At 39.4% G+C, this 60,948-nt stretch overlaps 4 protein-coding genes across 18 annotated transcripts; 3 read left to right on the plus strand and 1 right to left on the minus strand.

The window, feature by feature from the left end:
• The first annotated feature begins 4,823 nt into the window (after window positions 1-4,823).
• LOC105049388 (vacuolar protein sorting-associated protein 26B-like) lies at window positions 4,824-33,486 on the plus strand. The gene is given in 13 exon segments (XM_019852545.3): window positions 4,824-5,045; window positions 5,132-5,221; window positions 5,821-5,895; window positions 13,086-13,160; window positions 13,278-13,350; window positions 15,409-15,453; window positions 26,861-26,972; window positions 29,093-29,159; window positions 30,018-30,062; window positions 30,979-31,034; window positions 31,130-31,305; window positions 33,084-33,269; window positions 33,272-33,486. Coding segments are annotated over 12 exon segments (939 nt in total). The 5' UTR covers window positions 4,824-5,045; window positions 5,132-5,218; the 3' UTR covers window positions 33,298-33,486.
• Window positions 33,487-38,314: 4,828 nt separating this feature from the next.
• On the plus strand, window positions 38,315-43,828 carry AHP1 (AT-hook motif nuclear-localized protein 10). Its single transcript, NM_001303571.1, is given in 5 exon segments — window positions 38,315-39,205; window positions 39,980-40,032; window positions 41,712-41,843; window positions 42,289-42,450; window positions 43,313-43,828. Coding segments are annotated over 5 exon segments (1,089 nt in total). The 5' UTR covers window positions 38,315-38,706; the 3' UTR covers window positions 43,556-43,828.
• Window positions 43,829-44,933: 1,105 nt separating this feature from the next.
• On the minus strand, window positions 44,934-48,255 carry LOC105049390 (uncharacterized). The gene is made up of 2 exons (XM_010929014.2): window positions 47,868-48,255; window positions 44,934-45,163 (listed from the first exon to the last, which is right to left on the minus strand). The coding sequence occupies exon 1, from the start codon at window positions 48,150-48,152 to the stop codon at window positions 47,883-47,885; it is 270 nt and encodes an 89-aa protein (XP_010927316.1). The 5' UTR covers window positions 48,153-48,255; the 3' UTR covers window positions 44,934-45,163; window positions 47,868-47,882.
• A 3,060-nt stretch (window positions 48,256-51,315) lies between these two features.
• Window positions 51,316-60,621, plus strand: LOC105049391 (protein CPR-5). 15 transcript variants are annotated; one of them, XM_073262004.1, is made up of 8 exons: window positions 51,316-52,132; window positions 53,207-53,263; window positions 53,355-53,390; window positions 53,518-54,183; window positions 54,277-58,189; window positions 58,882-58,923; window positions 59,070-59,271; window positions 60,209-60,621. In XM_073262004.1, the coding sequence occupies exons 1-5, from the start codon at window positions 51,473-51,475 to the stop codon at window positions 54,811-54,813; spliced, it is 1,956 nt and encodes a 651-aa protein (XP_073118105.1). In that variant the 5' UTR covers window positions 51,316-51,472; the 3' UTR covers window positions 54,814-58,189; window positions 58,882-58,923; window positions 59,070-59,271; window positions 60,209-60,621. The 15 variants fall into 15 exon arrangements, with proteins under 15 accessions (XP_073118105.1, XP_073118108.1, XP_073118111.1 ...); XM_073262007.1 differs by having other exon boundaries at window positions 59,097-59,271; XM_073262010.1 differs by having other exon boundaries at window positions 54,277-58,157.
• The last annotated feature ends 327 nt before the right edge of the window (window positions 60,622-60,948 follow it).

Consider the following 60,948-nt stretch of genomic DNA (forward strand, 5'->3'; position numbering starts at 1 on the left):
AATGCAAGTAAACAAACAACATCAATAAAAATTTTGACTCACAATCTATTGTTTTGAATTTATTCAGAATACTAAGTATGCATAACTTCATCTATATGTCTAAATTGATTCATTAACTTAGTATAAGACTTTAGAACATTATTATATGGTGAGTAAGGATCCTCTCCAATATGATTAAGAAAAGCATATCTTTTCTCATCATTTATTTTTTTTTTAATTTTTAAAATCCCTAGCTATAAATACATCCCAACCAGATCGTTCATTAGATTTTATGTTAAAAAGATAACAAAGAAGATAAAATGCAGTATCTTTACTATGAGAATATTCAAACCAAAAGAAAAATTGTGTAAACCAGAAGACTTGAAAATGACAATGTTGCTTTTCAGATAATGAATAATTGGGTAGTCGAGGTTGGTATGATCTAGCTCTAAGATAAGCTCGTCGAATTTCATCACATTGATTTATTGGATATTCTCCTATTTATGGATGCAATCCAGGATCACGTTCTAAATAAGTAAAGTCAATTTTTTTAAAAGACTGATCATGACTATGTTCAATTCTAGGAGATTTGAAAGGACATCTTTTAGATTTTGAAATTTCAATATTGAAATTTAATAATCTATCATCTTTATTCAACTGAATATCTTTCTTTTTAAAGAAAGAATTAAGAATTTTTATTTTTCCATGAAACTTACAAAACTAAAAATTAATTTATAAATTAGAAAACTAAAAAAATATAATAATAAGATAAAAAAATTAATTAATAATAACTATAATAATTAAAACATAGAAAGATAAAAAAAAATATACCACTTGTTTGTGATGGTCTAACTTATTTCTAGTTCAGAGGACCAGAGTTACAAACTTACACAAGTAAAGAATATTTTGATCTTTTTTAGGTTGAAAAGCCAAGAAGCAACTACTTCTTTGTGAAAGACTAATCAGTGTCTAACCTAGATGATCAGAGTTATGATGAAATACAACAAGTACCCCTGAGTTTATAACACTATAAGTATTCGAAGGTTTGCTACAAAAGAAACTTTGTAAGTATTCGAAGTAACTCTATTAGAAACTCTGTAGAAATATAACTCTATAAGTATTCGAAGGTTTGCTGCAAAAGAAAATATGTGAAACCATTGTTTAACAAGAAATATTTAAATAGAAAATGTTGAAGAATAAATAAACAACGGTTATTTGTTTAATAAGTTTACTATTTTCAATAAAGAATTAATATAAAGGGTTAAAAAATAAATAAACAATAGTTCTTTCTTTAAAAAGTTTATTATTTTCAATAAAAAAAATTAATATGTAAATTAATTATATGATTTTTTCTCAAACTAGTGGACTCATAATGTATGTAAGATTAAAATATTGAGGAGGGGTACCATATATATAAATACATAGGTACTAAATATTTTGAATTTTTTGGGGGGGCCAGTGGGCCCCTTGGTCTCTCTTACCCTCCGCCACTTCTCTCCACCTTATCCCATCCATCTATTTTACTATCACTACCTTTCACCTCTCCACCAACATCCTCTTTATTCCCACTGCCATCCCCTCTTCATCCTTCCCCCCAAGTTCCTAACCATCACCACACTTTCTCTCTACCTCTTTAGCGCATCACCACTAGCCCCTTGCATCTTTTCAGAGAGAGAGATGCCCCACCACTACCAATAATAGCACTAGCCCGTATAATATGAAGGTCAAAATTATGTGAGCTCAAGCCAACTAAATGAGTCACTAGGTCAAATGTGATTAGTAAGTTGCCTATGAAAATCTCTAAGAACCTTAGCTCTGCAAGTTGCATTGCATTGATAAGGCTATTATTTCATAAATTGATAAGATTTTAAAATTAATAATGAACCCGAGAGGTTTAACAATCAAATCAAATAGAATTAGTCCACTTGCAACAAACAATAGATTCCCTTTCAAACTCGGACTACCCTAGATAACTAAGTCACAAATACCACAAAACTACAATGGTCATGACCTATGCATTTTAAAACACATATAAGTTCCAAGTCAATGGATTTTAATACTTAAATTATAACATAACATGGTTGTATATCATTTTAACTATTCATTTTGTACCCGCTTGATATACAGATTGCAGGCCACCAAAATATGTAATTTTTAAATTATAAAATTTTTTAGTAATACATCATGACCATCATTGTGGATCTTTGACTTAAGTTCTTTCATTTTTGATTTTGGAATCAAAAGAAGTAAATACATTCTCCTTCTCAGAGGGGCATTATCTTCTTTTATATATCTACATTGTATTTCAAAAAATGACAATTTAGAAGAGAAAGAACACTTTGTTTATTTTTATCTATCTTTTTTGTAGATTAAAAATACCCTACCTATTTATCTTAAAAATATCCTACTAACTTTTTCACCCTAGTCCTTATACACTCTCCTTTTCCCATCAAATTAGGCCCATTTCATAAAATTTGCTATAAACTCTTTGATTCAACTCCTAGAGAAATTATACCTATTGCATTCTCTCTCTCTTCACTTCCCCCAATCATACATTTTATGTTCTTGAGTACCAATACTACTACATATGTACATACATCCACACCACACATATAGACATATGCATGTATGTAGTACATATATATGTGTATGTATTTGTACTATATATATATATATATATATATATATATATATATATATATATATATATATATATATATATATATATGTTGTGTGTGTGTTGGGGGGGGGGGGTCGGGGTGGTGTGGAGGGGGTATGTAAAGAAATATTCCATCCAGATCTTATTTATTATTTTTGTTCCTTTTGAAAACACCTTTCCAAATATATTACAATGCATTATTAACTTCTATTTAAATAAATCCTATATTTTTTAAATATACTATCATGGATGTATGTGTGTGCGCGCACGTGCGCGCATGTCTGTATATATATATATATATAAAACAAAAGAAAAAAAAATATTCCATTAACATTCCACTTGTCATTTTTCTCTAATGCATTTCCACATCAATTACAGTACATGACTAACCCCTATACAGAAAAATCATATCATTTTTCAAAAAATAAAACAATAGCATCCTAGCTTTCAAACATAAAAAAGTAATCTATATTTTAATCACTCTTTTCAGGGTGATAATGGAAGATAAAAATACAAAATGACCCACTATTCTATTCACAATTTATATAAATAAAATTTAAAAAATTTTATATTTTAACTTGTGGATTAAGCATATCTGATTATTAGTTCTCTTTTAATTTATATTCTAAATGGTTTGGAAGTGTTCTCTCTTCAATCCACTAAGTTCAAATTACATCATTACCCAGTGTCATCCAATTATATTTTATCTCATTAAAAATTTTTATTTATTTATATATTGAGTGAATGTCTGATTAGGACATCACCTCCCAAGACCTTTTCAGTACCACGTGATGCAGCAGAAAGAAAAAAAAATAAAATAAAAACAATCAAAATACGTGGATCAGCCATAAAAGAGCTCGTTTTCACGGGACATGTAAACTTCACTATGAAAAAGAAATTTTACAAGAGGAGACCTCACCCTCAACCCTTATACACTCAATTCTCTCTTACTAGAAGTTTTTCTTCACAAAAGCTCTCTTTCTTGTAAGGTCCTTCTGAACCTCTGAAGTACCTGGCATCCATTGTCCAGGAGCCTCGTGCTCCTTCTCTCTCAGCGACGCACCCTTTTTTTCTTCTCTCTGCGGGCTCCGTACGGCGCTTCCTATGGCAAAACAGCAAACCACCGTCCTCTGTTTATTGTCACAGCCTTTTATAAGGCTTAAACCCACTTAGATTAGGTTTAAGACTCCTTAATCAACCCAAATCAAGTTCTAAGCCGTTGGATCAAGATGGGAGCCACCCATGCCGTCCGATCGCGCTCCGATCCACGGAATAGTGTTGTGGACTGCGTGAAAAGCCTGAAAAATGCCTAAGCAGTTTATGCGGTCCGCCATGGACTGCCCGGTCTACCGTGGATCAGGGTACAGGCCCAGGTGCAGCATCTGGACCTGGGCCGCACCCGCGTCGGGCGCCTGGGCCCGAGTCACGTCCCGCAGGCCCACGTGTGGGCTGGGCAGCGCGCCTGGGCCATGCGTCCCTCGCGTTGGCCCCACCTGGGCCGCGCTCCGCCGCCGCTCCGCCGGCCCGCTGCAGGCCGCCGGTGGTCCTGCGCCATCTCGGGTCTTGTGCCGATTTCAAAAGCTCGTATCTCTTTCATCTAAGCTCCGTTTGGGATGATCTTGGTCTCGTTGGACTCCGTTTTTCACCGCGGACCTCGCTGTAGGCTCAATGTGGACTGAATCTTGAGGCGTCAAATCCTAACATTATATATATATATTTTTTTTTGACTAAGATGAACTAATAATATTATTTTAATATAAATATATTAAAAAAAAAAGAAAAAGAAAAGTCCCCATGAGCCACCAAAGCAGATGCCAAATCGATCTAAATAAAAAAAAAAAAAAAAAAAAAGTCCCCAAGAGCCACCAAAGCAGATGCCAAATCGATCTAAAGGATGCCGTCCCATCCGCTGCCCCGTCCAACCCGGTCAGAAGGTCAAAAATGCACCCCGAATAACAAGGAAATGAAACGGACCGCCCCAACGAGTTCAAATCAGCAAACCCAGCTCGCCTCGCGTCCAACCCGTCCTTTTGACTCCCAGCGGGAAAGACAATGCCGTCCGTCGTAGCTTAGAACTTCCGACTGTATCTGTACACGATCCGAACCCTCTTCCATTCCAACCCGACCTTCTTCGACGGGTCCTCCCTTTCTCCTCTCCCCATCTTTCTTTGGAAACCCCTCTTCGCCCCTCGTTCCGCTGCCGCCCGCCGGCGACGGTCCGCCTTCGATCGCCTCCGGACTCTGAGGCGAGCTTCTCTTCTCTTCCGACTCCGTGGATCTTGGCCTCCTTCTTGGTCTCTTCTCCAACAATTGTCTCGTAGTTTGAGATTTCGGCTAGCGATCGGAATCTAGGGTTTCTCGACTCGTCCGATCTTTGCCGGCGCTAGAGTTCTGTCCTCGATCCCAGGTCTTTCGACATTTTTTTAGTAGCGGAGGTAGTGCGGCCAAGATTCGTTATTACTTTCTTACGATCTTTGTGCGATTATTCTTCAGCTGTTGTCCGGGAGGTTAGATACAGTAGGAGTGGAGCATTCAAGGGTAAGGGTGATATATTCAAATCAGTTCTTGATCCCCCAAAAGATGGTAAGTTTCTATTCCTTTTCGTCTGTAATTCTCTCAGAATTAACTTCAACTTGGTTTGGTACCTTGTTGGGAATTCGATGGCGCATCTTGTTGACACTCATTGATTAGGAGTTCGACAGATTTAATGCTTAGTGACAGTCTTGGTGCTTCGGGTTTGAGAAGTTTTGGCAGGGCCAAAACTTTTGGGATCTTGGTCATTTTAGTCGCTTTGCAAGTTTAGGCTCCCGCTGCAACCAAAAAAAAAATAAATAGAAAATAAACAAAAGTAGGAAAAAATTAGAAGGAATTAAAGAAAAAACAAGAGAGCAAAATAAACTAAAGTTCTTTTCAGAGTGTAACCATTGGCTGTATTGTTTCGGTGTTTTCTAGCAGAAGTTGGCACGCATAGCTGCTCTGCCCTAATGAAATTCTTGTTGAGAGAGAGAGGGTGGAGATCTCATTACTTAATTTTTATTTTTATTTTTATTTTTTTCTGGAATTTGTTGTTTGTATTACTTATGGACATTTGGAATCTGTTTAGTATAGAGAATATTTTTTGATGCTTGGTACATCGATTATTGTTGTCCTCTTTTCATTGAATTGTACTTTGTCAACTCCAGAATTTCATTGTTGGAGCATTCAAGCCACCATGTAACATCACAATCAGATTTTCTGATGGGAATACCCGAAAACAGGTAAAGCATAAGATATTCATGGCATTATAGTAGGGTGGTAAATCTTTCAACTGAGTAGATTTCTTGATGTTGTTTTATTCATGCATATATGTCATGTAAATCATTGGTAGATAATTTCATGACTCATGAGAGAGCATGTTGTAGAAATTACTTTCATTATTTAACTTTTATATCCATACTCTTATTGCCATCGATGAGGCAATATTTTTGTCTCAGATTCTTTCTTATAGTGTTTGTATTGTTTCATTTAAGTGAATCAATAACCTTTGTGCCTTTGTTGGGCCATGTTTCATAATGTATTCTGTTCAGCAATTTGTCATAGCTATTCTTGTCAGTGGAACTAATAGTCGTCTCTTTGCCACGGGCTTGAAATCTTGAACCCATGATTTGTTGAACCACCCGCAACTGGATGATTCTGAGCATGTCTAACTGGATGGTTCCAAGTGTGCCGAGCTGTATCAGTGGCCTGCTAATGCAGTTCGGGTGTTTGATTCAAAACACCGGTGAAAACAGAGGGAGGGAGAAGGAAAGAGACAAAGAGAGAGAGGGGGAGGGGAGGAGAGGAAAAGACCGTCGGTGGCCCATTGATGTCACGGAGGCCTCTGGAGTTCTGCCCTCCTTCGAAAAGTCGAGAATATAGAGAGAGATAAAGAAAGAGAGGGGGGTGGAGCTCCGCCCTCTCTCTTCTCAACTCTTTGGAGGGGGTGGAGCTCCAAAGTCTTCAGTGGCCCTTTAACAGCCACCACCGGCATCTCTGCTGGTCTTTCTTTCCTTCCCTCCCTCCTCTTTCTCTTTTCCTCTTCGGTTCTCCCTCTCCTACACTTTTCGTGCCATGTCAGTTTGGACTTGGTACGGCCTGATATGGGGTGCACTGAACCATATCACCGGCCGGCCGGCATGGATTCCGGTTCTAGCTCTACAGACCTTGCTTGAACCACTGTATGATATGCGCTGCATATGATAAAGTAGCTTTTCATTAGCTGGTTTTTCTTGCGACCACTTTCCTTGAATATCTTATAGTTCTTTTAGAGTCATCGAAAAACAGTTGGTTGTTCTGTTCATTGTGAATGCTGCACTTTGGTTGAATTGGCTGGAATTTTCAGGGGTTTAATTTCTGGAGGAAACAAAATTTTTTGGCTTCTTAAAGCCCAACCTAAAATATAGATTCCAGCAAATGACTTATGTCTGAGCTTGGAGTAGGCTCGGCTAATGACCTAGCTTGGGGTTGTTTTAGGGTAGTCTTGGTTCTAATAAAAAAGTATAATTTTAATGATAGTGTTGAACACAGGTTTTGGAGACAATTTTTGTATGTTTGATTGATAAAAAAATTCTTTACAATAGGTCCTATTTATATACAAGGATTTGTCCTAGAATAGCAAACTAATTACAATAGAAAAAATATATACAATTGATTCTTAATAATATGCTATTCCTAAAATTAAGGGATTCTAACAGATCATTCCGATAAGAAGGAAACAAATCAGGTCTTATAGGAAAGTTTTGGTGGTGCCAACTTTTCTGTGCGTTGTGGTTCCAGCAGGTTTCAACACTCTCCCTCAAGTTGGTTCATGTATATCACATATTCCCAACTTGTAAATTAGAGTATGAAATAATCTACTGCTTAGACCTTTCGTGAACACGTCGGCCAAGTGCTCCTTCGAAGTCACATAAGAGACACTCAAAGATCCATTCACTATTTTCTCCTTTATGAAGTGTCGATCAATTTCTATATGCTTGATCCGATTATGCTGGACTGGATTGTGCACTATACTGATAGCAGTTTTGTTATAAAAAAACAAGGACAAATCATTTGTTTCTGACAATTTCAGTTCCTCCATCAATTTTTGTAACCACAATGATTCACAGATGCCCTGTGCCAAGGCTCTATATTCCGTTTCTGCATTTGATCTTGCTGTCACATTTTACTTTTTGCTTCTTCAGATAACCAGATTACCACCAACAAATGTACAATAACCTGATGTTGACCTTCTATCATCAAGAGATCCAGCCCAATCTGCATCTGTAAAAGCTTTTATCTGAAGATGGCCATGCTTTGAGAATAGAAGTCCTTTTCCAGGTGCAGATTTTAAGTATCTCAGAATGCGAAAAACAGCTTCTAAGTAGGGCTCATGAGGATCATGTATATATTGGCTCACTAGACCCATGTCAAACTATGCTCTTGATGATTGCTTCAGACTATATAATGCCTTCTTCAATCTACAAACCTTTCCTTTGATTTTTTTCATCATCAAACCCTGGGAGAATTTCCATGTACATTTCTTCCTCTAAATCTTCATGTAAAAATATATTCTTAACATCAAACTACTGTAAGTCCCACTCAAGATTTGCAGCACATGATAACAGTATTCTAATAGTATTCATCTTTGCAATAGGAGCAAAAGTCTCCTGATAATCCACTCCATAGGTCTGTGTGAAGTCTTTTTGTCACTAATCTGGCCTTGTACCTTTCAATTGAACCATCTACTCTATGTTTTACTGTGAACACCCATTTGCATCCAACTAGTTTTTTTTTTTCAAAGGAGTAACAAGATCCCATGTCTCATTTTTTGCCAAAACCCTCATCTCCTCAACCATAGCTGCTTTCCATTTTGAATCAAGATATGCTTTCTTCCAATCCTGTGGGATAGAAATAGAAGAAACAGACAAGACAAAGGCTCTATACGAAGGAGACAAAGAATCATAGGAAACAAAATTGAAGATAGGATGTTTAGTACAAGTCTTGGCTCCTTTTCTGAGAGCAATGGGAACATCAAGATCATCAATAGAGGAATTAAAATTAGACTCAGAATCAGGATTAGTATCATCAAGAATCAAAGGAGACTCACCACATAATTCCTCAAGATGTTCAGGAATTGAATTCAGGGATGCTGGTTGATCAGGTGTATCATGTTCAATGGCTGTATCTGTCTTGTTTCGACGTATGTAGATTCTCAAATCCAATCTATTCAATCTCCTAGGGGTTTGAGGTGGTTTGTCCTTAGCATCATCACTAAGGTTTGGCTCAAGCCTAAGAGTCTCCTCCTGAAAATGAGAAGGGGAAGACACCTCTTCTTTCTTATGCTCCCCCTGAAGAGGTGATTGGGTGGAGAAATAAGGCTTAGATTTCCTAAATGTGACATCCATGCTCACAAAATATTTTCTTGAAGGGGGGTGATAACATTTATATCCCTTTTAAGTTTCAGGGTAACCCACAAACACACATGTAAGAGCTCTAGGTTCTAACTTTCCAACATTTGTCTTATGAACAAAACAAACACAACTAAAGATCTTTGGGGGAACAGTATAAGAATTGCTTCCTTGGAGCATCTCTAAAGGACTTAAAGTTTAGTGTTCTAAGGGATATTTTATTAATAAGATATGCTGCAGAAAGAGCAGCATCCCCCCAGTAAGGTGTAGGAAGAATCATAGTAAACATAAGAGATCGAACTACCTCAAGTAAATGCCTATTCTTTCTCTTAGACACCCCATTTTGTGCACTAGTATTTACACAACTAGTTTGATACAAGATTCCTTGTGAATTCAAATAGGCACGAAAGACTCCATTTATGTATTTTATACCATTATCAGTTCTTGAAATTTTAATCTGAGCATCAAATTGTGTACAAATCATTTTGTGAAACTGTTGAAAACAAGAAAATACTTCATTTTTTGCTTTCATCAAATAAACCCAAGTCAATCTAGTGCAACAACTAATAAAAGTGACAAACCATCTATAACCAGATGAAGACACTGTTTGGAGTAGGCCCCCATACATCAGAATGAATAGTCATAAACGGAATCAAGCTTCTATTATTTATTGAAGGATAAGAATGTCTTGTGTGTTTAGCAAGTTCACATGCATCACAAACTAGCAAATCTGATTTGCATTGTCTAAACAAAAAGGATATAACCTTTCTAAAGCATAAAAAGAAGGATGTCCTAATCTCCTATGCCACTGGACGATCTCTTGATCAGCACTCATAGAATGTTCTAACAAAGCTTGGTTTGTACCGGGATTTGAAAAACCACAACTGTTATCTAGCAGATATAGGCCATCTTGCAATCTACCACCGCCAATCGTTCTCTCTATTTTCAACTCCTGAAATATGCAATGGGTGGGAAAAAATTTAATTTTGCATTTAAGGGCTTTAGTGATAGAGCTAACAGGCAAAAGATTTGTAGGAGAGCTAGAAATATGTAGAACTGAAGTTAGATTCATAGTAGGAGTACATTCAACAGAACCTATTCCAAAAATATTGGCTAAGGACCCATCCGCTATGTGGACTTTTTCTTTTCCTGGACATGGAGAATAAGTTGAGAATTTATTTAAAGAGACTGTCATGTGTTTATTTGCTCAAGAATCTATAACCCAAAAAGATTTTTCAAGATTGGCTAGAAAAGCGTTACCTGATTTGACAAAATTAGAAGAGGCAACAATGATAGATTGAGATTCAAGCTGTGACAACAAACGTCTTAGGGATTGAACTTCTTCATTAGAGAAGATTCCAGTATTAGTTGTTTCTTCAGAAAAATTCACAGTCTCAAACACATTTGCTTGTAGTCTAGATGAGCTTATCCGTTTACATCTACACCCCTTAGTTGGATGGCCATGCGGTTTCCAGCAATATTCCTTTGTATGTCGAAACTTGCCACAGTAGTCACAGTGTAAATGATCCTTATCTGATGAACCATGCTGAGGAACATGTGACTGTTCTCGGAAAGAAGTAGCTATTAGCCCTCCTTTGTCAATAGAGGTTGAATAGATCATGGCACTCCTTCGACTTTCTTCCTGTTGCACATATAAGTATGTCTGCCTCAAGGAAGGCATGGGATCCTTTCCAAGCACTTGGATCTGTATCTGATCATACTCTATATTCAAGCCAGCAAGAAAGTCATAGATGAGCTCTTTTTCAATCAATTTCTGGAACTTAACAGCATCAATAGTACATGTGGCCTGAAAGTCCTGATAGTAGTCTAGTTCCTGCCATAAATCATTCAATTCAGCAAAGTACTAAGCAATAGTCATCTCACCTTGTTTCGTGCCATGAATCTTGTTTCGTAGCTCATAAATCTATGCATCATTGCCCATTTGAAAATAGGTTTGAGAAACTGCATTCCAAATGGAAGCACTATTTAACAGCAAATATCTGCGGGCTATCTGAGGTTGCATAGAATTGATGAGCCAAGACATTACAAGAGAATTTTCTAATTCCCACTGACTATAGGTGGAACTAGTATTTTTTGGTTTTGGTTTATCTCTGGTAATATACCCCTGCAGTCCTCTAGCTTGAATGAACAAGAGATAGGATCTTGACCATGCCAGATAATTGGTTCCATTAAGCTTTACAAGATTAATTTGCAAGGAGGGATTATCACTAACAGAATCCTTTTTAGTTTCAGTTACTCTCTTTTTTCCGTCAGTCATTTTTCAATAAACAGAAAGAAAAAACACAGAAGCAAAACTGAAAACAAGAGATATGCACCAAAAAATCAAAAATACAAATCAGGTTATAGGGGCTAGACAGAGGCACAACACACGAGGGAGATCACTGAAAAGAAGAACGATCGGAAAAAGTCATCGGAGAAGGCTGATCAACGGTAGATCTTCCTTCAGAGATGGGTGGTGACAGTCACCAACCCCGTAGATGTTGCCAAGAAGCTTGATCCAAAAAATCAAAAAAACCTAGGTCTGTTTCATAGAGTTATGCCAAGAAAGTTTGGCTCAGCTCTGATATCATGTTGAACACAGGTTTTGGAGAGAATTTTTGTGTATTTGATTGATAAAAAAATTCTTTACAACAGCTCCTATTTATATACAAGGATTTGTCTTAGAATAGGAAACTAATTACAATAGAAAAAATACATACAATTGATTCCTAATAATCTGCTATTCCTAAAATTAAGGGATTCCAACAGATCATTCTGATAAGAAGAAAATAAATTAGGTCTTGTAGAAAAGTTTTAGTGGCGCCAACTTTTCTGTGCGTTGTGGTTCCAGCAGGTTCCAACAGGTAGAAAAGAAGCGAACTAAAAATTTGGTTTCATATGTAGCATCTGTAGTTCAAATATGCCTAAACTTATGAAAGAATAATTTACTATGCTAGAACTAGATACTGGTACAAAATCTAGAACAATGTATTGAGCCTTAGTACTGAATTTCATACAAGTAGCTTACGGTTCAGTTTGGTGCTATATGCCCTTGTACCGACACATGTAAGAGTCAGCAGAACAGCTGTACCATGTGTCAATATAGGGGTGTATTGAGCCCCTGTACGGTATCAATACTATACTAGGCCAGTACAGGACACCCTATACCAGCCATGGTGGGTTCGTATTCAAAAACATGATCTAACAAATCCAGATAAAATGGGAATTATTCTAAGAAAAATGTTTAGTGTGAGTTGAGCTTAGTTTTCAGGTTTTGGAGCCTAATTTGAGTTAGCAAAACTGGCTCACCTCAGCTCATTGGGACCTCTATTTGCATGCAATTACAAGCATAATTATTGATAAAATGTATGCTGAGCTGAAAACATCCTGATAAACTCAACTTCCTCAATAATTTTTTGAAGCAACTTGATTTCTTTTCTCGCATCCATTCTCAAGACAAATACTATTGCGAAGGAGAGTCGTCATCATTGCAGAAACACTGCCCCTGATTGCTAGATGCAACATCCAGACCAAATAAGATGAACACTGAAAGTTAGTTCTCCATAAAATGATTAACGTGTATGGGTCTGATGTACATATTATCTATAATACCTACATATACATATATACATATTCATATATTACTCTAAGAAGGGTTTAACAATTTTTTGTTTAAAAATTGGATTATAAATTTTGGGAGCGTACTTGATGTCCGTGTCAAATGTTTATATTTATCTGTTACATATACACTTACTAGTGAAGCATCACACACAAGTGCACATATACATCACTAACATATACCCACTCCATGAAGGGATCAACACTTTTTTGGTTAAAAATTGGATTATCTTATATGCATTCTTTGTTATGATAGAGAATTTGTTTCAGCATTTCATGTTGCTATCAGGAAATTATTTTTTCCAATTTCATCTAATTTTACATTGTTGACATCAATTTTCTCTGACAATTTCGAAACTTGGGCAGTAATAAGGATATCTCAATCAAATTTGTACAGATATGAGTCTCTCTCTTTGTTTATACAGGATTCGATAAAGAAAGAAGATGGTAAGACAGCTATGGTTCCAGTTTTTCAAAGTCAAGAAACCATATCTGGGGAGGTAGCTTACATATTTGATGAGCATATGTTTGTTTATATTGCTTTATCATCTTCAGTTTTCCTCCCCTTCGTATGAAGAAATTGGATGGATGATTGTGCTGAGGTCTATGTTATGCAGGTGGTTATAGATCCTATTCAAGGCAAGAAGGTCGAACATAGTGGTGTCAAAATTGAGCTCCTTGGGCAGATAGGTGTGCCATTCGTGCTCCAAGCTTTTGATCCTGATTGTGCTTGTTTAATATTAGATGGCTGGTGTACGTGTGCACACAAGCACAGTACTTCTGAGGTTCTTGTGTGCGACAAATAACAAGAGACCTAATATGGATATAACAATGGGGTCTCTTCTGAGATTCCACCTTCACTTTTTTCTACCACCACACATGCATGTGCAATGTGTGGTTAGTAAAACACAAAAGGAAAAGAAATAAGTATCATGATTTTCTATAAAAAAAAAATACCAAACAAAAATAAATAAATAATATTAAATATAATTCAAATTGGAGATAGAGATTGGAGGTGGATGAGATTGTTATAGGGAGAGAGAGAGAGAAAGAGAGAGAGGGAAAAAAGTTCGTTAGATGGAGAGAGGTTAGTTAAGATAGGTCTAGGAGGGACTTGAAAAATTTCAATGGATGTGGGATATGGAATCAAAAGAGAGAATTGAGATTAGTTATGGTTTTACATTTTTGCTTCCAAAATAATCCATGTTGATGATTGTACACAAAGGATCCACAAATCTCTTTTTAATTTAGTACAGACTAGAGATATGGTTGACACTACCCTATGTCTCATGATTTGTTTGTCTATCTAATGCAAGTTGTATATCTATTTATTTATCCTTTATTTTCTTGATTATTCAAGTTTTGACTATCGTGCTCATGAGTCATGATTGTGTCATAAATTAATCAACTGTAAAACCAAACTTTTTTCTTAATGATTTCCTTAGTTTATGATCAACATACTATCTACATATGTTGCCCTTTGTAAAGGTGTTTCTAGATTTATATATTTTTTTAATTGATCGGCAATTTTCATCATTATTACTAAGTTTTTTATGATGTTATATTGTTATTTAAACAGTATTGTGGCCTTAAGGCTCTAAACTTTGTTTATTAGATATATGCTTAAGTTGTTTAATTGAGTTTAAGTTTTAGCTGCAAGAGTTAAGAAAGGCTTTTCAGATTTTCAGTATGATATATTTTGTACATTGAAATAAGCATATTGCATTATCAACTGGGTATAGGCATTCATACAAGCATGCTGATGTGCCATAAGTAGTTAGAAGTCCAAAAGCCCTTATAACTTACACAATCTTTTCAGTATGTGCCTATAGACGAATGCACGATGAACTAAATATTTTCAAAAACTATTTATTCACAGCTTTACTTTTCCTAATTATTCTTTAGTTTTGCCTTGTCCAAAAAAAGTCTTCATATTCATCTTTACTAATTTTTTAAAGGGGTCCTGTTGCACGCTAGGACCTCTTGGTGCAACTAAGAATGTGCTTTTGATGGTAATGACCTTCTATGTTCTTTTTTTTTTTTTGGATGAATTGTTTTTTTTAACATTCTTTTAGGTGGATTAAATTTCTTTATTAACTTTTTTTTGTTTAACCTTTCATCTTCTTCACTTATGCCTTATTCTGGTCTTCACTACACCTATTTATTTGAGTCTAAGTTATCCTTGAACATTTATATTATTTATTCAATGCGTCAAGAGTAAGATGAGTCTTGGTGGTCATGGTTTGTTATCTTCTTATGCTTCATGCATGCAAATACTGTGATCTTCTACATTGAATGCTTTTCCCCCTCTTTTTAGAGAAAACATGCGTGCACAGTGCGTCATCAATACCAGATATTTATAACAGCTCCCAACATCTCACGCACTGCTACACTGGCAGTTCCAAGAGCTTTTTTCTCATCTCATGCATAATGTATTTCTGGAAATTGTTTGTCTGTTATACAGATTTTATTCTGTGTACAATAATCATTTCTTATAGGAACCTTCTACCATATTAGGGCAGTACCTCTGTCTTGCAGTTTTTTTATATATTATAGAAAGATTAATGTTCAAATGATCTTTTTTTTTTATTCATCATATTTGCATTTTATTTTGAGATCTCCTGGATGACATCACTCATGAGATGTGGAGTGTGCAGATAGAAGCATAATGTTTCATATGATTTTTTTTTGTTAGCATTAAATATTTTTATGTTTCCCTAATTTTCTTTTATTTTATTTTTTTCACAGAGCTGTACTTTGACAGAGGCAATTTTTATGACTTCACTTCCCTTGGTAAGTTCTACTTTGGAAGTGTGATTATATTATTGTGGAGTTGCATAAGATGTACAGACCAAAAGAAGAAAGTATAGCACATACCAATAACTTTAATTTAAAAAAAAAAAATTCTTGTGGAAGAGTACAATCTTGCTGCTCAGGTTTGCCTCAAGCGGAACATATGAATATCTTTATAAGCCCTTGGTGCTAATAAGTCCTGCTTAAGTTGTCCTGCTGTGCTACATGAATGCTCTAACAAAGTCATCAACTTTAGGTTGCCGTTGCTTTAGATTTTACCTTTATTGGCTACTTACATTTTTTTTGTTTGCTTGAAATTGATTTCAGTATCCTCTTTGGGTTTTTTTAATGAGTTATGACTGTATATGTAATTTCTGTTTAGTATCTGTTGGGTGTAAAACCTCCCCCAGTCGAAGTTCGTGTTCGGAGTGACCCCTCGGGATACTATAGGCAAACTTCGCCCGGACTCCTACGGGAGCTGGACTCCGTCTTCTACTTCGACTGCAGACAAGCTTCGTCCGGACTCCTACGGGAGCCGGACTCCGTCTCCAACTTCAGCTGCAGGCAAACTTCGTCCGGACTCCTACGGGAGCCGGACTCCGTCTTCTACTTCGACTGCAGACAAGCTTCGTCCGGACTCCTACGGGAGCCAGATCTCGTCTCCGACTCCAGCTACAGGCAGACTCCGTCCGGACTCCTACAGGAGCCGGACTTCGTCCCCAACCTCGACTGCTGGTAGACTTCGACCGGACTCCTACGGGAGCCAGATCTCATCCCCGACCTCGACTGCGGGAAGGCTTCGCCCGGACTCCTACGGGAGCTGGGCTCCACCCACGACTTCGCTTACAGATAAACTTCGTCTGGACTCCTAAGGGAACCGAACTTCGTCCCTGACTTTAATTGCAGGTAGATTTCGACCGGACTCCTACGGGAGCCAGATCTCGTCTCTGACTCCAGCTACAGGCAGACTTCGTCCGAACTCCTACGGGAGCCGGACTTCGTCCCCAACTTCGACTGCAGTCAGACTTCGTCCGGACTCCTATGGGAGCCGGACTTCGTCCCCAACTTCGACTGCAGGAAGACCTCGTCCGAGCTCCTACATGAGCCGGACTTCACTTCCGACTCCGGCTACAGACTCCAATCGAACTTCAGCCGACAAGTCTGGACTCCCTGGCAGGCCGTAGTAATGGCCACGATTCTGCTCCACTCCCTGCGGCGGATCCTACGCCGCTCCATTACTCCCTACGACGGATCCTACGCGGCTCCATTACTCCCTGGCAGGCCGCAGTAACGGCCACAGCACTGCTCCACTTCCTGCGACGGATTCCACGCGGCTCTATCACTCCCGGGCAGGCCACAATAACGGCCACGATTCTGCTCCACTTCTCGCGACGGATACTGCGCGATTCTTCCATCCTCTGGCAAGTCGCGACAACGGACGCCGCTCCACTCCCCGCGGCAGACTCCACGTGGCACGCCCCGGTGATAGCCACGGGTCTACTCCACTACTCTTCGCAACAAACTCCGCCTGACCCTGGGCAGCCCACTGCCAGACGGTTACAGATATCGCTATCAGTCTGCTGCCCCCTCCGCCTATAAAAGGGGGTCCCAGATACGTTATTCTCTAAGCTCTATTTTCTATCCCAAAATTCTGCTAAAATTTTTGTTCGAGCACTCCATTCTTGTTGAGGCAGAGAACTGACTTGAGCGTCGGAGGGTCTTGCCGGAGCAACCCCACCTCCGGTTTAGACTTTCTTTGCAGGTCCCGGCGGCGACCGCGATTTCCTCGACTCCAGCTTCTCCGACGCAGACGGATTTTTGCACCAACAGGATTGGCGCTAGAGGAAGGGCGTGTCTTCGCAGTACCCTTATTCTTAAAGGAGCGCTCAATGGGACCGTCTCTGGTCATCTTCTCCGACATCCGCTCCTTCCCCCACTGGATCCTCGCCCGATGCCTTCTCGCGAAGCATCCACACGGCGACCCACGGCCTCCGCGGCCAGATCTCAGGCTCCGGCCTCGCCTCTGATTTCCCAGGCCCCACATCCTCCGGCAATGGTCGCCGGCATGGAGCGGTCGGACAATCGGCCTCCGACGGATTTCGCCAACACCATCTCGGGAGGATCCTGACAGGAAGCAACCAACGTACTGGCCGTACCCCCCAAGCGACAAAAGATTGAGGAGCCCATAACCTTTACTGAAGAAGACGCTCAGGGAGTCCAATTCTCTCATAATGACGCGGTTGTGGTTTCCTTGAATATAGCAAACTATGATGTCCGCCGCATTCTTGTCGACAATGGAAGTTCGGCCGACATTTTGTTCTACGACGTCTTTTCGAGAATGTCCATCCTTGACGGCCATTTGAGGCCGATTACCTCCCTCTAGTAGGGTTTACCGGCGACGCTGTCCCGGTGGAGGGAGTGATGACTTTGACTGTAGCTGCGGGTCGATATCCAAGACAATCTAGGGCTCTGGTGAATTTCCTGATGGTGAAGGCGCCGTTAGCCTACAACGCAATCCTCGGCCGATCTGGCCTCAATGCTCTCCGAGCCGCTGTGTCAACTTACCATTTGAAGTTGAAATTCCCCACCAACCAGGGGATCGGAGAGCTCCGAGGAGACCAAGCCCTGGCCAGACACTGCTACAACATAGCCTTGCAAGGAAGCGACCAATCCGATCCCTGTCCAGTTGATGGGCTGGATGCTCGCGACGACCTCACTGAAGAGAGGGGCGGTCCAATTGAAGATCTGGTACCGATCCCTTTGAATGACGGGAATGCGGAGCATGTGGCGATGATCGGCTCCAACCTGGGGGAAGAGGTGCGGATGCGTCTCATCGATTTTCTACGAAAGAATGCGGACGTCTTCGCTTGGGTTTCGGCGGATATGCCGGGATCGATACGGAAGTCATGGAGCACCGCTTGGCCGTTGATCCCAAGCATCGACCGACGAAAGAAAAAATCCGAGGTCATGCATCAGAGAGGCAGAAGGCGATAGCCGAGGAAGTGAACAAACTCCTTAAGGCCGGATTCATTAGGGAAGTCAATTATCCTGATTGGATTTCCAACGTTGTCCTAGTCAAAAAAGCAAACGGCAAGTGGAGGATGTGCATAGACTTCAAAAAGCTGAATAAAGTCTGCCCCAAGGACAGCTACCCCCTGCCCAGAATTGATCAACTGGTGGATGCGACCTCGGGCCATGAGCTCCTCACCTTCATGGATGCATTCTCCGACTATAATCAAATCAGGATGGCGCCGGAAGACGAAGAAAAGACTGCTTTCATTACTAACCGTGGCCTTTACTGTTACAGAGTCATGTCTTTCGGCCTCAAAAATGCAGGCGCAACTTACTAGCGGTTGGTGAACAAAATCTTCAAGGAGCAGATCGGCCGCAACATGGAGGTCTACGTGGACGACATGCTCGTAAAAAGTAAATCCTCCATGAACCACGTCGCCGACCTCGAAGAGATCTTCAGCGCCCTCCGAAAATATAAAATGAAGCTGAATCCGACTAAATGCGCTTTCGGAGTGACCTCAGGAAAGTTCCTGGGCTTCATGGTATCGGGGCGCGGAATTGAGACCAATCCGGAGAAAATTCGCACCATCCAGGAGATGACCGCCCCAAGGTCGATAAAACAGGTTCAGCGCCTTACAGGGAGAGTAGCAGCCCTGAATCGCTTTGTTGCGAGGTCAGCCGAACGGTGCTTACCCTTTTTCCAAACTCTCAAGCAGCCGAAGAACTTCTGTTGGATCCCTGAGTGCCAACGGGCGTTCGAAGAACTAAGGAGCTACCTCGGCTCACCCTCGCTGTTGGCAAAGCCAGAGCCTGGAGAGGAACTGTTTTTATACCTGGCGGTCTCTCCCATGGCCCTTCCGGCAGTCCTTGTCAAAGAAGAAGCAAAAGTCCAACGGTCGATCTACTACGTCAGTCGCACGTTGAGAGACGCCGAGACCAGGTATACCAAATTAGAAAAACTGACTTACGCCTTGTTGATTGCAGCCCGGAGGCTCTGATCCTACTTTCAAGGGCACACCGTAACGCTACTCACCAACCAACCAATCAAGGCGATTCTGCACCGGGCAGATGCCTCCGGGAGGATGGCAAAATGGACGATCGAGCTCACAGAATTCGACATCAACTATCGATCCAGGCCAGCAGTGAAGGCCCAGATATTGACAGATTTCATAGTGGAGTGTACTATCCTAGAGGAGGCCGAACTTGAACAATGCGAAATTGATGGCCTGAAGTCCCGACCGAACTCTCCCAAAGAAGAGGCAGATCCCTCTGGTTGTTTTTGGGTCCTCTACGTGGACGGGTCTTCCAATATGTCAGGCATAGGTGCGGGCCTGATCTTGATCAGTCCAGAGGGAGTCGTCGCGGAGTACGCTCTGCGCTTCGAGTTCTCCGCAACAAACAATGGAGCAGAATATGAAGCTCTGATCGCAGGATTGAGGATCGCCAAAGAGCTGGGATAGATCGGCTCCAGGTCCATAGCGACTCTCAACTAGTAGTGGGACAAGTCAACGGAAACTACGAAGCGCGGGAGGACAGCATGGCTAAATACCTTGAAAAGGTAAAGGAGCTCGTCCCCGCCTTCAGTAGCTTCAACATCAGACAAATTTCGAGGTTGGAAAATACCAGGGCCGATCTTCTCTCCAAGCTGGCAACGCTGGCTCCGGCCGAATTGCTCAAGGGCGTTCTCTTTGAAGTTCTAAAGTGTTCGAGTACGGAAGAATCGCGGTCCGTGATGGAAATTGACCACGAGCCCAGCTGGATCGATCCACTGATAACCTATCTCAAAGACGGGGTTCTCTCCCAGGACGTAAAAGAGGCTCGGAAGCTCAGAAATCAAGCCTCCCGATACATCCTTTATGAGGGCAAGTTGTACAAGAGATCATACTCTTTGCCCCTTTTGAAATGTCTCCGGCCTTCGGAAGCTGACTACGCCTTGTGGGAGGTGCATGAAGGAATATGCGGAAACCATCTGGGGGCTAGATCTTTATCCCACAAGCTGCTCCGCCAAGGATATTACTGGCCGACGATGCATCATGACTCGATTGAATACGTCAGAAAGTGTGATCGATGCCAGAGATATGCCAACATCCAGAGACAGCCGCCACCGAGCTTACACCTTTGAGCGCCCCATGGCCTTTTGCGCAATGGGGGATGGACATCCTTGGACCCTTTTCCATGGCATCGGGGCAGAGGAAGTTCCTCCTTGTAGCGATCGACTACTTCACCAAATGGGTTGAAGCCGAACCACTAGCAAAAATCACAGAAGCAAAAGTGCAAGATTTCGTCTGGAAGTCAATCATATGTAGGTTCGGTCTGCCCAGGACCCTAATCACCGATAATGGGCGGCAATTCGCGGGAGCAAGATTCGTCGAATTCTGTGAAGATCTAAACATCTCCCATAACTTCACATCAGTAGCCCATCCTCAGGCGAACGACGAAGCTGAGGTGACCAACAGAACCCTTCTGCAGGGGATCAAGACAAGGCTTGAAAAGGCGAAGGGAACTTGGGCAGACGAACTTTATCATGTGTTGTGGGCGTATCGAACTACCCAAAGACTGCCCACAGAGGAGACCCCCTTTGCTTTAGCCTTCGGAACGGAGGCCGTCATCCCAATTGAGCTTAAACTCCCGTCGGCATGAGTCGTGGCATTCGACGAACATCAAAATTCGCAAGGTCTTAAAGCCAACCTCGACTTGCTGGAAAAAAGGCGGGAGGTAGATCAAGTTCGAATGGCAGCCTACAGACAGAAAGTCGTCCGCTATTACAACTCCCGGGTCAAGAATAAAGTCTTTAGAGCAGGAGATCTAGTGCTTCGACGAGCCGCTGTCTCGCAACCTCAGGATCGAGGGAAGCTCGCCCCAAACTGAGAAGGGCCGTATGAGGTCAAAGAAGTAGTCCGGCCCGAAACTTATTATCTCAAGGAGCTCGGAGGAGCAGACCTCCCGCGACCATGGAGCTCGAAAAACTTACGGATGTATTACCAATAACTTTATTTTAAATAAAAGTTGCATATCTACATATCTCCCCTCTTGGCACTATCTTATATCGACAGGGCAGTCAAAACAAACTATATCGGAAGCAGGAGGGGAACTTCGTCTCGACAAAGTCGAAGGCCCGGTTCTCTTTAGACCGGATGGGGGGAGAGGTCCTGCAACGTCCATATGCGCCCCCACAGTCCTGTTAGAGACAGGAGGAGAACCTCGCCCTAACTTGAGCAAAGTCGAAAGTTCGGTTCTCTTTAGACCGGATGGGGGGAGAGGCCTGCAACGCCCATATGCGCCCCCACAGCTTTGTTGGGGACAGGAGGAGAACCTCGCCCTAACTTGAGCAAAGTCGAAGGCCGGTTCTCTTTAGACCGGATGGGAGGAGAGGCCCTGCAACGCCCATATGCGCCTCCACAGCCCTGTTAGGGATAGAAGGAGAACCTCGTCTTAACTCGAGCAAAGTCGAAGGCCCGGTTCTCTTTAGACCGGATGGGGGGAGAGGCCCTGCAACGCCCATATGCGCCCCCACAGTCCTGTTAAGGACAGGAGAAGAACCTCGCCCTAACTCGAGCAAAGTCGAAGGTTCAGTTCTCTTTAGACCGAAAGGGGGGAAGGGCCCAGCAACTCCATATGTGCCCCTACAGCCGCGTTAGAGACAAGAGGAGGACCTCGTCCTAACCAGAGCTGAAACCTGTTACGACAGAAATAGGGAAAGAACCTCACCCCGACATCAATTAAAGTCTGGTCATTCAAGACCAGAAGAGAAAAAGGGGGACCTTCCCCAGCGGCCCCTTCGCAATAAGACTCCGTCCGGACTCCTACGAGAGCCGGACTTCGTCCCCGACTTCGATCGTCGATAAGCTTCGTCCGGACTCCCACGGGAGTCGGACTCCATCTCCGACTTCAACTGCAGACAAGCTTCGTCCGGACTCCTACGGGAGCCGGACTCCGTTTCCAACTTCGGCTGCAGGCAAACCCCGTCCGGACTCCTACGGGAGCCGGACTTCGCCCGCGACTTTGATCGAAAGAAGACTCTGTCCGGACTTTTACGAGAGCCGGAACCTCGTCCCCGACTTCGACCGCTAGTAAGCTCCGTCCGGGAGCCAGATTTTGCCTCTGACTTCAATTGCAGGTAAACTCCGTCCGGACTTCGCCCCCAACTTCGCCTACGGGAGCCGGACTCCCGTAGCCCTATCAGGAGCGGAGGAAAAATTCCACTCGAAAAAGAAAAAGAGAGGAGAGGTTAAAAAGGAAAGCGACGGACTACGTCAGTGACGAATGGAAAACAAACAGCGTCAAAGGTGCAGAGAATCCCGTCTCAGCAAGGATTAGGGTTCTTATCAAGAACCCCAGCTCTCAAAGAAGCTCTCAACACAAGCCCGAGATGAGACGACTTCCTCAGGGTGACGGAAGCTCAGACCTCCGAGCCCGAGCCCTGGTGGGGGGCACCAAACTCGAGCGGCCCCAGACAAATCTGCGGCCCCGGACAAAAAGGACGGGTCGATATGATGGCAATCGGATACCTCCGAACGACGCGAAGGCCGAAAAGAAGTTTGGCAAGCGACAATTCAACACGTGAGTATAAGAGGTAGCAGAAATTTTTCTTCTCATATTATTCATCCAATATACATTATAGAGCCATTAAGGTTGAAGGAGAAGGATAACTGAAAGGCGAGCCGACGTGACAACTACCGGTAACCTAAGGACGACGTCAAAAAAAAAAAAAAGAGAGAAAAAGGAAAAAAGAAGAGAAATAGAGAGAAGGGAATACAACAATAACAATAGTAAAGGAAATAAATTCGGCAGACAACAGTTCGACGCAAAGTGCGGATGAAGTAACAAAATCTCCTTCTCATTCTTCGATTAACAAGATGTACGTTACAAGACCCGGAGGGCCAGAAAAAGAAAACATTATTACAAAACTCGGAAGAGATACACCGGAGGCCACTTCAAGCTGTAGACTTCTCTTTCCGGTTCTGTCCTTCCCAGCAGCATGTTCGAGTACGTGTGATAAGCCTCTCGCTCTCGCCCCCTGCCTCGTTCCGCTCCATCTCCAAAATCCCAATCCTAGGGGGAAAAGGATGGGATAGAATTCAGGGAGCAGCAAAGGCAACGGCAGCGGCGACGACGACCTGTTTCAAGAAGAACCAGGGTTACCCCGGAGGCAGCGATGGCGTCGGAGATATGCGCCACCACCGTGTGCTCCGCGACAACTACCGTCCTAGGTGTTCCGGCAAGGTCGGCATGCGCTACTTCCACCGTCTCCGCAACAAGTTCTACTGCCCCACCGTCGGCGCCGACCGCTTCTGGTCCCTCGGCCCTAACGACATCAAGGATCCCACCACGGCTTGTGACGACAGCTCTGCCCCCTTTATCGATGTCGCCCCGTTCAGCTACTCTGAAGTTCTCAGGCAGAACGCCTTCACCGGTTGTCCCCGTTATTAAATCCCTGTTGTTGAAGAAATTCTCCCTCGAGCCCCCTTTAAGGCGATGGGAACCCTCAGCGGCAGTTTGACAACTGGAGAACTCGTAGACCGTTGTTCTCCTCCTTGCATTCTTCCTAGTCCGTGGCATCCTCTTGAGGTTGGTTTTCGGGGAGGAGGCCCCGCGGGAGAACCCCTCGGAGAGACTCGGGGGACCGAAGACGACGGGGAGCCGATGGAGATGGCAAGGACCGGCGCAAAGGACGCTCGGAGTCGGAAGGGGCACCGATGGAGTGGCTGAGTGGCTAGGCTCTCAGGCGGAAGAAAGGCGTCGACCCACAGGCGAAGTGAAGCCCCCGGAGGAAAGGCGAGGGCTTAAATAGGCAACGGAGCCTGGCGCAGTTATGGTGGCGGATGTTCCTAGGCCAACCAGTACCCACCACGTGTCCCACTCACCGCGGCATAGGGTTGACCGTTCGCGGATTTTTATGGCGTGACGCTTAGGATCACGTCCTACTGGGAATTTCGAAAAGACTTTTCGGATCGCCCTAATCGGAAAAAGGCTCCAGCATGCGCGCATTAAATGCCAAGATTTTCGAGGGCGGTCGTGGGCAGAATTCAAGGAAACGACTTCGGCTGTGAAAATTTTCTGTACTTCCTCCGATCGAAACTCGAACTCGGAAGTAGGGGGACTGGTGTTGGGTGTAAAATCTCCCCCAGCCGAAGTTCGTGTTCGGAGTGACCCCTCGGGGATACTACAGGCAAACTTCGCCCAGACTCCTACGGGAGCTGGACTCCGTCTTCTACTTCGACTGCAGACAAGCTTCGTCCGGACTCCTACGGGAGCCGGACTCCGTCTCCAACTTCGGCTGCAGGCAAACTTCGTCCGGACTCCTACGGGAGCCGGACTCCGTCATCTACTTCGATTGCAGACAAGCTTCGTCCGGACTCCTACGGGAGCCAGATCTCGTCTCCGACTCCAGCTACAGGCAGACTCCGTCCGGACTCCTACGGGAGTCGGACTTCGTCCCCAACCTCGACTGCTGGTAGACTTCGACCGGACTCCTACGGGAGCCAGATCTCGTCCCCGACCTCGACTGCGGGAAGGCTTCGCCCGGACTCCTACGGGACGTAGGAGTCCGGGCTCCGCCCACGACTTTGCTTACAGGTAAACTTCGTCTGGACTCCTAAGGGAGCCGAACTTCGTCCCTGACTTTAATTGCAGGTAGACTTCGACCGGACTCCTACGGGAGCCAGATCTCGTCTCTGACTCCAGCTACAGGCAGACTTCGTCCGGACTCCTACGGGAGCCGGACTTCGTCCCCAACTTCGACTGCAGTCAGACTTCGTCCGGACTTTTACGGGAGCCGGACTTCGTCCCTAACTTCGACTGCAGGAAGACCTCGTCCGAGCTCCTATAGGAGCCGGACTTTGCTTCCGACTCCGGCTACAGACTCTAACCGAACTTCAGCCGACAAGTCTGGACTCCCTAGCAGGCCGTAGTAACGGCCACGATTCTGCTCCACTCCCTGCGGCGGATCCTACGCGGCTCCATTACTCCCTGCGGCGGATCCTACGCAGCTCCATTACTCCCTAGCAGGCCGCAGTAACGGCCACAGCACTGCTCCACTTCCTGCGACGGATTCCACGCGGCTCCATCACTCCCGGGCAGGCCACAATAACGGCCACGATCCTGCTCCACTTCCCGCGACGGATACCGCGCGATTCTTCCATCCTCTGGCAAGTCGCGACAACGGACGCCGCTCCACTCCCCGCGGCAGACTCCCCGCGGCACGCCCCGGTGATAGCCACGGGTCTACTCCACTACTCTTCGCAACAAACTCCGCCTGACTCTGGCAGTCCACTGCCAGACGGTTACAGATATCGCTATCAGTCTGCTGCCCCCTCCGCCTATAAAAGGGGGCCCCAGATACGTTATTCTCTAAGCTCTATTTTCTATCTCAAAACTCTGCTAAAATTTTCATTCGAGCACTCCATTCTTGTTGAGGCAGAGAACTGACTTGAGCGTCGGAGGGTCTTGCCGGAGCAACCCCACCTCCGGTTTAGACTTTTTTGCAGGTCCCGGCGGCGACCGCAACTCCCTCGACTCCAGCTTCTCCGACGCAGGCGGATTTTTGCACCAACAGTATCATTTCAAATATTAGCACACATGTTATCTGGTGTATAAAGATAGGCAAAGTTGTATGTTTGGTGCAGCTGGAAAAACACTACTGCAATTGGCAATTCCATTTGCTGACTGCTCATGCACAGTGTGCATGTTTCAAATGCTGAATGTATAGATTTCTAGCCATCTAAATGCCTCTCATGGTTCCCCTTCTGAATGCTGCCATTCCCACATAATTGCTCTGTCATGCATGTTTTTAATGTTCAAGCATTGTTTATTAGCATTCTAGATGCTCACAGCTTGTCCATGCTTTTTAATGTTCCAAGTATTGTTTACTAGTATTCTAGATGCTTGTCACTCATGAAAGTTTTTTGTTGTTTGTTCCTTCTGATCTTTTATTTGTTCTCTCTAAAAGCAACAGTTTGATCATAGAGTATCCTAGATAATGCTAACTGGTTTCTGAAATTGTTGTTGCTTTCTATATTCTGGCCCACCATCCTCTTGCAGTATTGTAATGCTATGGATATCCTTGTTTTTTACAGTAAGTTTTTTTTCATGTTCATTTTCTTAAGAGATTTTTGTTTAGCACAATTTCCTTTTCATCCTATGAAACATTCACCAATTTTCAAGATACCATTTAATAAGATGGTTGAGCCAAGGAACCCAGCCTTTTTTCATAGCTATCCTTCCATATAGCAAGGTGACCAACAGAACAACAACTGTGAGATATGGATTTCTGTAAGAAAGTGATACTTCCTTATTGCATACCACCAAATTTTTATTAAAAAATGCTGATTATTTTTCAAGTTTTTCTTTTAATCAACTAGCTTTGGGGCCTCAATATAATGTTTTTCTTATGCAGTGCGTGAATTAGATGTTCTTGGTGAAATATATGAAAGGAGAACATACCCATTTGAATTTTCTACCGTGGAAATGCCTTATGAGTCATATAGTGGGGTGAATGTGAGATTGAGGTAAGCAATCACTCTACATATGTAGCATGCCTGTTAAATAAAGCTAGTTGTTTTTGTGTGGATATAGCACAATCTTCATTATCTTTTTGGCTAGTTCAACAAAAAACTCTGTGCTTCGATATTTTATAACTTATCTACTTGGGACTCTTATTTTAATGGGTACTGAGCTTTCATTAGAGAATAGTAGTGAGAAGAGTGTTCTTATGTATGAATCCATTTTAAACTTCTTTTATGGTAAGGTGATTGCAGAATTCTTAGTAGCTTGAAAATTGCGGACAATGATGATGATGCCTTTGTATAATACCTATGATCATGAAACAAGTTTTCTGATATTCTTTGCATCTTACCCTTCTGTTAAAGGGTGGCTCAGTGCATGAGGCTCCCACCACTGTAGGATCTAGGGAGAGTCAAAAATATGCAGCCTTGTCCCTATGTGCAGAGAGGTTGTTTCCGTGTTTCACAAAATGACACCCAGGTCATAATAGAGCAACCTTACCATTGTGTCAAGGATAACACTTTATCTTAATGTTCTGTTAAGAAGTGATTTTCATCTAGATTTTACTAAGAGACCTTTCATAATGGTTTAACAAGCAGATTCTTGTGTCTTGCTTTATGCTTCATTTGTCATTTACTTTGGGTCTATATCAAGTTACATGCATCAGCACTTCATCATGACTCATAATTCCAAGTTATGGAAGTCTTGAACATTTTATTATTTGAGTTAAGCAATAATAATAAAAAAGGGCCTTATCTGAAGTTCCTTCTAAATTCCTTTGAGGTTTTTTGATCATAGGACTCTTTTGTTATTGTCCTCAATGCTGCTGTTCAATTTGGGCAATTTATGATGTGCAATTCTTTCAGATGCCTTTTGTTACATTCTCCCAACGAAATGCATAAAAGTTCCACTGTGAATGGAGTAAATGTCTATAGATTACAAACTCGTAACAACCTTACTCCAAGGGATCTATGATTTTAAGATAGCATTAAATGTTTCTTTATTTTATTTTGTTTTATTTTATTTTATTTTTGTCTATTTAATATCCTAAAAAGCTAAAATCCATAAAAATCCTGCCATCTTCATCTTTTTAGCATAATGAAGCAAATGTGACTATTTTGCACCCTTCCTTCTTGGTGAAAAGAAGTGCCATATCACCAACGCAAGTATCATAAACCTGTTTGCTATACTTTTATTAGTTTATGATTATTAAATACAGTATTCATATTGATAGCAAATATCTCCATTCTCTTTTGGGGTGCATTTTTTCTTTCATATATGCACGATTCCTGTATTAAAAAAGCTTGGCAACAGTTGTATCTTGTCAATAAGAAACCTGTCAAATTATCACAAATGCATTGGAGGAAGCATGTAGAAATGTCATTCTGGAAAGCAAAGATAAGTTTGCTTATTTTCTTGTGTCGCACTGAAGTATTTTTCGGTAAGGCTGATTTGGAAAATAAGACCTTCTAAAGCATATGTCAATCTTGTTGTTATGATTGCAAGCTACTGTGAAGTCTAGGTAGTACATTATATAAATGGTCAGTCTTTAACTCATTTTATTCTTCATATTTTCCCCTTAAAGTAACTTATATAAATTCTTTAGAAGTGATATTTCTAGTTATATCCAACATTTCTTTAGCTTGTTTTTAGTTCATGGCAAGTGAGATTTGTGGTTGTATCCAGCATTTTTAATGCTAACTTGAAGAAAATGGCAAGTTATTTCTTCTATTGTTAAATTTTACTATATGTTTTTTTTGGTGGTGGCATTATAGACTTCTAGCAGCACAGGAATATGTATATCTGGTGAAGTATCATGATTGTAGGTTCTAATCTTCAACTCTTTATGATATGCACCAACTGCCATGCTTGATTCAGAGTTTCTTCTCAGAAACTGCTTCCAGCTGATTATGAGCTTAGTTCCTGAATAATTTATTCCTGTACCCTTCAACTTAGTTGTTTGTTTCTTTTGAGCTTATGCTGATTGTTGAACTTAAAACTCATTATTTACATGTGCTTATTGTGAGAACTCTTGGGGTTATATGTGCATTTTTATTAAAATGAATATGATATATGTCTTATCCTATCTTCACCACTGAAGTGATTGTTCTCTACAAGCTTGCAGGTACATTTTAAAAGTAACAATCAGTCGTAATTATGTCAGCAATATAGTGGAATACCAGGAGTTCTGTGTAAGTCCATAATGCACCTCTTAAAGATTACTAAAATGTATATCAAATACCATATGATGGCATCATATGCCAAACATGGTTTTGCTCTATTGTGACAATTGTTTGATTCAAAAATGACATGGAACTGGAGTCATCAAATGCAGAATGTTGCCTAGCTTGTCTTCTTTCATCATGATGCATTTTGTTCCACACCAGGCAGTACACTGCACCTGTATAGAAAGTTAAAATGTAATGGCATATTCCATTGATCGCAGATTTTTTGAAGTTGCACATCATGTCAAACTCGATCTTACCCACCTAGTCCCTGCTATTTTCAGAAAAAAAGGGGATGGAGACCCTCCAGGGTTTCATTAAGAAGATTACTAGACATACATAGGAGGGGTATCTCAAAGTGGGAGAGGGGGGGAGGGGTAGTGAGTAACAACATTATGACGGACATCATAGAACTTAACTGTAACATATTTAAGTTTGTAACTTACTACAGAATTTGGTGTGAAGTGAGGATTAAAAAAGAATGTGTTATGTTCTTGGAAGCAAAAGGAAACTTTCTTACATGGTTTTTTTTCAGTAGAAGAGATTTTTTATATTTCCAAAAGATTTCTTACTTTCTAGAGCAAAGGGATTATTCAAATTATTTGTGCCTTATCAAGACAAATTGATGATTAATATTCTGCAAATGACCGATTCAATCATGTGATTATCCTTGAAATTATTTGTGTTATCTGGTCATACTTTTATGAATAACTATGCTTAGTAGTGCATTTTATTTTTTGAGGAGACTAAGTCATGCATTTCTAGTGGTACCAGTAACTGATACATTTTTCTGTGTGTAATTTCTAAAGTTTTTATTTTTGTCAGGTTCACAATTATACTCCTCCTCCAGCAATCAACAATAGCATCAAGGTTAGTTCAAGCGTTAGAATGCGTGTGATGCTTAACTAAAGTTCAGCTGTTAATTGGAAGAATTTAAGCTGGACCAGCAAAACAGGAAGTCTTATCCTAATCTCTACGAGCCAGCTTTATTGATTAAAGGGCGATCCTTTTAATGTTTGAGAACATTTTGCAAGCTGTCAACCAGATACCTATGGAAGTAAATGGCAGAGAAGCATTAATGCCTTTTAGGGAAAAATAGGCGCTTGAATAATAACTAAGAGAAAGAAATGGATTATCGGTCATTACATGAGAACAAAATGAGATAACAGCATTGGTGCTTAACTTGAAGTATCTGGGGTTTACCGTATAGATTTTGCCAATACAACTTCCCAAACTTTACACTGATGAATAGAGTGCATGCATGTTTTAACTGCATGCACATCAGTAATAGATTATTGGAAAATACAAGCATCCTCGCTCCCAATACATGCCATTTTTTTGATTATCTTTTGAGGGAGACTCTAGTAGTGATGAATGCATTCCATGTATCCAAAGAAATATCACTTGCAGATCATACCTCCTTGTATTAGAGTATTAGACCTTTTCTTAATGCATATTCTTTACCTCCTCAGTGTGGGGATTAACATTTGGTGAAGCTCTTTTTTAAGGTGAGCCTCTAGTTTACCAATATCTTCAACAGATGAATCACAGACTCAAAACATGATTATATTTCCAGTAAGGAGATATGATGAAATACAGCTTCTTTTGAAGAAGTCAAATCATGATTTTATTTTTTAAATGCTCAGAAAATGTCAACTAAACATATGGAAAAGGAAATCTCATCCACAAGATGTTGCCTGTTCTAACAGCTAGAACACTTCAATTTTTACCTTTATTTTCAATGAACTAGTTTGCTCTGTCTTGATTATGATGGCTAGTTTTGCAGATGGAAGTTGGAATTGAAGATTGTTTGCACATTGAATTTGAATACAACAAAAGCAAGTATGGTTGCACATATCCATAGGCTTTGCTCAATTGTTCTGCTTAGCTTGACGTGTAGGCTTTTGCCTTCTCTAACTGGAGCTTACCTCATTCAGGTATCATCTGAAGGATGTTATCGTTGGAAAAATATATTTTCTTCTAGTAAGAATTAAAATAAAAAATATGGAGCTCGAAATTAGACGTCGTGAATCCACTGGATCAGGCCCTAATACATATGTTGAGACTGAGACTCTTGCAAAATTCGAGTTGATGGATGGTGCTCCTGTAAGAGGTATCTCATATTGAACTCAATATTAAAATTAATCTGTTGTATACATCTGGATGTTTTCTAATGCCTTGTCAATATTTAGGATTGCACTGGGTCTTCAGGCCTGTGAGGATACAAGTTTCTGCTGTCTGCAGGTGCCATCCAATCTGCCTTGAGATGTGTGGCCATTCTTGAATGCAGCTCTTGGATGTTCCAGGCATGCAGTGCGCATCTCGAGGCAGGATGGTGGTGGGCATCTGTGGCTAGTGGAGACCCCCTATTTTTGCTGGCTAACAGAACCAATTTCTGGCCTGTGATTCATTTTTAGCATCAGGAGTATCTGCTGAATCTTCTATAACCTTAAAATTCTACGGCTCAATGGTTCGTGTCCATAGCTTTCCTAAATAAGGAACAATTTAACTTAACTCTCAGGATACTTTGTCATGGATATTCATGAATGTTGAGAAGACTCATAAAATTGACATGTGCAGAACTGCAAGCTTATAAAAAATTGCATGTGTGGTTACACTTTTTGAGCTGCGTTTCCTTTAAGCCTTCTGAACTGAAGGGGTAACATTAATTGTGAGGAGTTGTTAGAGAACGTTGGTACAGTATCTAAGCTCAGCTGTGTTTCTAGTTGTTTTGACACTGATGAGGTATTGAATACAGGTGTTGCTATATTAGTATTTTGAGCTTTATAATGCAGAACAAAATAATTTTTAAGCATAAGTGTGATTAGTGCTAAGAAGTTATTTAGCCATGTAGTATGTAGCCTGTTAATATATGTTTACGAAAACTATTTTGGAATATTTTCACAAATGAAAAAGCTCTCCTGTATTAAGTTTTTATGATGGGTGGACCTTTTGGCCCATGGGTGAAATCGTCAACCAAAACTCCTTGTTTAATTCTTGAAAGAAAGAGAGAGGAAAGGAAAAAAAAAAAGAATAGTAAATGATTGTCTTGAAATTTCTAACGCTTTCTAAATTCTTATAATCTAAAATAAATGAGGAGTTGAAATTATAGTTGATGTAGAATCCGTCACTTGATTATCTCAATGTGGTCTTTAGACAGTCCTTACTAACCTTAGAAGGCTGATCCATTTCTTGCATTGTCTTTAGTTGAGGATCAATTTGTGAAAAGTTTTTCATTCTTTGAGAACACACTTGATAGTGCTCCCTAGTGTTCCAACTCAACTCTATCAACCCACTTAACTGTGATTTAGATAATTCTGGTTGTGTGACTCAAGGCTTTGCACAAGAATATAGTGTCTTGAGTACGTGTTGCAAATGCACTTGTTATACCTTTATTATCTTTCTCCTTTTATCCATATATTTCCAGTTGGAAAATCTGCAGATGCTAAGTACCTTCAAGGGAGATTGTTAGAAATGTCTGTCAATAATAAAGCTAAAGCTAAACAAGAATATCTAGGTTGGTCCATTGGATATATACTTCCTAGTTCAAAACATGCATGAACTGTGGAATCTTAATATCTTGTTTTGACCATTCCACCAGGTATCATTCTTGAATGAATCATGGCATGTTTAGATAATGTATTTAGTTAGTAAATTTGGAAATCTGGAGCTTTTCAACCCTTTGTTACTGTAGAAGTGCGTGTTTGCAATTTGATACTGCGGAGCTGGCATGATCCAGGCTGTGTGATCAAAATTAGCAGGCAAATTTTGCATATGCTGTAATTTAAAATACGAAAACCATTGGGAGCGATTCATTAAATGAATTTGGATTTGGTTAAAAAATGTTTAGTTCTATATTTTTATTTATTTATTTGAAATTTTTTTTTGCAGGGGAATCAATTCCGATCAGATTATTCCTGAGTCCATATGAGTTGACACCAACTCATCGCAATGTTAACAACAAATTCAGTGTAAAGTATTACCTGAATTTAGTTCTTGTGGATGAGGAGGACCGGCGGTACTTCAAGCAGCAAGAAATCACACTATACCGCCTTCAAGAAACTTCTCAAGATTCATCTCTGAAACAGGCCCAGGGAAGACTTGATTGTTTGTAGGGCCTCTCCACGAGTTTGGAGATCAGAGGATCGGAGAATTGGATTCCTTATGGGGCTCGTCTTTGCCAGAGTATGAGCTAGGCCCTAAAGTCAGGAGGCTGGTGTGAATTGTGTAGATATTTGCCAGTTGGTCTTTGCTTCCATTATCTTACAAATTTTCAGGATTTGTTTCTGCACAAGTGTCTTATTTTTTGGCCTGCTTGTTTCCGGAGTTGAACTCACCATATCTTTGGTAACTAAAAGTTCTTATAAAACATTGATTTCTTTTTGTCAAGCATGCGTCAACTAAGTCGGCAACCGATACTAAAATGAATCAGCACATCGATTGTATTTTTTTTTTTTTTTTAAATCAAAATAGCAGGAAGGAAAAATTTCGTGTTGTATATGTAATCGAGATAAGCAAAATCTCTGCTACTTTAGGAGGAACAAGATGTCAAATAGGCTAATATTACTGACTGCTGTGGTGTCAATTATCAATTTTTATGCCCGATATTTTAAGCTGATAAGAGAAGTTTAAAAAGGAAGATGGAGAACATTAGCTAACTTTTATTCATACTGTAATAAATAGAACGAGTTTCATTTATGGTTATGCCAATTTGCCTCACCAAACTCAAAATGTTATCAAGTATAACTTTTCCTGGTGCAGAATACCAGCCGATTACTTTATCTGTGTTATATTTGGAAAAAGCGAATATACGTTGCAATTTTCCAGAGAAAACCATAAAAACGTTTTATGAACCTTTGTTTCAACAAGCTGTATCCTCGATGTAAGTAACAAAAGATAATACCTTCGTTCTTTAATCCATCTCTTTTGTATCAATCTTTTATTTTTGCTGTTCGCATCACGACCTGTGAGACCTGCTGTATTTGTAAGCCGGCGCATTCTCACGTATTGTTCACAAATATGGCAGTATTTTATGGTTTTTATGATGGAGATTCGTTAGCTCATGATCACAAAATCAATTACCGTAATGGGGAAAAAAAAATAATAATAACTCTTTATTTTCCCAATCAAAATACCCAACAAAAATTAGCTTACAGCACATTTATACCCATTGCTGAATGGCATACTACGATTTCTTCAAGTAGGGGCATAAAAGATTGCAATGGAGCTACAGCCGAAAAAATTGCGAGTGAAAGATGGACGCAGATCCATTTCTTCAGTTCTAGAGGCAAAACCTGTGCTCACCATCATCCTCACATCAATCTGAATGATGAAAGACTGCAACAAGCAAGAGTTTTCAGTTGTACCAGGAGCATGTAGAATCCTAGAAGGAAAATAAAGAGGTATATCGAGTTCATTTAATCTAGATTCTCCAATTTTGGCAAAAGCTATGTACATCAAGTTATTTGGAGGCTTTGGATTCTTAATAACAGAGAAAGAATAAGGTTGGATTTTATAACAAAAGGAACAAGGTATTGCCACCATTGCTAACATCAAATGGCTTTCTTTTTATTTTCCCCCTCTTCTTGTAGAACCTTATAAATCAAAATCTAATTAGCAGACCTGAACGACAATGCGAGGGGAGGATCCTATCTTCTACAGATTAAACTAGTGCATCCGCAATTTTGCATGGGGCAAAACAAGTTGAAGGCCAATAAAATCTAACTTCATTAAGAAAATACCTAATTTGAACCCAGTTCAACTGGACAATGAGTCTAGCTATCCGAATGTAAACCCAACCCAACTCCAAATTCTAAAACCGAAAGACAATCTAGCTTTTTACCGGATTAGGTTATGTCAGGTCCATTTAACTACAGTTTAAACTAGGATGAGTTGGAAGTGTAGAAAGATGATTTAGTTTTGGGTACCTTTTTTTTTTTTTTTTTTTTTTTTTTTTTTTTTTTTTTTTTTTTTTTTTTTTTTTTTTTTTTTTTTTTGCAACATTCAGCAGCATAGCTAGCATTGATTAAAAGAAATACAGTGAGTATCTGCCAACGGGCTAGTAGAAACCCCCAAATACAGATTTAAATCCAAGCTCCAAGAACCTGACAAAAAAAGAGAAATAAACAAAGCACACATTTAATTTTGGGTACTTTGAAACCCTACAAACAGTAAGGTTTAGTCTCAGATTGGACCTTGTGGAGTGCTCAACTGGCTACTATAGGTCTTTGAGTCAAGTTCAAGTTAGATCAAGTTACTCAAGCTCTTAACCTAGAACAAACGCAACATAAGGTTGGGTTGGCCCTTCCAACCAAAGTTTATATGGCACAATCCCATTTAATTATGGTTATGTTAGGTTTCATGTCAACTTGACCAAATTAGACCCCTAAAAGCCTGCCTTATAGCTAAGAGGATGCTAACTTGCGAATGGTATATAAAATAACTTTCCAATGCAAGTGTGGATTTGAAGGATCATTAAAAAGAAAGTTTGTTTGCCTTAAATGATGAACTAAATCCAAGCAAATTTACCAGCTAGTCTAAAAAGCTCTTGAACCTCCTCAGTGAGTAGACAAGACTAATGGAAAAACTTGTTTACTCTTTTTTTTTTTCCTCTTTTTCTTCTTCTCTCACTTATTTTCTTTTGGAGGGTAAGGGAGGAAATCTATCTGAATCAGGTGAGGCGAAGACTCTAGCACAAGTTATTGACAACAATCCCTAACGTCTATTTTTGTAGGGACCACTTGTAGGTGGTACATTTCCTCAAATGGAAAGGAACATTTGAGGCTGTCAAGCCCAAATTAGTGGAGGATCTTATTTTCCTAGATCCTTATCTAATTGGTGGAGCTCAACTCTCAGTTTGGCAACCATTGTTGATCTATGCATTTGAGATTCTTCACATTGATACAATTCTTAAAGGTCAAAAATGGTCATAACTCTCTCTATTTGACCCCACTTGCGACCGTCGTGAAAAGCCTCGTTACCCACGAAAGTTACATGCCACACCATCAAATAAATATAGATAGCTTGCAAGTCACCCTAAGATTCTTGTGGGCCAACTACAATGTTACCTCACACAATAAGTGATTTGCATAAGCTAGGTAGGTTTTCTTTTTCTATCCTGTAATTTCAGGGTTCGGATTGTATCTTTCACACGAAATAATGATTTATCTTTTTTCACGATATTACTTGTCGGATTGCATTCCGCACAAATCTCAAAGCACTTTGCGATGTCCATTCATTTGTCTATGCAAATCTTGAAGCAACCGTCATGCAATCCAACGGTGGATTCACGTAAAGGAAGGTGAACCATTCTTTCATGCTTAATATGTAACCCTGTCCCATAATTCAAATAAAATAAGATACTCGTACTAATATCTCTTCCTTTTCCTAAATGAACATCCAATATCCATGCCTATCACTACATAATAGTTCTTGATTAGAATAATAAATGGCTACCATGGTTTCATGAGAGACCTTGGTAGGTTTTGCTTTTAGTTTCTTTTGCCCACAAGTGGGCAAAAGGCAAAGGGGGTCTTGGGTGATGTGCAGAGAGCTGTGTGGAACTGAGATGAGAGGTCACATGGAGTAGTTGTCTTTTGCCCTTGTATGAACCCCACTTTTTCAACCCAACTCTCTATTGTTTCTATACCAAACGCACAGGTGCCCACCTTTTGGACATGCTTCCATCTAATTTTCCTCCAAAAAGTGAAAAAAAACCATCAAAGTCAAGATATGATTTTGATCTTCTCCTCCTCCTGTACTATAATTCAATTCCAAGGGCTTGTTAAAGGCCATCATCAACTCTCTGTCTTTTTCTTAGCTACTTAAAGATTCCCCAAAGAAAATTAGGCTTTCTCTGAAAAGTGTGGTCCTCAACCATAAAATTTCATACTTATCTCTTTAAAAAAATTAAATAATTAATATTTTTTATTTGCAGGATAAGCCTTTTCTCATTAATATAATGTCACGCCTAAAAAGTCAAGACTTAAACTACATATAAAAATTAAAAACTCCGATCCATCAAGAATTATGACATATAAACAGTTATTTTTATGATAAATATATTCTAACTTCAACTACTAAATTAACCTGTCGATTGGATAAGGATCTCTCATGACTTAATTTTTTTAAACAATTAATTGTTCATTGAGCTGAATTACTCGGAACTTGAGGAGAATAAAGAAAAATTGGAAAACTTTGCTCAATATTTAACCCAAAGAATTGAATTTATAATAACGAAGAGAAGGGATGATACGGACGCCAATACTTACATGCATATATTTTTCAATAAAATTATTTTTAATAATTTTTTTATTAGCAATAAAGCACGATATTATCATCTTTTAATATTTTTATACAATACTTCTTTTTGTTAAAATAAAATTTAATAAATGCTGGATCTTGGTAGAACGTAAAGACTTGTGCATGGTGACAAAATTTTGGAGGAGGGTTGACGTCAGGCACAATAATTGGCTAATTCTTTGCAGCTAGCAGTATCATTAAGATGAAGAGACTATTATGAGAATTATAAAATTTAAAAAAAGCCACAAGAAAGTTGAAAATTACGCAAGAGGGAGGGGAGGTAAAAAGGTAATAAAAAGAAGTTGTGGGCGTGGCGGTTTAATGTCATTTAAACCCTTTATTTTTATATTATTTTGTACGAAAGCAATTTCGGCTAGCTTTAGCTGAACTTTTTTTCCCCAATTTTTTAAAAAGCGCCCTCCCCGGTTAGGGTTTGTGGGAAATTAAAAAGGGGAAAAATCGAAGGAAGGGGCGAGGGGGAAATATTGGGGCTCGGATTTCCCCATATTCTCTTCGCTGGGTGGGAGGGCTGGGGGCGCTCCGACAAGGGCTTAGGGTTTTTGTTTCTTTTTTTCTTCACCAAAACCGCTGCTTTCTCCCTTGTTTTCCCTGATTTTCGCGTATTTCCCGGCTTTTTCTCCGAAAATAGTGCGGATTTTGGGAATTTTCCGGTGAAATTCGAAAAAAAGGAGGAATTTTGGGAAGGGTCCGGCGACCGCAGCGCATAATTTCTAGGGTTTATTTGCTGCACCTGGATCAGGATTGGTTTTTTTTTTTTTTACTGCCGCCTTTTTTTTTTCTTGAAATTTTTCTCTTGGTACCTTGCTTTATTTTCCGCCTTGTTACCTGTATTGTAAATTACGTCTGGATGCTGCTGTTGTAATTTCGAGTTAATGAGCTGATTTCCAAGACCGGGGTTTTTTCAGAATTCTTGCTTACTGGCAGTGTTCTCGAGCTTGTGTGTTAGATTTTCTCTGTAAAAATCGAATCTTTGTACTGTTTTCTTTCCTGATCTTGTTGGTGATAGTGGGAACAGAGCAGAATCCCAAATCTTTAGGGGAAAAGTTTCCAAAATCCGATTTTTTTTCTTTTCCTTCCAAGAAAGGAGACTGGAGTGTGATTGTACTCGACTTTCACTGGAACTCTTGGGGTTGCGGTTGCAATAGAGCTAGAATTATCAGGTGATGGTGTCTAGATCTTGCTCCTGGGGTGAATGGAAGTAAGATCCGAGCCGGGAATCATGTCTGGTAGGGAATCCTTTAACGTAGGTATGCAGAAAAGCCCTGTGCAGTCCCAGCCATCGATGCAGAGCATGCGATTGGCCTTCGCCCCAGACGGAACGGCGATCTACAAGCCGATAACCACCAGTTCTCCTCCACCTCCACCTTACCAAGGAGGAGGAGGAGCAGGCAGCACCGGAGGCGGCGATGGTCCCTCGCCGGCGGCTATCACACCGCATGGTCTAAACATCAACGTGGGAGAGCCGGTGAAACGGAAGCGAGGACGACCGAGGAAGTACGGGCCCGATGGTACCATGTCTCTTGCATTGACCACCGTATCCCCAACCGCTGCCGTCTCACCCGGTTCGGGAGGGTTCTCTCCTTCTTCTGCTGGGGCTGGGAACCCGGCATCGTCGGCCTCGGCGGAGGCCATGAAGAAAGCAAGAGGCCGGCCGCCTGGCTCTGGCAAGAAGCAGCAGCTGGCTGCTCTGGGTAAACTCAAAAACTCTCCTTTCTGTTGCCTCTTGGTTCGGTTTTGTCACGGATTTTTATATAGCCATTAGGGTTTATGGAATTTTCCACGTAGTAGGGTTCTTATTTTAGTGATCTGGGTTTATCTGGGTTTTACTTGTTTGGCATCTGAGGGAAAACAACGGGGGTTTGATGGGTGTGTGTGGAGATATTACACTGTCAAAAGGATAAAGAAAGGCTGTTTGGTTCTGTTGGGGAGTGAGTCTTCTGGTAGATCTGACAGGAAGGGAATGAAATGTGGGGAAATTACCATTATGCCCTTGTTCATGTTAGTATAGTTACTGAGTTTTTGAGAAATGATTGTTTCAGTGCTGAAATGCATCTAGTTGTTCTTTAGCATTTGAAGTTTAAGCTATTAATAGTACATGATTAGGTAAGTTGTTGTGGTTATGCACTGTCCAGTTGTTGCAGTAACAGTAACTGCTTTTAGTCCAACAAATGGCATAGTTTCAATTCCGAATTTTTGCATGTGATTTTGTTGTTTAATGTGATTTTGATGGTATATCAGTTTTACTGATTCATTTACATCAATTACATTTATTTGTGTGGAAACTTGCATTGGCAGTAAGTTTACTTTCTTAGTTATCTGCCTAGTTCTAGACTAGAAATGCCTCCTTGAAGATTCTGATAGCGAGTCCCTTTTATTGAACCTTTTAATTGCTGAAAGTTTTAGTTTAAATGGCTTTATTAATTTAGAAATATAGATGGATGCTGAGATTCATTAATATTACACAGGATCGGCAGGGATTGGATTTACACCTCATGTTATTACAGTTAAGGCCGGAGAGGTATTGATTTCTTCTTCTGAATTTGTGATACTTTTACACATGCAAAATCCATTTTATTATTATCATTTCTTTCACTTTGTTTGGGATTGTTTATTTTTTCTTTGATTTTTCAGTGCCTGGTGATTTGTAGATATTTTCATGTTCAACATTCTCTCGTTTTAGCTATTATGCTGCTGTAATTTTTGTAGGGTAAGAGATAAATGCATTTTTCTTGGTTTCTCCTTGAACTTATGAGTGATTATCTTGCGACTTGTCACTTATCTCTTTGCTGCTGGCATCCGAATGCCTTATCTAAATCATTCTTTCCCATTAGTGACTGCTCAAACTACAATTCCTGTACTTTCATTTTGAAATTCTGGTGGTTGCATATTATATGTTGTCATCTTCAAGATAGATAATTGTTTGGTAACTTTAGTTAATGGTTCTTATTATCTAATGCAGTCATGAAATCAGTATTTAGAATATATTAATTATCATACTGCTTTGAGATGAATGCAGTTCCCATTAACCTTGCCCTCTTCCTTTTTGGGGTAAATGCTTTCTTATTTTAGCAGAATCATTAAAGAGCTTTTTGGCGGTTGAGAGTTAGCCATGCTATGAATAAGGCAGTTTTCCGTTAATGCTGACTGATCATTTAGGCTTAAGGGCGCACCATCTTTTGTTGAGGTTGTCTGATGCCCATCTTTTATCTATAGTTGCCTTAACCAGAGATTTAGCACCAACAGAGGATTGGCCTCAAACTGAGAGCGGTTGTAAATTTTCTAATTTTAACCTGTCATAATTTGATCTATAATGCTAATCTTGGCAGATGGGATAACTTTGCTGGTTAAAATCTTCATTTTGTGTTGATGCATTTCAGCAATCAATTTCCCTTCCATGTGAATGTATTTATATTTATCTTAACCATTCAATAGCTAAATTTATGATTGGTTTGAGGCCATAATGTTCCTTCTGCTCGGTTTTGTTCTTTTGGCAGTTTTGATGCATCTTGTAGGCGAACTCTCCTTTATATGCTTCCTTTTATGCATTTTGGCATTTTTGCCTTCTAATTTAATTTCAAAATGGTCATGGGCTTAAGAAGAAGATTATCATGCCTCTGATGCTATTTGGCATCATTACCTATTTATAGATTGTTTTTATAGTGATAGGGATTTTTTTTTTTTTTGTCTCTTTAATTCATCGTTTTGTTTAGTATGGTTGATTTCTAAGGAAAATTGTGCTGCAGCTTCTACTTTTTTTCCAGTGTCTTGTGTAAGCTACATCTTGCAAGTTTTGCATGGGCATAGGCATAGGAGTTGAAGTATGATTTATTGATCAAGAATATTTTGATGGGTAAGGTTGCAGAATTGTTTTGTTTAAAAAGCCACTTCCAGGGTGCCTCATTACTTCAAATTATGACTAGCCTCTTTACCTTGGCTAATGTGTGTTTAGACCTTTGGTCCAAGGTTTGCTACTGAATTTGTAAAGCATCCTATCGAATTTGCTCTTTTTAAGATAATTTTCTTATGCCTGTAGATTATTTTTCTGCACCACGCTACTATAGGCCAGTTTGACTGTTCTGTTAGATTCGTGGGATCTACCAACAAAAAGTTCGCTGCAAGAATTCCAAAATTGGTCCCCCATACTTGTGCCCGTAAAAAATCCAGCTGCTAATTGCTATTTTGGTCTTTTTTTTCCAGGATGTCTCGTCAAAGATCATGTCATTTTCTCAGCATGGACCACGTGCGGTTTGCATCCTTTCAGCAAATGGTGCCATATCTAATGTGACTCTTCGTCAGGCAGCGACTTCTGGTGGAACAGTAACTTATGAGGTTTGTACCTGTGATTGATTTGGCGCAATCAATTATTTTCAGTGACTGTGCTTCCATATATAAGCTTATATATTTTTATATTCTTGAATTCAAGCTGCTCTGTTTCCATTTAATTGTTAAAACTAATGCATTCGGGCACTCAGGAACCTGCTAATTGCTGTTAAACTAAGCTCGTAAATAGAAGACATTCAACCACCCCCAGTAACAACACTGCACTCCTATCGTCAGTTGTGCATATTTTACAAGTCGCAACAATTTATAACAAGAGAAAATAATGATGTTTTCATCTTACTTTTCGACATACAGAAGTGAATGACTAGGTCTTTGTATAATTTGAAAACAAAATTTTAACTGTAATTCTGAATTGATTCTGTGGATTATTTTTTTGTTATCGAGTTCGGACATGGCTTAATTGCTTTTATTTTTTTGTAAATTTCAAATGCAGGGCCGATTTGAGATATTGTCGCTGTCTGGTTCATTTTTGCTGTCAGAGAGTGGTGGTCAACGTAGTCGAACAGGGGGTCTGAGCGTTTCACTGGCAGGCCCAGATGGGCGTGTTTTAGGTGGTGGAGTGGCAGGGCTTCTAACAGCGGCATCCCCAGTCCAGGTTCGTCTCTCATGTGCTGATATGAAACTATGAGCAAATAGTGTGTTTTTTTTTTTTTTAAACTGTTAATTCGCTTTTGGGTAATGAATAATAGGTTCAGTTTTATTACAGGATTACACGAACCAAGATTTCTATCATCATACTATAGAAGTAAGAAAACATACCGGGAAATTATGTTTAATGGACTTCTATATAAAAGTCAGTGTGCAAGGACATTTCATCATGCTCTCCTTCTGTTCATGCGTCTAGATATGTTGGTGTAGTATTTTGATTATTGCACATCGGTCTTTGGCGTAGTTTATTAATGGTTATCTGACAGACCATAGGATATAATATTCATCGGTTCGGTCTCATCATGATAATCATAAGTCATATCTCATAGCACCTTTCGTAGATCATGGTCTGATTTCTCATTTTTCTTTTTCTGTGGATCTTATGTATATTTTAAATGGCATGCTAGATTGAAATTTCGAAGGAACCATGTGCAAGTTATTTATTAATCAATTGATGATATCACCAGACCTGCATAATAAAAATGACCCCTTAAACTCCTCAGTCTTCATTCTCAAATCATATTCTTGGATCAAATGTTTCGTTTGTATTTGGCCATAGTAGTATTACGATGTTATAATGCTACATTAGCCTAACCTAATGCACTGAAACAACATGGTTGTACATGGGGAACATTTTTGTTTATGGGATGCATAAAAGCATGCATGTTTTGGAATAAATTTAACAAAATCACTTTTTTTTTTATGGCACTTTCTGAGCTTTTATAGAGAAACTTTTGTTCACCAGACCCCCATGATAATTTTCACCCTTGTCTTCTCGGTGATTCAGAGCAGTTGATTGTTCTTTGCAGGTTGTGGTGGGAAGCTTTATAGCTGATGGGAAGAAAGAGCCGAAGCACACGGCTCCTTCGGATCCGACATTGGCTCCCGGAAAGCTTGCCGCCGGTGGTGCGGCGGCAGGTGCAAACAGTCCACCTTCTCGAGGCACACTTAGTGAATCCTCCGGCGGGGGGCCTGGAAGCCCTTTGAACCAGAGCACGGGCACGTGCAATAACAGCAACCAACAGGGTTTGTCTAACATGCCGTGGAAATAACGTATGCTGATGGCCCCTGTAATCCTGATCGCAATTGAACCTCTTGTTACGTCTCACTCGTCTTTCTTCTCATGTAAGTTAGCTGTTGGCGAACTGGGAGAGGTGGTGACTTCCCCACCATCCCACCAGGTTTTCCTGTTATCATGTGTGAGTTTAGAAGCTAGGAGTATGTTGTTTTTCATTTCATGTAGCTCTTGATGTTGTTCTATTAATGTCTGAAGGTGTTGTATGGAATTCTTCCCATGTATCAAATATCATGACGTGTGTTCTCTCTGGGCCTGACCACTGCCTTTTCTCTCTCTCTCTCTCTCTCTCTCTCTCTCTCTGATGCTACCTATTGTTTTTTCTTTATTTTTTTCTCTGAACATCGTTATGGATACCAAGCACATTTTGATCTATCAATTTCATGTTTGATAGGCTAACATTAATATAAGTCCACTATGAATGCTGATAAAAGTTAGCAACTTACCATGGATCGAAAAGTAGTGACGCATCCCTCGATTTAACGAAGATGAATTTCTCCTTCCATTAGTACGTCCTCTCAGTATTTTCCTATTGGGTAAAATTCTAAAATTAATATGTAAATGCTGTTCTATTTTTGTTGTGTTTTATATGAAGGCATAAGAGCTAGCCTGCCCTGGTGCGTGCTCTTGGAGAATCTCAAATTTCGTAGGCTTGAAGACGTATATGCATGAAAGGTTTTAATTACTAAAGGGTACCTGACATACAGTTCTTTCTTTGACTGCCACGGCAGCAAAATGATTAGAAAATGATGTCCTCTAACAAGGAGTATTAAATGCTTCCACAGCATAGGACAAACAGCTTGTTTGCAGTCTCATATCAGCTACTTGGAAGAATGAAAGATGACTTTTAGCAAAGAATATTTTATGCAAAATGTGCTATCACCGACTAGTTTAGAAACAGCAGCAAGACAACAAAAAGATGATTTGCATGAACATGAAGATAGACTCTCCTTGGTGGAAACAAGGATTTTTTCCCCCTCTTCTGATCTAAGTGGTCATTTGTTTGTTCATAATTTAACCGCATGTGATTCAATATAGACTACAATTGGAAATGCTGCAACTAAACATTGCAGTTGCCAAAAATGTCTCTATAATTGAAAATTATAAAAAAAAAAATTGCTAAGAGACATAATCACTTGCAAATTATATTGTAAGTTTACCTCATAGAAATAATAATATTATCATTAATTAACAATAAAGGAAGTAATATTACCATTAATTTATTATCGAATTACTATAACAATAACCAGAAAGGTAACTATGTTATTACAAAATAATTTAATATTATAATAATTAATTATTTATAATCGTAAGTATGTATTCGTAATACAGCAAGCGACCAATCAAAATGGGTGTTGATAGTGGTGCAATGAGCTGCCATGCAAATGGCTAAACTGTTTGCATTAGACATTTTATGGAGTGATCAATTAGACAGAGTCACAATCCATGGTAAACTCAATTTATTTATGCAGCCTGAGCAAAAAAAGCACTGGGAAAAAAATAATACATAGTTTGCATGACTTTCTTGGGAAGGAAAAAGCACCAAGTATTGATCTCGAACCAACCACAGACAAGCTCTCCAACCCTGAGAAGAAGAAATGTCTCTGGTGAGGCTCAGTTTGAACATTATCAATTAAGCTACATGCCCCTAAACAAAAACGAGAGAATGGAAATGGAGCCATCAAAGGCATCTAATAAAAATTGTAATTGAACAAAGAATGCATAACCCTGAATGATTGTTGTGGATGTGCAAAGTCATGTCTCACTCAATTCTTAATCTTCATAGAATTTGGGAACATTAAACATGGTTGATCACATGCACATTGGGCCACCAATAGCGGCTACATAACAACCCTAAAGACATAAATTGGCATGTACACATCCTTGGTTAATTAAAAAATGGAATTAACGGAAGGATTCCAAGATGCACAAATGGAGATTTAAATAAATTGGAACAAGGTCAACTAACTAAGCATACAATTTCAATCTAACATTGTTTCAGAGAAAGAAAGATCAAATGCTTAGCAGGAATATTGAAAATTGTGGAGATCATAATCAATTCATTCAGAATAAAATTGAAATATTTATGAATAAACTAAATTTTGGATGATTTTCTTTTGTAACTTTTCTAGTTAAAAAATTGAGGAAGTAGCATGTTCTGGGAAGAAGCAAAGGTTGGTTCAAGCATCATAGGCAACAAGTCTTGTTCCAATTATTCTGTGATGGCTTCATAAAACTTCGCTTGCTATTCTCTTGTATTAAAACATGCATGCTTGTCACCACTGGGTTTATCAGATCCTTTGCCTAATTCCTCCATGTTATGTGGGAATTTCCCTCCCATTCCGCAACCCTTCTTACAGGTCAGAGCCACCCCACTTAAAGGGTCTGTTAGGATCTATGTTCTGGGTCATTTTTTGTACACTTCACTCTCTTCTCTCGGTTTCCTATTGACAGCATCAAGCATTTCAAACACCATGGTTTCTTTCATAGATTTATGTTGAATATATCTCAAGACTTTAAAGTTAGACAAAAAAACAGAACATTATTAACTAAAGTTAGATGAAAAAAAGAGACAAATATTAACTAACTGCATGAAATGTCAGACTCATTGTTTAGTTTCTATTCCCCATTTGAATGTTGTGCTCCTCCTAGTATTGAAGGTTAAATGCTTACACATAGATGCACGTGAATGCATGCATGCACACGCACATACATATAGATATACATCAGATATTAAAAAAAAAGAGTATCCTAAAAACAATCACCATCTCACCACACGCCAAGCACTTGTCACTATGATGCCATAGGCATATATCATACATGAATCAGGTTCAAAACAAGGAAAGATATCTCATCAAGTCTTCTTTACACACTGTAAATTGTAGACTTTATTTATCACAACATAGGTTTAAAGAGTCTTTCTTCATCTTATTCCTATAGTAATTGTCTACAATATATTATAACCAATATCTGTTCCCTTGTTCTTTTCTAGCTCATGAATCAGTTAAGCAGAATATCCTGTTTCATATGCAATAAATTCTGCAATCAAAATAAATTATGTTACATAACTCTGAGTCTCCATCCATTAAGTAGTCCTTAAAAACTAAATCAAGAAGTACAAATACCGGAAAGAATAATTTTATTAATTAGCTATCACTAAGACTAACAAGCCTCTCCCCACCACTTGAATCAGTTAAGTTACCCACCATGGGTAGAAATTCATACATATCAACAAGTTGATGATTATACATGAAAAAAATCTTTATTGATCAAAAGGACACTCATGGCCTTGCGATACATAAACAAATTTACAGCATGATGTAGCAAATGGCCATGTTTAAGATCAAGAGACCTTCAAGCAAATCTAAAAACTCTGAACAAAAATCTCTATTCCTCAATGTGAATGGCAAAGCCCTTGAAACTATGTAGGTGACAAAAATCAATGGGAAAAAAAGTTCTTATCTTTTTTCCCTTATTTTTGTTTTTAAGCATTCCCTTTGTGTCTTTGCCCAACATTTTGCCCCCAGTGCCAATAAATAAACTAACAGTGCTTCATGCACAAAATATGCACGCCCCCCGCCCCCACCTTCTTGACAATGGAAACAATCATCTTTCCCACATTCTTGTACACAGGATTCAAATATATGATGAATAACCTTCAACTACATGTTGGATACAAATCAACTATGAATAGTAACGATCAGGATTTGGCTTGTTCCTACACGTTCGTACTTAAATTCGGCATATGCCAACAAATTCATCCAAAGAAAGTTGTTTCACCACCCCCCCCCCCCCCGCTTTTTTTTTTTTTTACAAATCCAAATGACTCAACTTATGCAACTTACGTGCAGAAATGCATCCTTGATGCAACAGTTGTGTTTTACAGGCTTCACATATTATTTTAGCCATGTTCAAGATGTTATAGGAATCATAGACTTGACCCAAATCCAAATCATGAGAACATATGGACAAACACAATTTGATATACCTTAGATCATATAGACATGTTAGTGATGAAATAAAAAACACAATTTATTATGAGCGTCATCAATTATTCCTCCAGAATTTATTCAAATGGTTACTAGAACCGTGCTTACCATTAGAGATTGATCAAAAACTCAAATCCAAACCACAAGTATTGACCTAGAAGAATCAAATCGAAACCGCAAGATAACACAGATAAATAAAAATTGACGACCACTAAATTCCACAGAGTTATTGCTCAAAGATGCAAACTTGATCAAATATCATGTTAAGGCCAAGCACAAAGGCTAGGATTTCGAGCGGACCCGGGAGGATCGGAATCAATGGCCGCCGCCGGCGTGCTTCTGCTGGTGTTCGAGGTGGCGGCGCTCCTCGGGGAGTGCGACGAGGTAGGAAAAGATCATGCCGCCGATGCAAACGTGGAAGAGGGGCTCCACGGAGCTGGTCTCGATGTACTTCTCGATGTAGCGGTCCACCGCCTTGTCGGTCGTCTTCTTGATGTGCTCCCACGTGAGTTTCGGCTTCAGGTGCCCCGGAAGATCCCTCACCTTCATCCCCTTTATCTCGTTGTAGAACGCCCTCATCGCCATGGCCGCCCGCTCCGAGCTCCCCGGAACCCTAACCCTACTTCGAGATTCCCCAACGATCGAGAGAAAAATAGACTCGGATAGGTGGAGGTGACTCGGGAGAGTTAAAATGGACACGGTCGCTACCCTTCCTACTGCTTATCTGGCACGTCTGCGTTCAACGTGTAACCCGGGGAAAACTTGGAAAGTTGCTCGCTTGGCATTGCTTTATTTTTTATATTATTTTTTATTTTAAAAATAAAATTATAAAATCAAAATTAAAAAGAAGATAATATTATTTTTATTTTCTACAATATTTTTATTATATTAAAAAAAATTTAAATTTTTAATTTTTAAAATAAAAAAATTTATTTTCAAATCATCATCAACACCACCTCCGTCACATTACCATCATTGTGATAGCCATCGCTATTATCTCCACGCCACCATTAGTGTCGTGGATATAATTATTATCTCTTTAAAATTATTATCCTCACCATAATCACTATAACTTCCGTCTTTATTATTATCATCATCTCCATCGTAAAGTCTACCCATCATTCTATTATTATCATTGCCACAACATCGTCAATGCTCCAATATCCTTGTCATTGCGCCATATCAAATACAACCTTCATTGTCTCTGCCACTACTAACATCACATCTTACAAGATACTTAGATATAAAGATGAATGTGAACAGCCACAAGGCATAGACGAGATAAAATGGAGAGAGAGAAAAAAAAAAAAAAAAACAGAAGGGATCTCAATCTAGAGGAAGTCTTAAAATAAATACCCAAATAGGATGCTCAAAAGTTGAAGATTTACACTATCGAGCTCCTTCCAAAGAGCAAACTAAATACTCGAGAATGACTTAGAGTATCCATGATGCCTCATTGGTCGAGTGAGAAGACTATCGACCAAGATAAGTCGAGAAGTTGGCAAAGATAGACCAACCATGCTAAGCTTGAGCCCGACCAAATAGGATGACATATGGGATTTCCATGATGACCTAGCAAGGGGATCATGAGGCATGGCGGTTATCAGAATATGAAGTGTAGAAAAAAAAAAAAGTTCCAATCACAGAAATCTTTGGAGGAAGTGGAGACCAGCTGTGGACAAGTGTTGACACTAGAAGCTGGTCGGTATCAAACCGTATACACTATTATATATACATGGAGGGGTATACCTTTAATAGAAGACCTTTTGACTCATCAAAGACTTATCATTTATCTTTTATTTTTATTTTTATTTTTGCCTTAACTTTTACTGTTAATTATCCTGCATTATTTATCTTGTTTTATCCTAATTTATCCCTATCTTGTAGTTGCTAGACTAGACATGCAGCCTCAATTACAACCTACCTCCTCTTTTGAAGGTGGTAAAAATACTTGAAGCTCAAGATATTAGGACCCACATTACTAATCTTTTACCTTCATTTGGATTTTTCACACTACTGGCATATCTTTGGACTCATATGATTTGATAGGGATGCATGCGCTATTTCACCTCATAGAGAATCTAGTGCCAATAGGAGAAAAAGATATTTGAGGTTTGGCATTCAAATAAGACAAAGATTGAGCTAAGATAAAGTTGTTAGAGATGGAAAAGAAAATGATAGATTTGAGATTTATGCGTGGAAATGATAGAATTATGATTGTCATTTATACATTCTTTTCAAATAATACAAATTGATAATTGTTATAGAAACTTTTATGTAAAAATAAATAACATTTTATCCACCACTCATGATGCACATGTTGCACTCTGCTGGTAATCAAGAATTGAAAAATAGATAACCTTTTAAAAAGTATTAGCTTGAATAAAGTGTTAATATGCGTGGCCCACGAAATTATTTAACATTGATTTGTTATATTACATTGTTAATCAAGATGATTTTAAATTTTGCTGTAATCAATGAATAACTATGCATTTAGATTTTGGAGGACATGAGATTCTTATTATGTATTTCATGGAAGTCCTAAACCAAAGAGACTTTTTCCCTTGCGCTCATCTATCATGTAGTTTAGTAACATTATAATTTTTTAATAAAAGTTTAGCATGGCTTAAATCTTCGAGAGAAAATGTAAGAGGTGGCAATTAGATCGAGTTGGATCAAATATGAATTGGGTTGAATACATGATAGAGTAAAAAATTATCAACCCAATCTAACATGTTTATTAAACATGTAAAATTCAAGATTTGAACCAACAATTTTATTAAATAGATAACCTAACTTGAGATTTAACGAATTGAATCAAGTTGAAATGGTTTAAATAATTAAGTATCACCGCATATTATAACAATCAAAAAGCTTGGGGAGTATAGTTGGTTTTATATAGTGTTAGGGTATGATTAAGATTGGCATCCAAATCCAAGACAACCTCAAAAATTATTTTTAATATTCTTAGTTATATGCACATGTGGATACATCTGTCCATTGAAGATTTTATATTTTGAAAAATTTAACAAAAATCTCAATTTTGAAAAGATGTAAGGTTGACTAATTTATAATTATTTTCTAGTGCTGGGTATCTCTGCAAAAAATTCTAAAGGCTTACATATAAATTTTTTTTTAAGAATCTGTTTGAATGTTTGGGCACAAAATTCTATAAAATTATTATTCGACTATCATAAATATTAGATGGTAGTCTTAGATTTATATTTATAACTATTCTGAATTATATTTTGAATGGACTGAACCAAATTTTATAGTGAAAAAAAAAATTTAAGTAGATTTTTTTTTCTCCATATAAAATTAAATCGATCTATTTATAATATTATCTAAGATAATTCTAAATATAGACCTAGCACAGTTTATAATTTAATATTTTTAGTGGAATCCCATGGCTCAACCATCCCCAAGAGAAATCTCATTAAAGTTATAATAAAAATATTTAAATATTTCATAAATAAATTTATTTTGGTTTATATATTAAAAATAAAAAAATAAAAAAATAAATTATTTTTATATATTAAAATAATAATATTTTTAAATTTTATATTTTTTATGCATAAATTTTTTTTTTCTTCCTCACGAAAAGATATTCATTGCATCGATGATACCACGTTAAAGTTGTCACAATTCAAACAAAAATTAAAAACCAATGGTTAGCGTGGGATATCAGTTACGAAATCGATGAAATACTCAGCCCTCGTTTATTTAAACACAGACGTTATTGTGATAAATTTGACATGATATTACCGTGCGAACATTTTCTCACAGGCCTTCCCACCCCCCACGACCACCACTGTACACGACGATCCTCCATTTTCCCCAAGATTTCCAGACCACCAGGGTAATAAATTCTCCAGCGGTTGTTGCGGTTCTTGCTGCGAACGTGCATGCGTAATTTCAGCCCAGCAAAAATTGAAAAAATTGCAACTCCGCAACCGTGTATCGACGCGTCCCTTGGACTCAACCTTCCCTCCTTCCCCTCTCTCTCTCCCTTTCCCTTCGTCTCAAGTTCTCAGAAATTATTCCTTTCCCTCGCTAATTTATATTCGAATTCCCCGCTTCTGTCCTTCCCTCCCCGCCTCCCCTCTCCTCTCCCTTTCGCTCTTCGACTCGTCCCTCCCCTTCTTTCCGCGCCCATGGAATCCCGCGTCTCAATTCTCTCCCCTTGCTCATCCGCCCAATCTCGTCCCAAAACCCGGGAGGACGCCGGAGCGGCGGAGGGCCGCAACGCCCGAGAACTAGGCGGCGTCGGAGATCCCATTGCCGCCCAGCCTCTGCGGCGGCGGCCTCTCGGCAAGGGAAAGGGGGTTAGGGTTTCTACCTCCAAGGCCAAAACCGTGCCAAAGGATGCCGCTTCTTCTTCTTGTTCGTCTTCCTCGTCGTCTTCTGCCGCCTCCCGTCCCCGCCAGCTGCAGACGAGAGGGGTGCGCCTGAGGAGCAGATGGCGAAGCCCGTGGGCGTCTCCGGGTGCGCGGCGCGGCGATGATGAGGATCTCCAAGATCTTGCTCTTCCGCTTGGAATGTCTTTCGCCGCTGTGGTTGCTCATGTCCGTTTTTGTTTTCTTAAAAATGTTCCTTCTTCTTTAATTTCACGTATTCTTGACCAAAATCTCAAGAACCGGTTTTGGTTTAATATTTATCGTAAAAAGTGTCTTTTTTCCTTAATATATCATGCCCTTGACCAAAATGCTTGTGATTCAGTTAAATTGAGTATTCGTTTAAAATTATTATCTAAAAAATGATTTTTTCCCCCGAGTGTGTGCTCATGGTTCGGTTGAAATGAGAGTCGAGAAACCAATTATTGCATCGTTCACTGCAGTTATGACTATTACTACGTGAAGAATTGTTCTGCTCCTTTTGAGGGGATCACTTTTAGCTAGACACTACTTCCTTCATAAAGGCAGCATGAATCAAGATTGGACTTTGCAGGTGCTTTACCTTCTCGTCACAGATAGTGTACTTAGATTTGGTCTCAGGGGATGGTTAAATTTAAATGGGCGTAGGAACATGCTAGTCACCAAAGAAAAGGAAATGCTCTTAAACATGTTTTAAGAAATTCCCTTGTGAAGCCTGCGTGTTTTCTTTCAATGAGGAATTTTTTTGTTCTCACACCTTACTGTTTGTTTGATACTTGGTTGCTGCATGGGTTGGAAAACATATGATTTTTGGTACCCACATAAACTTTGTTTCATTATTGGGCCATCGCTGGATGTCATTGCAACTGAATGCTTTTGTATACCACTTAAGAAAGGGAAAACTAATCATAACAAGCATGAACCTGATACTAGGGTTTGGTTTTATAAACTCATGTTCCTATCCTGTCGAGGCTAGCATACATGAATCCATTTTGTAATTTTCATTACTATTATAGGTCTTCTGTTCTCATTTTTAACCATTCAATTTTGAATGCAATTCCTTCTCCTTATATGTTCTTCATTGTTCTTTGTCTCTCAATCTTATACCATTTGAGTGAACAATGGATCATTTATTTTATAAGTAGTAAGATCGGCATTTAGGGCTTCCTATCTTCTAGGATGCGATGTTTTCTGATTCTTTTTATTTGTCTCTAATTTCTTTACTTTTGAGTGTTTGATTGCTGATGATACTGATGTTTTGTTCAGGTTTTGGATGGGAAGACTGCCTTAGGGGACAGGATACCAGTAGATCGACTTTCCATGGTACCCTATTCAAATGTTTATATCTGGCATACAAATAGAATATGCAGTGAGAATATTGTATTACTGTCTGACATATATTAATGGTTTGCAGATCTGCACTTCAGCAGTGAAAGCATCTGTAACAAATGTAAGTCTGGATCATAACTGATAATTGTCTTTAGTTGTCAGTTTCAAGTTCTTTCAGGTTGTTCATAAGCAATACTATGCTGGGTTTTAATTCATGTTATGCTTGTGGTTTTCTGGTTTTTGAGTAGATATATGGTGACAGATTTGAATGTTTCTTGAGAAACTTTGAAAAATCATTTGGCAGCACTTTGAAGACCCTTCGGCTAATTAATGAAACATCCACTATTGAGCAAGGAAATACTAGTAGTTCACTTATCAATAGCAGCTGTGATAGTGCACCTATCTTGGATATTCCTGAAGCCCCCAACACCATTGAAGAGTTTCAAGAGAATCCATCATTGAATTCCATGAATCAACTTGTTCTTCACGGGCATATAACTCAGCAGCTTGCCCATGTTTCTCATGGAGTGGCCAATCCTGGACTAAATCAATCCATTCTGAATACATTTGAGAGATCTATTATGGAAAAGACTCGCTCAAATGATCTCAAGGCAGTTGAGTTAGGTCTAATAATGAAAAAATTGCAAATGAAGCAATCTCAGTTAGCTCTCAATTCCTATGCAAATTTGTTAGAGAAGATAAAGATATGCATGGGTATCTCAAAAGCTTCCTTCAAAGAAGAGAAACTAAGGAATCAGATCCAGGATATGAAGCATGCAGAACTCCTCAAAAGGTGCATAGACCTTCTTGTCACTGGCTTAATTATCATGTCTGGCTTCCTTTTATATGGAGCATCCATCTATTCATACCAACGCATCACGGAGGCAACATCAGCCTGCACATCCACCTTTAAAGTATGTTTTCTTTTATTTTTAAGTTCTAACCTTCCATACACATGCAAGCTGTTATATCTGGAGATATAAGAGTTGTCAACATTTTTTTTTCAGGAGTCTAGATCTTGGTGGATCCCAAAGCCAGTGGCATCTTTCAGTTCAGGCTGGCTTATGCTGAGATGTCACTTTGTAGCCCTAACCCGTATGTCATTTGGCATATTGATGATTTTGGCAATTGCTTACTTGCTTTTCCAACGTTCAGCAATGTCTGGGCCAACTATGCCTGTGACATTCATTCTCCTGTTGTTAGGAGGTGTTTGTGGTTTTGCTGGAAAGTTTTGTGTTGACACATTAGGGGGAAATGGTTATTGCTGGCTTTTGTATTGGGAGGTTCTCTGTCTGCTTCATTTCTTTGCCAGTGTGTTCCCATCCACTTTTTACCATATTCTTTATGGCCCTGTTTCTGTGTCTCAAGGAGCTAAGGTGATCAGGCTACCATACTGGATCAGGCGATACACATTCTATGGGATCCTGTTACTGGTTCTTCCCACGTTGTCCGGTTTGTTGCCTTTTGCATCTATTCATGACTGGAAGGATCACTTCTCTGAGAAGATCATGCTTTGGAGTTTGGGAAATGAGTCTGAAGTTTGAAGAATATCAGAGATGGATTTATGGGCCTGAGTTATTTTTCCTGTCTAATTGTTGGCTGCTGCTTCACCTGGGTTTTATAAGCTTTCAGCTAGATGGTGTTTGCTAGTGGTGAAAACCTTAATATGACGGTCATTGTTCATATACTATTTATCAGAAATAAGTTCAAGTTTTTCATGTATTTTTCTTTATGGTACATTGAGTTGTACTTTTGTTGTATTCTTAATGTATAACTGATGCTGGCATTTTTTATCTTGAGAAATTCTGTAGGCTTTTTCAGTATGACATCTGTAGATTGGCCAATTGTAGCTTGGAGTCTTTGGACTGCGGATATTATGCAAGCACATTATTGATTTTACTCTAGTTGTTGCCAGGAATAGACACTACTGAGGTGAGAAGAATAAAGTCAAACTGTAATAGATGGTATTTTACTGAACTTGCACTTTATGCTCATCTTTTGATATTTTGGGTACTGCATTGGAAATTTGATTATGAAAATGACATTTGATAGTTTAGAATGAAATTGAGCATTATAGTACGTAGTCATGCAACATGCTAAAATAGATGCACAGTATGAACTGATTTCAAATGAATTGATTTAAATTTTGTATGGTCTACTAAGATAAAATGAGTAGTTTGAATTTTTATATAAACTTTGTCCAGATAGTTCTCCTGAACTAATTCTATATTGATTATTTTTTATTTCATGATTAACCATTCTATATCACAATCAAGGATTCAAAAACTGGTGTCTGTACCTATGCTGATTGTTGCTGGGACTCGTGTCATGAGTTTTGTGCTGTCCCAACAGGGAAAAGGTGTCTTCTGACCTTTAACCCCAAGATTGGCAGGTGCCTGTCCAACACCTATCAGTTTGGAACAGTGAATCAGTGCCAGGGGGTCCTAGATGCTGGTTCTGTGTCAGACTGGCATGGACATCTGTTACATCCTCGGTCAAAGTGTGTCTAAAGTTAAATTATACAAATTAATGATAGCAAAATTCTACTCCATCTTAAGCAAATTCAAGCATGGTTTAGATTTGAAAAATTTCAAAACTCAAGATGGAATCAGTAATCATAAACAATTGTTCCAGATGAGTCAACTTAGAAAGTGAGACCAGTTATGACAAGTTTTGAATTGGACATAAAATAAAGAAGAATGTTCATGTAGGAAACACTTAACAATCATTCATATTGAAATTCATGTCAAGATCTATGTGATCTCCAAGCATAATCTTCTTCTTCCTTTTAGTTCAGGTAGGGGGCAAGGTATATCGCTGTTCAGGGAGTGATTTTGTGGAATCAGGAATATAACAAGGAAATGGAACTTTGCTTTAACATTTTTGCTATTTCATGCGAAATTGCTTCTGCATGTATGTGGGAGTAACAGCTATAAAGAGAGTGATTTGGTGTTGCTACTGCAATTCTTGTCGAAACTTAGGATGTGTTTGGCATCATTATCAATTTGTGATTTTAAAACCTGAAAGTGAAACTCTGTTTCTGTTTTTTTTTTTTCTAAAATTTTAAGAACATGTTTGTGTAGGCAATAGCTTTGAAAAACATAAATTCTATAAAAGGTGGTGGTGGCAGCTGGCAGTGGCAGCGGTGACAAGGGGTCCAGGCAGTTGCAGTGGCGGCGGTGATAAGGGGTACAGGCAGTTGCAGTGGCGGCGGTGATGAGGTGATGGTTGCAGGGGCGGTGGTGGCATTGGCGACACGATAAAAGAGAATATGTCTCTCCTTTCAGAACAAGTGAAAGCCATTTTTTAATAGCTTTCACTTTTTCAAAACCAAATTGAGTATTTTAAATATTAAAAATAATAACTGTTCTATCAAGCAGGGTTTTTGCCTCAGTTTTTTTTTTTTTTTTTTTTTAAATGCTGAAAATCAAAAACTGCAGTGGTACTCCACAAGGCCTTAAGATTCAAGATCTTAGTAAGTACAAATATAGTGAAGCAGGCTATAATTCTGTATTTGTAACATAAATACTGAGATAACATCAATTCACCAATCCTGTGGACTTGGCTAATGCATTGTTCTGCCGAAAATCATTTGTCTTTCTGCATCAGAAATCTTTCTTTCCAGTTTTGCCATTAGCAATGTTGTACAGAGATGTAATTCCTGATGTTGTTGGCATTCTAATATGTAAGAGGTGGCTCAAGTTGAGCAACATATTTTCTTTTCTGATTTCAAGTTCTCAATGCATTTATAGATTATATGCTGATCCATATATCAGCATCATATGGATAGCATAAGGCTTCTGCAGGTTAAATTTAATGCCAATTTGAAGTTTTAGAAATAAACCAGCAAATGTTAACCTGTAATTAACCAAGGTTTCCTGAACCAATATCGGGTGGTACTGGTCAAGAAGTAGGTTGGTATGGTATGACAATTGATGAGAAACAAGAGGAAGAATGCAGTGGGATGGTCGTTCTCCTCTGTTTTAGCTTGTGATGGCCCCGGAACTGGCGGGAACTGGTCTGAATTGAGCCAAGCTGAGGTTCAAGCTGATTCCTATCTTGTCCTGAACTGAAGTCAGGAATGGTCCCGGTTCTGCACTGGTTTGGTTCGCCATGCCCTGAATCAGGTGTTTTGGGATTGCTCTTCCTTATTAACAAATGCAATTTTTATGTTTCAGGATGTTGCACAAAAGTATAGAAGGCACACTTTGTTTGTGTTCTTTCAGTAAATGGCATTGTGATCATCTGATGTAACCCTCCTTAGCAACCTCTAGTGGACTCGTAAACTATGAGGGTTGTAATCTTGGAACCCGCAATTGATATATCAGTTCATTTTCACTGCACAATCTCAAAAAATATCAAGCTTTTTTACCCTCTTCATCTCTGCTGAGTTGATGCTTTTGTGCACATATTGAGCATTTGATGTTCACATGGAACTTGATCACAAGTCTGGCGAACAATTTATGTTTTTGATATAGCAGAAGTGGGAAGGATCTTATAGGTGGTGGTTGTAAATCCCGATCTGCACTTATGAAGTTACTTAAAGTCTTAGTTTTTGGCATACTAATATTCCTGAGCCCTTGCATTTTTTTCATCTTTGTGTGTTATTCTGATAAAATTGCACCCTTGCATTTTGGGCTGATATAAAAGGTAACTAGAGCTTCCATGATTTTGACTTGACTAATTTTCCCTTGGTTTCGACTTTTCAATGACATCTGTTTTCACTTTTATATGTTTTTATGGTTGATATGCAGGGTGATTCGAAATTTTGGACACTCTTTGGCTCACTTCTGCTGCCAGAGTCTGGTCACCAGCTTGGCTGAACCCGAGGGCAGTGTGCCGCTGGCTGTTCCTGATGGTAGGAGCTTGAAATGTTAGCTGTGAAGTGGTAGGACTCCTATCAGCAGCATCTTCTGCATGGTAATTATGCTGCTTGGTAACATGGGACATTTAGGGGCTTACCTTATTCACAGATAGGCCTCTCACATAGGGAAGGTTGACTTCAATGTGATAAGAGATAGCAGAGTGTTATAACAGGCCAGCAGTTTCTACAATTTGGTGGAGAAGACCAGGCTCTAGATAGGAAGTAAAGTTCTGATTAGCATGGCACAACACAATATATAATGCCTTATTGGCACATGGTACTGGCATGATACCAGCTATTTGTTGGTACTCGGGGTGTTCTCCTGCTAGCGCATGCCAAGCATGGGCACTGATAGCAGAACACAAGAGGTACGAGTGCCAGTGCTAGGCCAACAAAACACATAAAAAATGCTTTTCTGAGAGTGGTTGGATCATCAAAATTCAAGAACATCAATTATCTAATTTCTACTTGGTACTTGTGTTGAGTATCCATTTCTTACTTGATCACTAGCATTCTACTTAACATTATTGCGATATCATATAGGATCTTTGAGTTCTTTTAGTGAAGGCTTGTCCACATGCTCGGCTGCAAATCTGTGTTACATTATCAGGATTTTCTAAGTGCTAGATAATTCTAGATTAGACATAGTGGATTTGATTTCGAATTTACCTAGAATATTAATGCTGATTGTGAAATCTAATGAATTGTCACAACATGGTTTGCATGTTGAATATTGCCTCTGACGCAGTGGAGGAATACTACTTCAAGTGGAATACCATGAATACAAAGGGTTGGTATTATGACAAAATTATTTCTTGCAGTCATAGTGTCTGACATGCTGATCATTCTTAAAAAAAAATAATTTTATCCCTTCTTACTCTTCCTTCTGCTGCTTTCTCTTCTTAATGGTATTAAACAATCAATTGCTCTTTGAAGGTGGTTTTGGGCTGTTTATTTTGCCAGCAAGTATGCCTGCTGGAAGAGTACATGCTTATGGTCCTTCATAGATCACACCTAGCGAGTCCCCTCGCAGTCCTAAGAGCTTGCTTTGCTGGAGCACTGACTCATGTGAAAATAACAACCAGCATGTCTTATTGAGCATGCAATGGAGATAACTGATGTACCTGGAAGTTTTAAGGTATTTTTTCTTGAAGTTTAGCTTTTCATCTTACCTTGTGTAATTATTTTGACAAACTTTTGAGGAAAAAAAAATCACATCACTTTTCCTCTAACATCCTGTAATATATATCATGACTTTTAAACTATACTAGATTAAACTTCAATAGTAGATCCAGTTTCATAATATTAATGAATATGATAGAAAACAAACAGACATTTCACAAGCTGATATCTGTATACTTTGTATCATCATTATGTAAAGATCTCTCTCCATGCCCTTGAGCTTTTTTGTATTTTATTTTTCATGGACCTCTGGAGTGTTTTATTACTTCTTTGATGCATACCAAAGATTGGTATATTTGATGTAAATGCTTCCAAGTGCACAACAAGATTTGTTCCATGATCTTTTTGCTTCAGAATGGAAAGTTTTCAGAAACTCATTTTCCACAACATGTTATGTCACCATTTGTGGTTTATGATTTACTTATATTTGGAGATGTGTATTTTACATGGCCTTTGCAGATATTACACTTGATCTTAGCCAAAAGGCTGAGAAAGGTTATTTTACATTGGCCTTTATGGATGAAAAGTTTCAATTAAGGTAGTTTGTCCACTAATAGATCATCTATTAGCCAATTGCCGATGCCTTCTCACCTGAATAACCAAAATAACTAATGAAAACTCTCTATGCCTGGCTTCAGACAGTTCACCTTTATATAGGATGTCAAATGGATGGTTTACATGCTGAAGAACTTGTGTTTGATGATGCTTGAAACCATTTTGTCTGTTAGAGATATATTATACATGTACAGGTGATATATAATTGACTACTTATTGTTGATTTCAATCAAATATCTAACTGTTGGTCAGTTTTTTCATCAAAACTTGGATTATGCCTTTTAAGCTCTCCTTTTTGTCCTCCTGAAGAACTCGAGACATTTTATTGCTCTTTGCAGGTGGATGTGGTCTGTTTAATAGCGGATGAAGTAGAAGCTGGTGAACCCTTCAGGTCCTGCTGCATCAACCATTGAGCTTTTGCTCCCAGTGGAACAATGGGGGTGGTCCACCTGCACAGGGCACACAGAGTAAATTCACTAGCAGCCTCAGAAGCCTATGCACCCAAAGCACCAGCACATGCAATAAAGCAGCTTGCCATTAATTTGGTGGACAGCTGTATTATTCATGTTCTAACCTTTACTTTCCCTTCTCTTTTTCCTTATAAACATTATCTTCCATCCCAAAAATCATTTTTGAAAGGAACTTATAGCTTTTATATAGGATCCTATTTAATCTTTTTAGCAGGTGGTTGTTTCGTTAATCTTAGATGCAATGTCTTTAGTTATCAAATATGATCATGTGTTATTGCTCCTGTGCATGGTCTACCATCTCATTTTGCTGAGTGCGACATTTTATTCTTAACTTCGAGATTGCTAAACATCTGATCTGTTTGATCGTCTCCAAGCCCCATTGCCCACGGTGATCTGCTTTACAATTCACATGCTATGAGCTATGAAGACAAACTAATAATCCACTGTCCCCAAAAGCCACAACACCAGCAGCTGGAGTAAATGACAGAGTTTCCCCACCTATTTCCCCATTTTTCAGAGTAGGGTGTCTGTTTTAAGGCTCTTTTTTGAGGTGTCCAATTTTTTCCCCCCTTGTCTAATCCATTCTCCTTTTTTCCTCTTCTCTTTGG

Source organism: Elaeis guineensis, chromosome 8 (assembly GCF_000442705.2).
Source record: "Elaeis guineensis isolate ETL-2024a chromosome 8, EG11, whole genome shotgun sequence".
In the NCBI taxonomy this organism is placed as follows: Eukaryota; Viridiplantae; Streptophyta; class Magnoliopsida; order Arecales; family Arecaceae; genus Elaeis; species Elaeis guineensis.

Coding starts and splice junctions, on each gene's coding strand:
- LOC105049390 (XM_010929014.2), bottom strand. CDS start 48,152: ATGGCGATGAGGGCGTTCTACAACGAGATAAAGGGGATGAAGGTGAGG.
- LOC105049391 (XM_073261998.1), top strand. CDS start 51,473: ATGCGTAATTTCAGCCCAGCAAAAATTGAAAAAATTGCAACTCCGCAA. Junction 53,264..53,354: donor CAGTAGATCGACTTTCCATG/GTACCCTATTCA, acceptor AATGGTTTGCAG/ATCTGCACTTCAGCAGTGAA. Junction 54,184..54,276: donor CCTGCACATCCACCTTTAAA/GTATGTTTTCTT, acceptor TTTTTTTTTCAG/GAGTCTAGATCTTGGTGGAT.